Source organism: Strongylocentrotus purpuratus, unplaced genomic scaffold (genome assembly GCF_000002235.5).
Source record: "Strongylocentrotus purpuratus isolate Spur 01 unplaced genomic scaffold, Spur_5.0 spur5_scaffold_15, whole genome shotgun sequence".
Classification (NCBI taxonomy): Eukaryota; Metazoa; Echinodermata; class Echinoidea; order Camarodonta; family Strongylocentrotidae; genus Strongylocentrotus; species Strongylocentrotus purpuratus.
The window spans coordinates 4,564,468-4,636,556 of NW_022145600.1; the positions used below are offsets into that span (position 1 = coordinate 4,564,468).

Below are 72,089 nucleotides of genomic sequence, written 5' to 3' on the forward strand. Positions count from 1 at the left end.
GGAGAGTTAACTTGTATTATATCCTCCTTTTGTCCCTCTTTTCAATTCTCTCTTCCCCACTGTTAAAGAAGGCCAAGGGCACGTTTCCAATTCCCAAAAGATAGCCAATCATCTATAAGTCTTTTATTATTGGGAACGGTTATCCTGACTCAGATATTAGATAAATAAGTGTACCATTATTTAGAAGTTCATTAAAAGGTTAAGCATTCACCGAAAAGAAAGGAAGAAGAAAAAAGGCGCGTAGTAACAAAAATCGTAATCTTGAATATGTTATTTATCAGCGATCGCGCAAAGTCATTCTCTACAACGCCCGTAAACAATCTGTTTCCCCTGATGTATTCTGAAAGAAATTTATCATGCCATCTATTATTTTATTATAAATGCCTAAATATAATCAATCATGGGACAAAAGAACAGAGAAACTAATGTTGGCTGAAAAGAAAAGAAACGAATAAAAGGTTTTTTAAAAAGAGGTATGACAAATCATAATCTTTAGTAAGGTATTTCAGAATACCTTACTAAAGATTATGATTTGTCACGATTAGAATCTAATCGTGCCTATACCTCTTCTATAACGTCTGTAAACAACATGTCTTTCTTGTATATCCTTAAAATAAGAGCTCATACCATTACAAATCCATGAAAGGAATCTTAAACAAAAATGTAAATTAAGTGACAAACAAAACTTTAAAAGGGCATTCAGTAGGGAAAGATTAATCCTAATTATATTTTTTTATTCTGATCCTACTTCGTCAATTCATATAACGCCTCAAAACAGCGTGTTTTTTTCTTAACGCATTCTCAAAGGATGAGCTTTGTTTATGCCGATCTACAAACGCCCCAAGAAGATTCTTTTCTCAAGTGACGATTGGGAACGAGTATGTAATCGTCTCTTCGTCATTTTACAGTGCTGTCAAGGCTAGAGAATATGAGAGGTGTACTTAAAAGCAATTGATGAAAGTAGGAGGAAAGCAATCAAGAGGGGTCCAAGAGGTTCATAATAACCAATAACCGTACTGCATAAGATAATCCCCACAATACGAATGCGAATGGTTTATGATAAAAACACGCAGTTTAATAATTGTGATTGACTCAATTTTGATGCGGAATTACAATACAGAAGTTCATTACATTATAATAATTATATATGTGCCTTTCTCCGGCCACTCTCAGCCAACAACGTTTTTTCTTCGAATATGGAGTTGAAGTTTGAACTTTAATTTGTCCCGCATTTACATTAAAATATGATTACGATCGGTGAAGAAAAAACACGTGAAATATGTGTTGAAATTTGATATATACTTTTATGGATATAGGAGCTTGGCGTTGGGGGGGGGGGGGGGGAGGAGAGTAGTAAAAGATTGTGTGGGATGGTGTCAAGTTATGTGTTTCTAAGGCAAGATGTGTGTGTATGTGTATGTGTGTGTGCGGTGGTGCATGTGTGTGTGTTTGCGTGTGCGTGTAAGATGAACACTGAGACAGTCATGAAGAAGAGATGAAGAAAGAGAGACAGAAAGAGACATCCATACATAGGAGAGATTTAGATGGACGGAGTGATAATTCTAGTCACATATAGTGCAAGTCTATCCAGTACGTCTTATATCTTTTCTATGTCATATTTTGATCCCTCAATCCATTATCTTCAGTTATCCTCCACAACAAACACATTTAACGTAGACAAGTATAGGAGGCAATAAATAAGAATCAAGCGAAGAACAAAATGGGAAAATAAGAAAGTGAAGGACAAAAAAAAAACAGCAACGATAAAGAAAAAAGTTAAGAAGAAGGAGATGAAGAAAGACACGAAGGAATAGAAATGGTAAGTAATATAACAAGATGGAGAAGAAAAATACGAGGCAAGAAGAAGACAGAAAAAAAAGACACAAAGGCAAAAAAAGAAAAAGAAATTAAGAAGAAGAAAGAGATTATTATCTGTGTCAAGCCATTATGTATGGAAATTATTTCTTTATTAATTTGTATATGATATATGGATATTCTGTATATGATGATTTTTGTTTTAAAAAAAAACCCTGTGGAAGGGGGGAAAACAAATTATTATTTTTTTTTTTAAGAAAGAGAAGAAGATCGAAAAGAAGGAGGGAGAAAAAAAAGAAGGGATGAATAGAATGGCAGGGGATAAGGTTATGATAATGGAAATACAAAGGGTGGAATAAGAGCGAGAATTTGACTACAGAGTCACGAACTAAAATACCAGGGCACAGCGCGGGATTGGGAAATGTACTAATGGCGATCAGCCCCTTTCACATGTGGAGTTGCGTAGTGTAAACGCCGAAATTAGGCTGTGTATTCATGAACAAATGTTGCTTCGGCGTAGTCCCTGCGTAGGTTATGCGTAGGCTGGCGTACGAGGGCGTAAGGTTACGTACCCTGTGCAAAGGCACTGCGTACCTACGCGTACGATTGCATATAACAGGCGTAGGGTTGCGTACGTTTACGTAGGTTTGCTCACGGTTGCGAACGGTTGATTACTGTGTTCGCAAGCGCCGTGCAAGCAGTCATTGTGGCTAGGTTGCGTGTATTGTAATCTTATATTACAATAGTAAAAAGCACAACAACAACAAAAACGACAATGTAATAAATGAAATTAACAGCGGAAAAAATATCAAATCACTTTGATAAAAGGCATTAAAATATCACCCTAAAAAATAGAACAGAGAGAAAATATAAGGAAACTGGTAAAAAGTAAAGGAGGAAAGAGGGAAAGAAAGAAAGAGGGGAGAGGGAATGAAAGAAAGAGGGGAGAGGGAAATGGAGAGAGAGAAAGAGAGAGAGAGAGAGAGAGAGAGATAAGCCATGTCAAAGCAGTAAATGAATCGGCATTGTATTACACAGGTTTAAAAAATTTGTCCTTGTACATACGTTTAAAAACATCGATAGATTTAGCATTTTGAAAAGCAGAAGGTAAACTATTCCAGATTTTACCTCCAGCGTATCTAAAACAATTCTTAAAACATTCAAGATTATGCTTAGGTAAAACAACATTCAGCGTATCGGCAAGTCTAGTGTTAAAACCATGTCTGTCAAAAACCATTTCCACTTCATTGCATAATCGTACTGGGGCTTTTCCATGAATACAGTTGTACATTATACATGATAAAAAATAGTCCCGTCTAGTATCAATGGATTGCCATTTTAATGAATTCATTATACTCAAGCTATTTACATCATAATCAAAATTCCCTACGACAATACGTGCAGCTCTTTTTTGCAGTCTTAAAAGAATATTTCTGTTTTGTAAAGAATAGTTTCCCCATACGGAACAAGAATAATCTAAGATTGGCTGTATGGTACATTTGTATATTTTATTCAAAATGGAAGAACTTAAAAATTTACTGAGCTTTCTCGAAGTAAAAATCTTATAACTTAATGATTTGGTAAGAGATTTAATGTGGATATCCCAAGATAATCTATCATCAATTTCAATCCCTAAATATCTGATACTTCTTACTTGTTCTATTGTTTCAGTATCAATACGTACCTTCAGACTTAATTCATCGTTACCTCGTGTGTTACTACTCAACAGCATAATATTACTCATAATAGTATTAATACGTAATCTATTTTTACAATACCATTCATTTATAGCATACAAATCTGTTTGGAGCTTAGATGTAATGACATTAATATCCATATCAGAAACATATAAGACAACATCATCAGCGTATATATTACATGTACTTAATCGTAAACAATCAGTTAAATCATTTATAAAAACAAGAAAGAGTGAGGGGCCTAAAATACTCCCCTGAGGAATTCCTATAGTAATGTCCTTTGATTCGGACAATTAACCATGACAATAAACTGCTTGTTTCCGACCAGATACAAAACTAGAAAACCATTTAAGTTCAGTATTTAAAATACCATACTTATTCAATTTGGACAGCAAAAGTTCATGGTCAATACAATCAAAACATTTATATTGATCAACACTAATAAGATGATTAGTCTGCAAGTAAGATAAAAATTGAGACTGAACTTCCTTTTCAAGCAGTTTAGCAATATGACATACAACTGAGATGGGTCTATAATTTGAAAAATTATTTTTATCGCCTTTACCTTTATAAACAGGCGTAGTTCTGGCCAATTTCCAATCATTAGGTAAAAATCCACAATTTAAACTTTCATTAAAAAGACAATTAAGAGAAATATTAATATAAGGAGCTGAGATTTGAAGTAATTTTCTATCAAATTCTAAGATATCAAGGCTACTCTCTTTCGACAATAGAGAGATTATGTTTAGTTTTCCCGGGACTAATTGATTTCAAGACGAAGGTATGTATACTTTCAGGGTGGTTCCATGATAAATCGTCATTACTGAAAGTTTCTAAAATCTTTTTACCAATATTTAAAAAATAATCGTTCAATTTATTACTGTCTAAATCAGATGGTAAAACAGAGTCTTTTTTCCCCCTTCCAGTAATTTTGCTTAACTCCTTCCATAACTTCTTACTATCATTACTGTATCTCTCAGATACTGAATCAAAATATTCTCTCTTCTCTTTTCGTATGAGCTTGGTGACTGAATTCCTGAGATTTCGATATTCAGACAATAGATATAGAATTTTTAGTCTATCATATTTTTTCTTTAAGTAGTCTCTATTATAAATGAGTTTAATAATATTAGAATTTATCCATGGGCAGTGCCTAGTTTTAACCCGACATTCTTTTACAGGAGCATGTTTGTTACAACAATTTAAAAAAGCCTGTTTCCATTCAACCCACTTTTCTCGTAGGGGAATACAAGAAGTACAATTATTATTAAGTACGTCAGAATGTTTTAAATCATCAATAAAAGCATTCTCGTTAAAATTCTTATAGTCTCTAAATCGTACTACATTATGAACATTCTTAGAAGTATTGTTGACATTTATACATGTGTATATAAAGTAATGATCACTTAAGGATATCTTAGCTACGTCACTTAGTATATGCTTATCTGGTACAGAAGTAAGAATACGGTCTAAACATTTAGAAGATGTGCCTGTAACCCTGGTGGGTTTATGGATCAATTGTGTTAATGAGAAGAGATTTTCAATCATATTAACAGGATTATCACTAAAACTTGCAGCATCAAACTTATAATCATAATTAAAATCACCCAATATAAGTAGGTCCTTATCTTCAGATGCTACTTTCTCAAAAATATCCAGCATATTGTCAAAATAAGAAGAGTCAGAATTCGGTGGTCTATATAAACACCCAATGATAAGTTTATCAGATTTCAATGATAATTCAATCCAAGTAGCCTCTACGTTAATACTTAACAAGTTATATCTTTCTGAAAAAACAATGGTATAACGAATATATATACAGACACCACCTCCTCTAGTGCTGTTATTCCTGTCTCTTCTTATTAAGTGACCATCAATTTTAACTACGGTATCATCTATCATGTCATGCAACCATGTCTCAGTAAGACATAATATATCAAGATTGATCTTAGAGGTCAGAAAACGAATTTCGTCTATCTTCCCATCATTTATCAAGACTGGGCCAAATTTATTATCATTTTGATGACTCTAGAATCTTGCAGTACACACAAATTCTTATAAGCTAACATGATCAACCTTTTCTGATCGATTCCACACTGTTTCCTTCTCAATGCAATCGCATGACCAGAACTCAACTTTATGTTTAAGCTTTCTAACTTCAATAAAGATTTATAGATTGAGCATTTCAGTAAAGTGCGCGGTAAGGTACACGAACTGTTAGATAAATTATATTGAAGATTTCAAATACATATAGGAACGTAAAGCAGGGCTCCCACTTAGCCGAGTTGGAGCCTCGAGTTGTGGCGAGCTGGCGCGATCTTATGGCAAGCAGTTTTATCTTTAAAACATATTTCTTGATATCAAGAATTCAATTCTTGATATCACGATCGAATTCCTGATATCACGAAATCGAATTCTTGATATCATGAATTACCATTGCTTTACAACGTAAATTTTGTTCTTGATATCAAGAATTGATTTATTGATATAAATTAATAATAAAACGGCTTGCCATAAGATAGCGCCAGCTCGCCACAACTCGAGGTTCCAACTCGGCTAAGTGGGAGCCCTGATTTAAGCTATATAGTTGTGCTATAGACAGAAGGCAGATGAAGTTAACTTAAATAGAAGTAAAAAAATAAATAAAAAAAAAAGGTCTAGATTATCAGAGAACGATGACTCGTAACAGATGTTCCCGAAAGAATTCACTTTTTTGTCCGTTTTACTTTGATACATTTAATTCCCGAATAGAAATTGGCTAAATGGGCCTCAGTGGATCAACTGGGATGTTGGTTACCAAAATGACACGCTTTGGTAAATTCTTTAATCTTCATTATGGTAGGTAGACAAGGGACATGTCAAATGGCGAACAGTTAATGATAACACCTCTACAAACATCATCCATGATTTCCGGACACAAATGACAAGCGCATATAAGCACGAAGGTAACGATCTATAGGGGATGTGGAAGTAGTTTAAAAAGTAGTGGCACCTCTAGATCCGGACAAAGAGGGACGGAAGAATAATGCCACCCATCTATTCCTTCTGTCATTATTTAGTATTTCTAGTTCACGTATTAGGCGTCGTTTTGTTAGTGAACTAATTCTTTTTTAATTTTTTTAAATTGATATTAAATATTTTATGATTCAGAGAGTATTACTTTTAAAAGATACATGTTTAATTTGATATTTCACATGTACGTACAATTGTTAATGATTGCATTATTTCTTTTATGTTTTTACACTGTTATTGTATTAGGCAGAGCTTTCTTGAAAAGCAGGTCCACTGGCTTCCAGTGGAACTGAATCAAACTACCCTGTTGAAATAAATCATGAATAAATGAATAAATAAATAAATCACAAACGTGCTTCAAGACTGAGCACTACATCTACATCATAGTCCTACATCATACCTTAAGGCCCGGTCACATAGGGACGCATGGGGGACGCACGGCCGGCGCATTGAACTTCGGAAAAAAAGTCGTGAGCCAGAATTTTGTCAGGATTTGGGAGAAGCTAGCGAGCTGACAACGAATGCAAAGCGTGTTGCCAGCACGCTGCACGTATACAGGTCGTGTGCTCCGCGTATGTCTAGCGTTGGTCTAGCGCGCTCCGCGCATGTCTGGCGTCCTTCTGGCGTGTAGATTCATACGTCGAGCTCCGCGCACACTTTTGAGCATGATCAAATAATCCCGACGCACACAGCGAATGACGACGAATGCATAGCGTTGGTCCAGCGTTGGTCCAGCGCGCTCGACGAATGAGTAACGAATGATGACGCACACCTAGCGAACGGCAACGCACTGGCCAAAATAGTAAATTTTCAATGCGCTGGCCGTGCGTCGCCCATGCGTCCCCTATGTGTGACCGGGCCTTTAGGTATGAGACGTTTGTTCATTGAATTCATTTCAAATCATATTATTTCTATAACTTAATCAAACCATGGAAGAATGCTTTCATAAAATTAATATTGAATGAAATTTGCAACGTAAAATAGAAAATGAAACTTATTTGTAATTTTACAATATTAAATGTAGGTAAAGTAATCAAAGCATTTCAGGATACAATATATATATATTAGTTTATCATCAATTAAGTCGAATTTTAAAGGAAATTGAGAAATGCGCTCAAAAGCAAAGCTTGTATTTGTGTGGATTTCTCAGAAGAAAAAAAAAAAGGGAAAAAAGAAAGAAAGATAGATCAAACGAACATAATATGCTCCAATATGATCATACCCAAGTCACACTGCCAAGCAGACTCCAAGTCGACTCTAGACCGACATATTTTTTTTACATTGTGGGTAATGTCATTTGTTATTTTTCGTTCTGTATAGGCAGTATGGTGCCGGCCTCGTTGATGTAACCAGGGAATCAGGTAATTTTAAATCACCATCAACAAAGGATGAAAAACAAAAAATTATATGTGCTGTGCTATTGGTGAGCAGATATCACCACTCGTTATTGATATCTCCTCCCAATGCTCTAATCATTGCCTTGCACGAGTAAAACAGTCCTACGAGACCCGCTAACCCTCCAAGCATGATGATAAACCAAAGATATGCCTTCTCCAACATTCTTATACTCCTCTTTCTCAGTTTTAAGTAGAACAGACATGGGAAGATATAGTCCAGCCATGGTGCGGTAAGACTTCCAGTGACACCCATTAGCAAAGAGAAATGAGGAATGGCTACTGCCATCAGGTAGGACAGACCTACTAAAAGAACCCTGAAGATGATGGCCCAAATAGGTGGACAGCGTTCAGCAATATCTGGATAGCAACGGGATAAGAACGACAGCTTCATATAGTCGATGGTACTCACGATGAGGAAAATCATCAGCGGGTAGGTCAGGATGGACTTGATGACGAAGAGACAACTAACTGCAGCTTGGAGCGGTCCTCGAGGCATGTTATAGGTGATGAACTCCTGTGTGTCTTCCTCGAAGGCCAAGAACGCGAAAAGGGCGTAGGCTACGTTAATGAACCCTGTGACGATGTAGGAGTAGTTGAGCATCACGTTAAAGCGCGAAGGTTCTCGCATACTGCCTTCCACTCCTGGCATGAACAAATGTGCTCCAAAATTGAGAGAAAGCATGGCGACGCTGATGGCGACGGGTTCGATGAAAAACGGCGGGATGCTCTCCATCTTCCATCGGATGCTACGACCGAAGCTGTACCACACCACGCTACAGTACATCACGGCAAGTGCGATCAAAGCAACAAGGCTCAGCCACGATATCTTCGTGAGGTTCTTGAAGAGTACAGTTGGAAGGAGCACAACGACTATTAAAGCTGTCCAGGTAAAACGGTTTAAACCAGCTTGCGGGAAGGTATCTACTAGTAGAGCACCTGACAACTGAAGGTACAGCGCCGCCACTGTCATCATATCAATGATCAGTAAGACGTTGATAACATGACCACCATGTTTGAAGCAAGTATCAGCGATGTCGGCGTATGTCTCTCGAACAACCTGTGGACGATCAGATGCAAGTGCAGCTTTTCTATCTGTGTCGATTCTCGTTGACCCGTTGTCATCATCATCCTCGTCGTCGTATTTACAGTAAACTATGATCTGAAAAACAGAAATGCCAAATAATCATTAAAGGCCCTTTTTCAGTTGTAATGCAATAAATGAGAACATAAAGGGGGTAATCTGAACCAATGAATCAATATTTGAGCCAAAGAAAAAGAAACAGCGCCATCTAATCATTATTGATGAATAACTTGGGGGAACAGTATAGCCAGGCGGAAATAATCTTTTCACATTGGACAGCCTTAAAGCCCAACTACAACAACAACATAAACAACAATGGCATTGCTCAGGAGCAGCGGAATGTAGTTCAAACTAGAAGGAAACTGATTGTGAAATTCATGATTTTGTTTTTTCATTTTCATTTTACAGCACAAAAACAGAGCGGGTGAATATATAATGTAACTTGGCAAAGGGACACTTTTTTTTTTATCTCATTCAATCCATATAAATGTTTTACGACGAATCATCTGTAATTCTGTTATTGCATTTATGTATGTAAAACTATATATATTCCTGGTGAATTTCAGTTGGTAACGTGTTATAGATGAAGACAGTATAGCCTTCAAAATGTGTCTATTTAAATAATTCTTTCTTTGAAATTGCGTCATGAAACAAACACTATGTGGTTAGGCCTATGCAATCATTTGGTCCAAGGCATTCCTCAACTTTAGGCGTATATTTCCCGTTAATTTCCCACGCAATACCGATATGACAGCAATCAAGTCTGATTGTTAAACATGACGTCATCAGGTCAAAAAGTCATTCGGGGGGGGGGGGGTATTCCCTTATCTCACCTTGCTGGTATAGTTCAATAGGATGAGTATAACTACAATGGCGACCAGAACTGCCACGCCCCCTTCCTTCACTGTGTATGGCAGGCTGAGGATTCCGATGCCTTGCATACTGTTACTCACATTCCAGCAAGCCTGCAAGACGCTGCTCTTGTCCGTCTCTGCTCAGATACATAAGGAAAAGGTCAGAAAGACAAAATTATTGATAAATTATATTGGTAGGAGGAAATTATTTTACAGACAATTGGGTTTCACTAAAGAAATAAATACGGCATTTTGGTCATCACCACCACTGACTGATCCAGGGGCACCGGGGGTACGTGCCCAGCCCACGCACTAACAAAAAACGAGAGGGAATGAAAAAGGATGAAAGAACGATCATGGGCTGATTAACTTCTTTCCTTCCTCTTTTCATTTTGCATGTCAAATAAATTTCGGATGTGTACCCCCCCCCCCCACTCCTCTTCCAGAGAATAATGGGTAAACAACTGATCACAACTAACAATTACCATTCTCACTACCACATTAGTAATAAAGTTATATTTCATTGGGTCTGAATCGCAACAGGTATTGTATTGGTGTTTTCGATATCAAATGGCACCGAATCCGCCGTAGATGGGGTAGGTGATAAAAGGTAATCAGAATGATTGACATCCACAACAAGATAATCTTTTTTTAAACATTGGATTGCATATATATACTGTTCCTGTTGTATTGTTCCTGTATTGTTCATAGTCTAATCAAACATGACAAAATGAATCGTTCGGTATAATTCTCAGGCGATTATAGGCTGAACGAGGAAGTGAAGAAGCCCCCTCCCCCTCCCTTGATGAAAAGAAAATTATAAACAGACAATACACTACCCTTCCAAGAAACCGCGAATTTTTCGCAGTTGCAGACATTTGCCCCGAGACCCTCCCCATTTAAATTTTTTCAGCATTTTTTAAAAGAATCCCGGATTCGCTTATGTAGCAAATGAGCAAAATCATCGCACAATAAGTTGAGTGACGAAAATACAAAGAGAAGGCTGAATAAATTCACCTGGACGATTACAAACTTGAAAGGCGATTCAAAAGAGGGGTGGGCATCTTCAGTAACGGAAAACAAATTTTGTTTATAAATAAAGGGCGTGAAAATACCCGGGATAAAAAATATTTTACCCGAATCTTCGTCCATTTGACGAAGATCTGATTCCGTGCTCGCTCCGAATACACTTCCATCAAATAGGGTGTGAGAAGCAGAGCCGCTCGGTGTCTCAGCATCCGGGGTATCATCAGGTGACGTCAGATCATTCGTGTATCTAAAGAGATAGAAAAGAAGACAAAATTATTCAACGGCCAAGTGGCAACAATATAAACACAAAAATACAATTTCTCTCACATTCTTTAACATGTTAAAACGAAATTTTGACATTTTCTATCCTTCTTTTCCCCATCTTTTACAGACGAATAGGCCTATACAGAGCGTCCCAGAAAAAACGAAACCGAGAATCATCGATATTTTACCATAACTTAATTACAATTATAATTAATAAATGACACATATTTGGAAAGCTTAGATTCTCTTCTTTTATTTGATGTAAGTCATATGATGCATATTTCACGCATGAGTGATTAAGAGCAATTTGAAGAGAGGAAACCAAAAAGTCATTTGGTGGGCGGCACCTGAATTTTAAAGGGAAAATTACATTTCTAGAAAGTTCAATTTCTCCCCTTTCATATGACACCTCAATTAGGAAATATTAGCGAAGAATAACAAAGTTCTGTTTGTTTTTTGTTTAAAGTAATGCTTGCATTTCCATAATTTGATCAAACGGGTTCGTTTTACTGGCTTCTTGCCGTTGCAACGAAAAGACTTAACTCCGTTTCGTTGACGATCAGCCATGCACAAAGAAGACGAAAGACCTGTTGCATGGCTGATCTTCAACGAAACGGAGTTAAGTCTTTTGTCAACTCTGTTTGATGCTACGGCAGGCAGCCAGTGAAAAAGAACTCGTTTGATCAAATTATGGAAATGCAAGCATTTTTTTAAACAAAGAGAACTTTGTTATTCCTGGCTCATTTTTTCCCGATTGAGGTGTCATATGAAAGGGCAGAAATTGAACGTTCTAGAAATTTGATTTTCTCCTTGAAATTCAGATACCGCCCGCCAAATGACTTTTTGGTTTCCTCTCTTCAAATTGCTCTTAATCACTCATGCATCCTTATGAGTTGCATCAAATGAAAGAGGAGGATCTAAGCTTTCCAAATAATGGGGATTAAGTTATAATAAAACATCGATAGTTCTCGGTTTTGTTTTTTCTGGGACGCACTGTATATAGGTCGTCTCATAATCATGGTTTTCAAACATTATTCATTACAAGGTTTTAAATTATTCTATAATTTATGGACATATTTCAACTATTTTCATGATTATTTAAGTACGTTTTCTGTGTATTTCTGTTTTATGACTTTCGTTTCTTGAATGTATGGCGGGATGAATGAAGATACATACTCGCGAGTAACAACTTGATCCTTTGGACAAAGCTCAATATCCTCTCCATTCCCAGGATGTCGAATTAGACCAGTCGAAGCTAGCCTGGTAAGCAGTTTAGATCTCACAGCTCGCAGGTTATCCATTATCAGAGGAGATGAGATTTGGTCAACATTCGCTTAAAGTCCTGGTCAGATGTTAGGCCCACTCTGTGATGAAAGTCATAATGATTATGAAATTAAATCATTATCATAATGTATAATCGTCTTAAATTTCCTTTGAGATGAAATGTATTTGCACTAAGAGTACTCCATAGTACCTCTCTAGGACACCTGTGCAAAAGTACAGGTGAGATCGTGGTGAGATGGACCGTATGGTGAAACAGGGGTCATTGTCCCCCTCCCTTACAACAAGCAGCCTATGGTAGTTTTCAATTCAATTCAATTCATTTTATTTTCACATTTGAACAAAACGAACAATCACAATCACAATGACAATTAAAAGAGAAATAACAAGTATAAAACACAAACAAATTCAATTATGGTGGGATTGCAAAGGCCACGGGCCTATCAACGGCCAAATCCATTACAAAAATATGAAATGTGTAGATGTATATAAAAAAAACAATGAAAAAACAAAAACACGAACGCAAAAACGACATTAATTTTTTTATTTAAAGGCACAAGAACTAGTAATCTAAGGGTTTCAAACCATAAATGACATTATAAATCAATTGAAATGGGGTATTGATAAGAAAAGTGTAATATTTACTTTTTTTAAATGGCAAGTGAGGGACAAGATTTTATCAAATTGCTTCGGGAATTCCATAGAATGGACCCAGCATATTGAATAAGCGAGTTCGTAATTGCACACTGCGCATGCGCCACTGAATCGGGAACGAACTTTTCCAGAGAGGAACTGTAATTTATTTGTGAGCTGGCCTTTCCTTTGTGAATGATCACAATACATCTGACACATCAGTCACCGAAAAATCAATTCTGAATGTCGGCATTGGTTCTTTAAATTAAAAACTTTACTTGGAATCTGATCATCGGTTAAGTATTATCGGCATTATCGTGATCCAAGTCCCCAGGGACTCGGATCCGCGGACACATTTTACTCCGAAAAAAAAAACATTTCCTAACTTCCAAAATCGTATCCACCAAAGCGCACGTTTAATTGATTATTACTTTATTTAGTCAAGCCAATTTATCTAGTAAATGAGGCCTATTAAAGTCCTTCACTATTTGAAATAAAGCAAACTATAATTTAAATTTATTTAGTCGAGCATTGATTAGGCTGAATGAATGAATATTATATTTATTGATTCACATTGCCTTTAATGATTATTGAAGACGAAATATAACTTTCATTAAATTTTGTTTTAAATGATATTACTGATTTATTTAGTCAAGCCAAGTTATCTAGTAAGCCTATTAAGAAAACACTATAAAACTGCTATATATTCTTCGTGGTGCGAGTGCCCCTTGCGTGTTAAGATCATCAATATTTATACGACCATGCATTATGGCTCAAGGCATGGGCACACAGAAGATCTTTTTCTGTTGGGGACCGGGGGGGGGGATTCAATGAATTATTGAAAAGATATTGCATTTTCTTTTCTTTTTTTATTTATGGGAACTGCCCCCTACCCTAGCCCCCGCTGCGTACAGTCATGGTTCAGTGGCAAAGCATATCCTCGTAACTGTGAGGCCCAAGGATCAAAACCGTGTCGATGTGCTCTATTAGTGCCCTTTTTTGGGGGGGGGGGCATTAATCCTCATTACTGTCAGTTATGACTTAAGGGCGTAGGTCCCCTAGTTGATAAGCATACTCTCTAAAAAAAATCGAGTGATCACGGACGTTACTCCTCTGGACAGTGAAAATGTAGTGAAAAATAAAGTGAACATTCACTCTTTTCTTCTTAGAGAGCACTCTAAAATCAATCGATTTTCACTCCTAAACAAGTGATTACGGACGTCACTCCCAAGAATGTGAAAGTAGAGTGAAAATTCACTCTTTTTTTTAAGAGAGTAGTAGCATACACATGCTTTAGTAGTCACGCAAAATAAACACTGGCAAATTATTATTCAATAAAATCTGAGAATGTATACTTTTATCTAGAATAAATCATAAATCATAAATCATAAATCATTGCCAAAATAATTCCATAAATTGAGGTAAAACAAAAATATTCCAACTATATGAGCGACAGTGTATGTTAATTAATAGCGTAGACATTTTAAGTTTCTCTTTGAATTCTGCGATTTTGTAAGAGCTATGGTACTTTTGTTTTTAGCGCTCCTAAATAAGCGATAACATGACTAGTCGTAATAGTAGCGTTTCAAAGTTTCAAAATTTAATCAAAATTGTCTAGGTTAGTGCAAATATAAAAAATACTTCTATGTTATTCAATGATTATTTGTAATGATTCTTAATGATTAATTTAATGTAATAGATCATTGGGGCCAAACTTGATTAGTTACATAAAAATGTAAGAGAGATAGAGAGGTTATCTCTAAAAATGGAATGAAAGGAGTCTTGAAAGTAAAATAGCCCTTTCATTTCATTTTAGAACTAAAATCTAATCCATCCCTTGATATTTAAATTACACTGCTCCATTGTGTGCTTTTTTTCACTCTCTCCCTCATCTATAAAGGGTGCTTTTTTTTATTTGATCATCACAGAAACGAAATTCTAGGCCACGAACTTTTCGAAGCGTGACCAGATAATTTGGGGGGCATTGATGTATGTAGAAAAGACAGGATTAAGATCCCATGCAATGGTTCGAAATGTACAACAAGAATAAGAAAAATAAAGTTGAGATTCGACCTTTAGGCTAAGTCTAGACGTTGCATAATGCAATTCGTATTGGTATTATCTTCCATCTCAAAGTGATATAATTTTTATAGACGTTATTTTTAAGGATAATACAGTTTAAGCTATCCGGGTTTTTGAAGATAATGCTTCAAAACAAATCGACCAAGCTGTTTATTTCTTTATTCATGGTCTGTTTCTACTGTTTATCTATTTTCATTGCCAACCCTCAAAAAAAAAGAATTTAGTATGCATTTCACAGAGGAACGTTTGCATAGGAGAACTATATATATATATATATATATATATATATATGCCGGGCTCACGATCAATCGGGCAAAAAGAATTTCCATTTTCGGTTTAACTTAATAAAATTTGGAGTGGACTTTAAAAGATTGTTATTATTATATATGTGTGTGTGTTAGTATGGAAGGCTGTTTGGGCCACAGCATAATAATATTAATAATAATGGTGCCTTCTTTTACGGTATAGCGCACATGTCCGTCACATCGTGACGCTCGTGGCGCTGCCCCCGGATTACCCTGGCTTTAGCAAGACGGCCATTACGGCGCTCTAGCATTTCAAGAAAGTAATTCCTGGCCAGGTACCCGTTTACATCACTTGGGATGAGTGTGACCAGGGGCGTAAATCCCGGGGATGGGGGGGGGCTGCATCCACCCTGGCTTGAAGTAGGGGGGATGGCCTGTACAAACATCCCCCCTGATATTACCAAAAAAAAAGAGAGAAAAAAAGGAAGAAGAAGAAGAACAAAAAAAGTGATTGTTTCAATTTCAGCATAATGCATGAGAAATGAGTTATTTGTTTATGTATGTATAACTGTATAGCCTACACGTATACAGTATGTCACGATCATTAAGAGTAGTTGCGCGACTTGCGCGAACAAGCACTTCATAAACTTCAGAATAATTTTTCGTTATTTTGCAAGGTATTATTATAGCCCAGACGTAAAGTGCGCCAGCGCGCGAGCGCTTAAAAAGTGCAATCATGTACAGTAGATGCCCGGCTCCCCCCCCCCCCCCCCACTCAGTGTTATTTAGGGTACGCGTATGCTCGTTCCCTCCCTTTGAAAGCAGCCCCCCCCCCTATCTCAGGGCTGCCAACATTTCTGATTCCCCCTTTCGCCGTTTTTTTAGCTGGCTTTTCCTGCCTTGGAGATCCCCCCCCCCAAAAAAAAAAAAAAAAAAAAAAAAAAAATCCGGAACACTGCTAAATGTACCACCCCCCCCCCCCCATTTCAGATGAGCTCTAGTCGATTGAGGGGGACTGGGGGCCAATGTTTTTAGTTTAAAAGAGTTACTACGTGCAAACATTTAGGAGTGATTGTGGATGAAACTCTATTATGGACAGACCATATTAAATCTGTAAAAAAGAAATGTAGTAGTGGATTGTATATGTTAAAATCAATATGTTATATTGTTGGTAAAGATACATTGAAATTAGTATATAATGCATTGATTTTAACCCACCTCTCCTATTGTGATGTAATATGGGGAAACTGTGGAAAGTGCCTACAAAATGATCTCCAAAAAATTCAAAATCGGGCAGCTCGAATAATAAATGATACCCCTTGGAATTCATCGGGGCGCTTCAACCTTAATAAACTTGGATGGGATACCCTTGAACAGAAAAGGAAAGAAAATATCGTTTTAATGACTTTCAAAATACTTAATAAAAAAGCCCCTTCTTATCTAATTGATAAATTTTCGTTCAGAGAAAGACCATATAATACGAGAAGTGGCAATCTATGTGTTTCAGACAATCCAGCCTAAAACGGATAGTACCAAACGCACATTTGTGTACAGAGGCGCTTGCCTATGGAACTCACTACCACACGAATTGCAAGCTGCACAAACCAAGTACAGTTTCACAACAGGACTAACCAATTTATAATCATATACAGTATACTATGCTCAAATATGTCTATGAACTTTCGAATGTTTCCTTCTTATTTTTGATGTGTCCATTTGTGTGTTGTTTGAATTTAAATTGTTGTGTATATATCTGCTCGGGTATTTTTAAATTTCCATATGATGTAATATAGTTCCATTTCATTTTATCCGAAAATGATTAAATAATAGATTTTTATCTGCTGTGCTTGTTATTTCAATTCACTTTCAAGTGTTCTTTTACTGACTTAAATAAACTAAAATTGTAATCATATCCATAATTGTAATAATGCAGTATCTTGGCCTGCCCCATTTTACTTTTTTATATTTTGTATATATCATTTCTGGCAGTTTATATGCACTAGTAACAATTCGTATTACCTATTTTAATTTGAAGTATATATACAGTACTTTTGTTTGGACACTCATGATTATTGTTATTCATATTAATATACGTTTTCGGCAGTACTATTCTATCGTTATCTTTTTAGATATTTATCTTGATTATTTCTTGTTTGTTTGAAATATGCCATTTGATGTACCATTATCATTTCTATGTTCATTCGATGTATTTACATTGTTTCACACGGCCCCAATGGAAATCAGCCTTGTAACTGTTTGGGCTTTTTTTAACCGTGTATAAATAAAGTTATCAATTCAATTCAATTCAATTCAAAAATGAAATAATCCTGAATGAGCTTTCAAAGCTAGCAGGAATTTCAGGAATTTGATCCCGGGATTTGATCAATTTTTCTATGATATTCAAGATATTTTATAACCCCCTTTTTACATTTCTCAGGAGTCCAAAGAGAGAGAGAAAAAAAACCACCCCCTTTTTAAAGAAATCTCCGGGTGAAAAGTCAAATACCCCCCCCCCCTTTTTTTTTTTTTACAATTCTCGGGCCGGATTTTGTCGCGCGAAAAAGTACCCCTTTCCTGGAGATTTTAGAAACGCGCATGCGGTCCCTCCGACCCCGGAGTGTGTGTGTGGGGGGGGGGGGTAGATGAAGACTGAAGTTCCAGACCTGGCGTGTTCAAGACTTACAGTGGCCGTTTGTCTCTTCAGTTATTTCAAGGTAAGTCTGTACGCATTCTTATTATTTTTATATTTGAGAAAGGATTTGGCTGCGGAACTTAAAGAATTCATTAGATTTAATTAATAAACACAGTACACGTATCACTATATGAATTCCAGAAACATTTGTTAAGAGGTGTGTGAAAACTGTGAACGCATCTGATTGAGAGTGATAAATAATACGGTAACTGTTGCATTGCCCAAGTCCTACTCGGTGGTTGTCATTTGTTCACACCTAAAACTTAAGGGACAAGGGGATGATATTTAAGGGCTGCAATGCTTGTGATGTTTGTGTAGGTCTATGAATGAATTAATTTGTTGGTTATATTGAATGAATTGAGTTCAGATAAATAGGGCTTAATAAGAGTCGAAAACGGTGCAACGAATCGTCTTCTTTCTATAATAATTATATCAAACGTCTAAGCTTTTCGCGCTTCGCGGGGAAGGGGAAACTGAATTCAGACGAGAATTAAGAGTCGAGAACAGTACAACCAATCGTCTGCTTTCTCTAATAATTTAAGGAAACGTCAAGACTTCCGCGCTTCGCGAGAGAGGGGGAAACTGAATTCAGATAAATAGAGCTTATTAAGAGTCGAAAACGGTGCAACGAATCGTCTTCTTTCTATAATAATTAAATCAAACGTCTAAGCTTTTCGCGCTTCGCGGGGAAGGGGAAACTGAATTCAGACAAGAATTAAGAGTCGAGAACAGTACGCCCAATCGTGTGCTTTCTCTAATAATTTAAGGAAACGTCAAGTCTTCCGCGCTTCGCACGAGAGGGGGAAACTGAATTCAGATAAATAGGGCTTATTAAGAGTCGAAAACGGTACAAGAATCGTCTGCTTTCTCTTATAATTTAATGAAACGTCAAAACTTACGCGCTTTGCGCGGGAGGGGTAAACCCAATTCAGACAAAGATTAAGAGTCGAGCACGGTTTAACAAATCGTCTACTTTCTCCAATAATTTAATGAAATGTCAAAGCTTCCGCGCTTCGCGCGGGAGAGACAGGGAGAAACTGAATTCATACAAGGATTAAGAGTCGAGCACGGTTCAACGAATTGTCTACTTTCTCTAATAATTTAATGAAACGCTAAAACTTCCGCGCGGGAGGGGGGCAGGGGGGTAACTGAATTCAGACAAGGATTAACAGTCGAGAACGGTACAGCAAATCGTCTTCTTTTTATAATAATTTAATGAAACGCCAAAGCTTTCGCGCTTCGCGCGGGAGGGGAGGGGGGGAAAAATTCATTCAGACAAGGGTTAACAGTCGAGAACGGTACAATAAATCGTCTTCCTTTCCCAATAATTTAAGGAATCGTCTCAGCTTCGCGCGGTGGCCTATTACCCACATCCCCCTGTTGTTTGTTCGTTTGTGTGTGCGTGTGTGGTGTGTGTGTGTTGTGTGTGTGCGTGCGTGTGTGTGTGTGTGTGTTGTGTGTTTGTTCGTGCGCGATCGAGCGCGCTTGCGTAAATTAGTGTGCCCCCCCCCCCCCCCCCCACTCCTCGGTACGGATTTACGCCCCTGGCTAATATACATGATTGTGTTCACACATTAAGACTTTAAACAAAAAAAATACAAGAACCAAACTACCATCACCAACGACAAAAAGATGTTAGACAACTAAAACAATAAATGAAGTAATAGGGAAGAACTTGAGTGTTGGCTCAGTCAGTAGAGCGTCCGCCTCACAACCGGGAGGTCGTGGGTTCAAAACCCTGGCCGCGTCATACCAAAAGACGTTAAAAGACGGGAGTTGCTGCTACCTTGTTTGGCGTTCAACATTAAAGGGATAGAGCAACGTCGATCTGGCGCTGCTCAGTGGCTGCCGGGCTCACGGTCAATTGGGCAAAAAGAATTTCCATTTTCGGTTTAATCAAATTTGGAGTGGACTTTAAAAGATTATTATTATTACATTCACTAGCTTTTGAATTCTTTCTCTTTGCTCAAGCGAGGTCTTTATATCCATAATTTCAAAAGATATTTACATTCATTACTCAATGATTGATTGAAAAATGATATTGGCTGAATATTTAAGTATATTTAACAATTATTTCAGCTTAGTATTATTTTCTTTGCCAACACATTCATTCCTTTAACAAAATTTTAGCAACGACTTGACAGCAAACAAAGCATGCGGGTATGAAATAACATAACCATTGTTAATCTTTTTAATGTAACATTTCTGAATTGCATATTGCACACAATCTAAAATTATTCAGGAGAGTATATTTCTTGTTTCCTATGTTCTTACCTATACAACTTATATCATTTGGTTTATTTATAGTTCTATTGGAATAGCTGGAATATTAAATTACATATTATTTTCCAAAACATAATCACATCTTTGCAATATGATATGAAGTGAAACGTTGAATCAACGTGTCCACAGGTGTTGCATCAATTCTATTTTCACAATTTGTCATTTATATAATTTTTCTTCTGAGGCAACAATCCTGTGAATCATCTTGAAATAAAACTGTTTAATTTTATTATTTCGAATTTGCTTTAAGTTTTTTTCAATGAAAATACATACTTTCAAACAAAGTCATTATTCTTAAAGGTAAAGACCAGTTGTGGTCATGCGATTGCATTGTGAAAGAAACGTTGTGGAATCGATCAGAAAAGGTTGATCATCTAGCATCTAGCATCTGCAAGGTTCTTGAATCATTAAAATGATAAGAAATTTGGCCCATTCTTCGTAAAGTTACAAGCACTATACACAGAAAGATGTATATGGGACTACCCTATATCTCTCACAGACCATGAGAGAAACAAATTTACCAAATATATGAATTAGTAGGCGGTTTCCCGGCAAATTTTTTATCATCATGTATTAGTCAAAACATATTCTTTCACATGATTGGTAATGAGAGCTTTCATTTCATTTTTTGAAATTGGGGCGTTTCCAATACTGGTCTTTACCTTTAAAGCTAGAAAGGAATTCTAAAAATAAATGACAATTGGCTCTTTCACTTTTTTCCGTTTTAGCAAACGATAGTAATCTTTCACTTTCATAAAAAAAAAACATTTACTTTATGCCCTGTTTCTATTTCTATAAGATTCGAAATATCATATTCATCTTCAAAATCATTGACATCACTTAATCTATCTAACCAACATTGCGGAAATTCTTTTTTTAATTTAGTATATTTAACATCAAATAAATGTTGTGCGTTCACCTTTTTATTTATTAATCTAGAGTCATTTCGAATGCAATATGAAATCAAATTATACATTTTAAATAAACCGACGTCTTGCCATTCTCGATAAAACAATGGATTTTGTTAAAGGTAATGTTACTATTTTTCCAAATAATATCACTTGTAACTTACTTCAAACAGTACAAGTACAAAAAAAATCTACATAAAATCCTGGCAAATAATGATAAAAGCACAATAAATTCATAACTAAACATATTTTTCCAACTAGAGCCATCATTCCTTAGTTACATGTTCATGCAGGAACTCGATTCTAAATATTCATTTTGTTGTTGTTTTACATTTGTAGTGTGAAAAAACGTGTTACACTTATTACATACATTTTGAAAAAATATTTCCCAAATTGTATGCCAGTAAAATAAAAAGAGTTTCAGATTTGTCCAAGTTTTTCGGTTACCACAAAATCATCAAACTGATTATTTCTTGTATCAAATTCTTGTTTGCAGATAAGCTCCGAGAGGATCTATAAATATTTTCAAGCGAAATTTTAAAAGTGAGTGGAATGGGAACAAAATGAGGTGAATAGGAACGAAAAGATCCGGCTTTATTATCCCGATCAACATGATCAGTATACCATGTGTATTCTTCTGAAAATTTCAAAAGTGATAAAATTCCCAGATGGAAACACCGTATTGTATTTTTATATCGCAATGTAATGTATGTAATCGTAGAAAAATAGCTTACCTTATGGTTAAGATGTGCGACTGATATAAGTTCTCGATCGTTGGAAATGAGAGATCCGACTTGGATGCTGATATATTTTTCTTGCTTGGGTGAAGGCTTCGATCTAGCTAGCAGAATGATTTCACAAGATATGAACGCTCAGCTATATTATAGGCATCATACTATGTTTTTTTCTCGGATTTAATTGTATTAATTCCTACCTGCATAATCCATCGAATTAATCACTCGATATTCATGTCAATCAAAATTCTACAGCTCAAATTTTTGTAAAGATACAGACGAAGGGCCATATGTTCTGTTTTGTCAATGCCAACTTTTTCCTAAAGTTATGAATTGTTTATCCACACTAAATTTATTATTTGTTTATCCATACTTGTTACAAGCATTCAGTAATCAAATCAAATCATATGTTTGCTGAGTAAATGGAATTTTAACCAAGTGTGCTCCCCTATCGACTTTAGTGTAGAGCCTCCAAAGCGTTGGGAGCCCCAAAAGTTTGATGGCAAAATTTGACTCTAATTGTATCAAATGTGAAAGAGGATCTAATTTAAGACATATTTCTGCAAGGGTTTTCAAAACAAATGCGTTTAAAATCGAATATTGATGAAAGAATACAAAATTTAGATTTTCTGCGTACAACAGGAAACCCATATTATTGTTCTGCTTCTATTGAAGCTAACTTAATATCATTAGATTTAATTAATAAACACAGTACATGTATCATTCTATGAATTCCAGAAACATTTGTTAAGAGGTGTGAAAACTGTGAACGCATCTGATTGAGAGTGATAAATAATACGGTATCTGTTGCATTGCCCAAGTCCTACTCGGTGGTTGTCATTTGTTCACACTTAAAACTTAAGGGACAAGGGGATGATATTTAAGGGCTGCAATGCTTGAAATGTTTGTGTAGGTCTATGAATGAATGAATTTGTTGGTTATATTGAATGAATTGAGTTCAGATAAATAGGGCTTAATAAGAGTCGAAAAGGGTGCAACGAATCGTCTTCTTTCTATAATAATTATATCAAACGTCTAAGCTTTTCGCGCTTCGCGCGGGAAGGGGAAACTGAATTCAGACGAGAATTAAGAGTCGAGAACAGTACAACCAATCGTCTGCTTTCTCTAATAATTTAAGGAAACGTCAAGACTTCCGCGCTTCGCGAGAGAGGGGAACCTAAATTCAGATAAATAGGGCTTATTAAGAGTCGAAAACGGTGCAACGAATCGTCTTTTTTTCTATAATAATTATATCAAACGTCTCAGCTTTTCGCGCTTCGCGGGGAAGGGGAAATTGAATTCAGACAAGAATTAAGAGTCGAGAACAGTACGCCCAATCGTGTGCTTTCTCTAATAATTTAAGGAAACGTCAAGTCTTCCGCGCTTCGCACGAGAGGGGGAAACTGAATTCAGATAAATAGGGCTTATTAAGAGTCGAAAACGGTACAAATATCGTCTGCTTTCTCTAATAATTTAATGAAACGTCAAAACTTACGCGCTTTGCGCGGAAGGGGTAAACCGAATTCAGACAAAGATATATAAGAGTCGAGCACAGTTAAACAAATCGTCTACTTTCTCTAATAATTTAATGAAATGTCAAAGCTTCCGCGCTTCGCGCGGGAGAGACAGGGAGAAACTGAATTCATACAAGGATTAAGAGTCGAGCACGGTTCAACGAATTGTCTACTTTCTCTAATAATTTAATGAAACGCCAAAACTTCCACGCGGGAGGGGGGGGGGGGGGGGGGGGGGGGGGGAACTGAATTCAGACAAGGATTAACAGTCGAGAATGGTACAGCAAATCGTCTTCTTTTTATAATAATTTCATGAAACGCCAAAGCTTTTGCGCTTCGCGCGGGAAGGGGGGGGGAATTCATTCAGACAAGGGTTAACAGTCGAGAACGGTACAATAAATCGTCTTCCTTTCCTAATAATTTAAAGAGACGTCTAAGCTTCCGCGCTTCGCGCAAGACAAATTATTTAAATGACAAACTCGCGAATTTGGCCGGAAAATCCTATATTACTTTTTAAAGGTATATATGTTTAATTCGATATTTCACATGTATGTACAATTGTTAATGATTGCATTATTTCTGTTATGTTTTTACACTGTTATTGTATAAGGCAGGGCTTTCTTGAAAAGTAGGTCCACTGGCTTCCAGTGGAACTGAATCAAACTACCCTGTTGAAAGAAATCATGAATAAATGAATAAATAAATAAATCACAAACGTGCTTCAAGACTGAGCACTACATCTACATCATAGTCCTATATCATACATTAGGTATGAGACGTTTGTTCATTGAATTCATTTCAAATTATATTATTTCTATAACTTAATCAAACCATGGAAGAATGCTTTCATAACATTAATATTGAATGAAATTTGCAACGTAAAATAGAAAATGAAACTTATTTGTAATTTGACAATATTAAATGTAGGTAAGTAATCAAAGCATTTTAGGATACAATATATATATATATATATATATATATATATCAGTATGTCATCAATTAAGTAGAACTTTAAAGGAAACTGAGAAATGCGCTCAAAAGCAGAGCTTGTATTTGTGTGGATTACTCAGAAGAAAAAAAAGAAAGGGAAAAAGAAAGAAAGATAGATAAAACGAACATATGCTCCAATATGATCATATCCAAGTCACACTGCCAAGCAGACTCCAAGTCGACTCTAGACCGACATATTTTTTTTACATTGTGGGTAATGTCCCCGTAATGTCATTTGTTATTTTTCGTTCTGTATAGGCAGTATGGTGCCGGCCTCGTTGATGTAACCAGGGAATCAGGTAATTTTAAATCACCATCAACAAAGGATGAAAAACAAAAAATTAAATGTGCTGTGCTATTGGTGAGCAGGTATCACCACTCGTTATTGATATCTCCTCCAAATGCTCTAATCATTGCCCTGCACGAGTAAAACAGTCCTACGAGACCCGTTATCTCACTAAGCATGATGATAAACCAAAGATATGCCTTCTCCAACATTCTTATACTCCTCTTTCTTAGTTTTAAGTAGAACAGACATGGGAAGATATAGTCCAGCCATGGTGCGATAAGACTTCCAGTGACACCCATTAGCAAAGAGAAATGAGGAATGGCTACTGCCATCAGGTAGGACAGACCTACTAAGAGAACCCTGAAGATGATGGCCCAAATAGGTGGACAGCGTTCAGCAATATCTGGATAGCAACGGGATAAGAATGACAGCTTCATAGAGTCGATGGTACTCACGACGAGGAAAATCATCAGCGGGTAGGTCAGGATGGACTTGATGACGAAGAGACAACTAACTGCAGCTTGGAGCGGTCCTCGAGGCATGTTGTAGGTGATGAACTCCTGGGTGTCTTCCTCGAAGGTCAAAAACGCGAAGAGGGCGTAGGCGACGCTGATGAACGCTGTGACGATGTAGGAATAGTTGAGCATCACGTTAAAGCGCGAAGGTTCTCGCATACTGCCTTCCACTCCTGGCATAATCTCCTGTGCTCCGAAATTGAGAGAAAGCACGGCGACGCTGATGGCGACGGGTTCGATGGAAAACGGCGGGATGCTCTCCATCTTCCATCGGATGCTACGACCGAAGCTGTACCACACCACGCTACAGTACATCACGGCAAGTGCGATCAAAGCCACAAGGCTCAGCCACGATATCTTCGTGAGGTTCTTGAAGAGTACAGTTGGAAGGAGCACAACGACTATTAAAGCTGTCCAGGTAAACCGGTTTAAACCAGCTTGCGGGAAGGTATCTACTAGTAGAGCACCTGACAACTGAAGGTACAGCGCCGCCATTGTCATTACTTCAATGATCAGTAAGACGTTGATAACATGACCACCATGTTTGAAGCAAGCATCAGCGATGTCGGCGTATGTCTCTCGAACAACCTGTGGACGATCAGATGCAAGTGCAGCTTTTCTATCTGTGTCGATTCTCGTTGACCCGTTGTCATCATCATCCTCGTCGTCATATTTACAGTAAACTATGATCTGAAAAACAGAAATGCCGAACAATCATTAAAGGCGCTTTTTCAGTTGTAATGCAGTAAATGAGAACATAAAGGGGGTAATCTGAACCAATGAATCAATATTTGAGCCAAAGAAAAAGAAACAGCGCCATCTAATCATTATTGATGAATAACTTGGGGGAACAGTATAGCCAGGCGGAAATAATCTTTTCACATTGGACAGCCTTAAAACCCAACTACAACAACAACAACAACAACATAAACAACAATGGCACTGCTCAGGAGCATCAGAATGTAGTTCAAACTAGAAGGGGACTGATTGTGAAGTTTATGATTTTGTTTTTTCATTTTCATTTTACAGCACAAAAACAGAGCGGGTGAACATATAATGTAACTTGGCAAAGGGACACTTTTTATCTCATTCAATCCACATAAATGTTTTACGACGAATCATCAGTAATTCTGTTATTGCATTTATGTATGTAAAACTATATATATATTCCTGGTGAATTTCAGTTTGTAACGTGTTATAGATGAAGACAGTATAGCCTTCAAAATGTGTCTATTTAAATAATTCTTACTTTGAAATTGCGTCATGAAACAAACACTATGTGGTTAGGCCTATGCAATCATTTGGTCCAAGGCATTCCTCAACTTATAGGCGTATATTTCCCGTTAATTTCCCATGCAATACCGATATGACAGCAATCAAGTCTGATTGTTAAACATGACGTCATCAGGTCAAAAAGTCATTCGGGGGGGGGGGGATTCCCTTATCTCACCTTGCTGGTATAGTTCAATAGGATGAGTATAACTACAATGTCGACCAGAACTGCCACGCCCCCTTCCTTCACTGTGTATGGCAGGCTGAGGATGCCGATGCCTTGCATACAGTTACTCACATTCCAGCAAGCCTGCCAGGCGCTGCTCTTGTCCGTCTCTGCTCAGATATAAGGAAAAGGTCAGAAAGACAAAATTATTGATAAATTATATTGGTAGGATGACATTATTTTACAGACAATTGGGTCTCACTAAAGAAAGAAATACGGCATTTTGGTCATCACCACCACTGACTGATCCAGGGGCACAGGGGGTACGTGCCCTGCCCACGCACTAACAAAAAACAAGAGGGAATGAACTAGGATGAAAGAACGATCATGGGCTGATTAACTTCTTTCCTTCCTCTTTTCATTTTGCATGTCAAATAAATTTCGGATGTGTGCCCACCCGGTAACCCGACACATGCTCCGCCGACGATTGCTCCGCCGACATTTACTCCGCAAAACGCGACAATTGCTCCGCGACATTTGCTCCGCCGACAATTGCTCCGCCGACATTTGCTCCGCCGACATTTGCTCCGCCGACAATTGCTCCGCCGACATTTGCTCCGCCGACAATTGCTCCGGTGACAAATGCTCCTCGAACGACAGTTGCTCCGCCGACAGTTGCTCCGCCGACAATTGCTCCTTCGACATTCGCTCCGCCGACAATTGCTCCGCCGACATTTGCTCCGCCTGAAGCGACTCTTGCTCCGGTGACATTTGCTCCGCATGAAGCGACACTTGCTCCGGTGACATTTGCTCCGACGACATTTTGCTCCGCATGAAGCGACACTTGCTCCGGTGACATTTGCTCCGACGACATTTGCTCCGCCCAAAAAGTGTCCCATAAAATACAAATGCGACTAGTACTACGACAAATGCTTCGCCGACAATATTTTTTTTCACGGGTTATTTTTGTTTCTTTTTTTCTTCATTTTCTGAATGCATTTCATGAAATAATGGATGAAATGAAATAAATGAATGTTGATGATGTGGGAGGAAAAAGGAGTTACCTAAAAGTAATTTCGAATATATATACTGAAATAACTTTGTCCCATATAATGTACACTAAACACTCATTACATGTCATGGGAAGTTTTTTGAAAAAAAGTAGAGCAGCAAGCCACATTCCCCAATACGCGCATAGCTCCTAGTTAATTTCAAACAGCTCATCAATAATTATGTAAGACCTGAAATGACCTCAATGCAAGCAAGCGCATGCATCTTACTAGGTAAACCATCTGCAAGTAAAGCATTATACAATGTACTAGGTCATCATGGAAGTTCTAGAAAACAACAGGGGAGGGATCAAAATAAGCTTTGAAGGGCATCTATACGTAAAGAAGAGAACCCTTTCAAACTGGAAAATTAGATGGCAGCCTTTCTGCTTATTCCCATTTATACAAATCATTTTGTTGCAGTTTGATGTTAGTTCTTCAAGATAAGCAAATTGCTCTTCTTCCGGTGGCTCCGTGAGTGAAAACAAAGTACTCGAATGAGACGGGGGTTTTACACACTAATATATATATATATATATATATAGTAATTAAGCTACATACACTTAACTGAAGTAAAGAAACCTATACTATAGAATACGGACTGGATCTTATTGAAAATACTATGCTAAACAAGAATGTACTACATGTACTACATTACGTTACAAATTTAAGAGAGAAATAGAACTCGAGAGGGGGAGAAGAGAAGAAGTGATGAAAATGAAAGAAGACTCATAGCATGAGAGGAAAAAAAAGAGCTGAGAAGACAAGAAAAGGGTGAAAAAGGGGAAAAGGAGGAGCGAGAAAGAGAGAGAGAGAGAGATAGCCTTGAGCTTTGGATCAGCTAATGAGTAATACATGAAACAGATTTTGAGCGGAGTAATTATTTTTCGCCGGAGAACTTGCATAAGGAGCTATAACTTGATTTTTTTTTAATCAAACATTATGGGGAATAGCAAAAAACGGCTGAGCATTTATTGCACTAATTGCCAAAGGAGCATTCATGTCTTCCAAGAGGCCGCACTTTTGGATCAGAGAGCAATTTTATTGTCTTTTATGGGGTACTTTTGGGGAGGAGAAACAATTGTCGTAGTAGCCTTTGTATTTTACGGGGCACTTTTTGAGCGGAGCAAATGTCGGCGGAGCAACTGTCGGCGGAGCAATTGTCGGCGGAGCAAATGTCGCGGAGCAATTGTCGTGTTTTTCGGAGTAAATGTCGGCGGAGCAATCGTCGGCGGAGCATGTGTCGGGTTACCGACGTTCGAGGAGCATTTTTCACCGGAGCAATTGTCACGTTTTGCGGAGCAATTGTCGGCGGAGCAAATGTCGGCGGAGCAATTGTCGGCGGAGCAAATGTCGCGGAGCAATTGTCGCGTTTTGCGGAGTAAATGTCGGCGGAGCAATCGTCGGCGAAGCATGTGTCATGGAACCGCCCACCCCACTCCTCTTCCAGAGAATAATGGGTAAACAACTGATCACAACCAACAATTATCATTCTCACTACCAGGGGCGGATCCACGTAGCGATTATTCCGGCCCGGCCCCCCCAGACCTCCAAAACGATTAAAAACAATAGGATAATAACGTAAAGTTAACCTTTATAAAAAACAAAAAACAAAAGCCCCCCCCCCCCCCCAACCGGTTATTCGCCGGCCGGATCCTCTGCAGGCGCGGATCCACGGGGAGGGGGGGGGGGAGGGGGAGGGGGCTGACGGGTCAATTTTTTTTTTTTTTAAATTCTCACGAATTAGGTGGGGAAAAAATAGTGGTCTCACCCCCCCCCCCCCCCCCCCCGCTTATTCACCGGCTGACTGAGTCGGCGCATAATATTTACTGAAAAATTGGACCAAAAAAAAAGTGCCTCATGCATATTTCACGCATGAGTGATTAAAATTAATTTGAAGAGAGGAAACCAAAAAGTCATTTGGCGGATGGTATCTGAATTTTTTTTAGAACGTTGAGTTTCTGCCCTTCCATATGACACCTTAATCAGGAAAAATGAGCAAGGAATGACAAAGTTCTGTTTGTTTAAAGTAGTGCTTGCATTTCCATAATGTTATCAAACGAATTCGTTTTCACTGGCCTACTGCCGTAGCAACAAACGGAATTAACAAAAGAATGAAGTCTTTCGTCTATGGCTGGTTGTCAACGAAACGGCTTCCTCTCTTCAAATTCATTTTAAACATGCGTGAAATATGCATCATATGAGTTGCATGAAATGAAAGAGGAGGATCTAAGCTTTACATGATCTAACCAGGTTACAAACGGAACCGAGAATTATCGATGTTTCATCATAACTTAATCATAATTATAATTGATAAATGACACGTATTTGTAAAGCTTAGACCCAACTAACAATCGGACGTTTTCTGAACGTTCTAAAAGGTTCCAAATTGGTTTCCTAAACGTTTTGTGAAAACGTTCTAAAGACGTCTATTTGTGGTAGGTTTTGGACGTCTTTTGGAACGTTCCAACTGGACGTTTTTTGAACGTTTTCTAAACGTTCTTAGAACCAATAAAAAACCTTTTATAGATTTGCTTTTAAGTGCAATGACCTGCAGAAAACCTGTCGGACGTTTGGGACGTTTTAAGAACGTTTTAAGAACCTTAAAAACGTCCAGAAAACCTTTAAGGAACGTCTAGAACGTTTCCAGGACGTTTAAAGAACGTCTAGAACGTCCAAGAGAACCTTTTAAGAACGTGTAGAATGTACTGGAAACGTTTTGAAAACGTTCAGAAAACCTTTTACGAACGTCTAGAACGTCCTGGAAACGTTTTGAGAACGTACAGAAAACCTTTTAAGAACGTCTAGAATGTCTTGGAAACGTTTTAAGAACGTTCAGAAAAACTTTTGAGAACGTCCAATATACAGTGAATTTTTAATAAAGGTCACACATGTATTTGATTGATTTTATGAATTTATTATCAAACATATTTACAAAATATGTACAAAGGCTTGGCAATACAGTACATCATGTATATTTGAAAAAGAGTATTGGTATTTCCCGAAGTGCCCCCGAAAGAACATACAAATCTAATATTCAGAATAAATTGATATTTGATCAATATCGATTCACAAACGGCTGAAATATCCATAAATATATTTTTATTCAAAATATTAAAAATGCTTGAAGACTACTTTGAAGAAAACAAATCTGAATAGTTCTTTAAAAAGCAATTGATATAGATATTTATTTAATTATTATTTTAACAAACATTAAATGCAGAAACTGAAAGTAACGGGTCATTTTGAATAATAACAGGGGCTTTACTTGGCCGTTTGTAATTATTACTTTGCACCGTGATGGTGCAGGTTTTGGTTTTAAAGTTAAGTTTGACCAATACTAAACTATCCCTTTAAAACTATAGATACATAACACATGAACAATCTACAAATAAAACATAAGAAAATGATAGATGAGTTGAAGATATGCCTCATTAACTGGCAAATATGAATACTCATATAATTCACGGGTCTATGTCTCTATGAATATACAAGGCAAGATAAAATGAATACTTTGAATAGTGTCAATAATTTGGCAGCACACATATATCAACTTTGGTAACACACTTTATAAAAGCAATTTGAGTTATTTACAGAACCTGGCAATTCATGCCAAAAAGATGCCCCAGCAAATGATTAAGAAATCTTTCTATAATAAGTCTTGATCTTTGGTAAAACCAAATAGTGGATTGAATTTTTTGTGTACTATATCAAATTCAATGTGAATAAATTCACCAGAACCTTTTAACAAAATGTCACTAATTATCATTAAATACATGTGAATAACCGATTTAGCTATGTGCCTCCACCCAGGATTAGCTTCATCATCCGGTGCAAATTATAACTATTCAAAAGAGTACATGTATTTACTTTCTCATCAACTTCTACAAGTGATAAAAATGTGACTATTTTAAGAAGTCACATTTCAAGTGAAAGTACGGCAAAAAAAAACAAGGAAACTACACTCGTTTCAGCTCTACAAATTGGCAACACTGATGACACCAACTGTGAGTAGCGATCCATCAACTTTGTACTCAAAATTTCATATTTTCTAAATTTTCCTTAAAGTTACACATTTCCACAGCTTTTAATCAGAGTATGTTCAGATTACTAATGACGAGTAGCTTTCTACACAACATGCTTTGACTATGGGGGTTAGAAAATGTGAAATTTTGTGTACAAAGTGAATTTAGAGCTACTCAAGATGTCATCAGCATTGTCAATTTGAATAGCCGAGAGTAATTTACTAGAAAATGTAAACAAAAGAGTAGTTTCCTTACCGAGTTTGCCCATTTCTTATTTTTAATTTTGTTCAAATTTGTCTCCTTTGATTGCAGCAGTGAAATTTCTAGGGTAGATTTCCCCTTTAAATCCGAGTAAAAAATTGTCCTTTTGATCGACCAAAGATTTAGTGGGCAGGTCAATATTTCCCAGAAGCCTTGCATTGGACCTTGCATCTTACTTCAAATATAAAATCAACACAAAACACATGAACAATCTACAAAAAGCTATTTACAATAAACTGATAGAAATGAGTTGATATGAATTATTAACAGGCAAATATAAATACTCAAATTTAAGGGTCTATGAATATAGAAGACAAGGTTATAAGAGAGTTTGGCAGCACACACATTGGCCCGAATTCACAAAGCAAGGTTTGAGCTCAGACTATAAAGGTTTGAGCTCAAACCTCCTTTTGTTTCGCCAAACCTACTTTTGTTCTTTACAAACCAGGTTTGTAAAAAACGCGTAAAACGCGTCATATGACGTACAAAAACCAAGGTTTGAGCTCAAACCTCCTTTGTGAATTCGGGCCATCGGTTTCAGCATCCTTACAAAAAGAAGTAAATTTACAGACCTATACAACTTTGTCTTGCATTCTCAACAAGATGATGGCAATTCAATTAAAAAAGATGCACCAACAAAACTGTTATGTCGCTGATAAAGTTTCTCCATTATTAGCTGAAATGGTCAAATTTGGTTTCAATATGAGTTTTAGGATTTTTGCATTGCCCCTGAATGAAGGTATCTTAATCTACCTTGAATGAAAATTTGGTGTTCACTGGTTTGGTAAACGCCTCCCTCAGGTCTTCCACATCAACCGCCGCTCCCGATTTGGACAAAAGCAGTTTTTGTACCAACTGCGTCAGCTGCTGCTGCCCTTCCTCCAGCCTCTGCAGCGTACACAGTACCTGCACTTGAAAATTGCCTGAGAAGAAAAAAACAGACACATAAAATACATTATAATAACAGTTCAAGTCATTAAAAAGTTTGACAGCAAATTAATAGGATATTTTGGGGAGATATGTTTGATAGCTGAAAAATTTAGTCACTTCAGGAATATATCACCCAGCTTCAAAGACGACACCTGTGCAGCGCTTCCAACAAAGTATAAATACTGTAAGGATTTAAAAGCGACTCTTCTGTAAGAAAACTATACCCATGCCTTGTTGATGAAATAAATTACATGTACGCCGAGATAATCTGCCTCTCTTATCCAATCCAACAGTATTTTAGTATAGCAACTTAGTACAGATGGCAAATGTTGTTTTGTTAGTTTATACGCTCTACAGTATATGTTCTGATGATAAAAAACCCCTCAGAAACTTTCGTTTGTGAAATGCTATCTGAAAAAAACTTACTTTCCGAAGCCCGAGCCCTTGCTGGAGTTGTGGGTTGGAACTGAAAAATGTGATGTGGACTTGGACTTCGCATTCAGTTTCGGCATTGGTATCTCTGCTGCCACAGCCTTAGTCGTTCCTCCGCGTACATGTTGTTTTCTTGGGTCCTAACCGATTCAAGATCTGAAAAACAGAGACACATTGCAGATGTTAAAAGGGATATCAAGACATGACAAGAATTCTCATAAACTGAACAAACTTTTGGGTAATGCAAACTTCTTGTCCGAAATTTATGCCTAGATTACAAATTTCCAGTTTTGCCGGAATGGTGCCACATCTATTAATCATCATTTTGCATGGCTGGGACACAAAGCAGGTCTAGCTATCCCAAATAAATTATCTTAGGTTTTCATCTGTTGGATTTTGAAGAAAACAAGAAATAAGATGTAAATTATACGTCTCTGGCCGAACCAAGCACTACTAACCATCAAGAGACAAATACTTACCAGCGTCAATTCCGGAATCACTAGAAGATTTGCTAAATCTCTGGGGAAGACGTCTCTTTCGCTTCTACACAGCATCATTTTCCGATACCAGGTTTGACGTGTCCTCTGCCTTCCTGGCGATGCTTTTGCGCTTTTACATAGTTGCCTGTATGTAAAAATAAAACAAATCAATCCTTAAGTTATTAATCTACGTTATTGGACATCAATTTCTTTAAATAATGTGTCATCTGAGCTAAAAAGATTTTTTTTAAAGAGACGAAATTGATAACAAGATAGGCCTCTAGATCTAGGTCTCGATATTTCTAAAAAAACAATATCCATACAAAAAGGTGGTTTGGGGAGCTATTTCAATTGCCTAAAAACAAACCTGTTGTAATAGGGGGTGGGATAATATAAAGTTGCTAAATGGTGGTGGAGGGAAAAGCATGGAATGTTCCATTCCCGTGGGATTTTAAATGCTATTGAGGGAAGAGTAAATAAGTCGAGAAATGAGCTGGTAGTCGAGGGACTTATTTTCTTCACGAAATAGCATTTTAAATCCTGATGGGAACTTTCCATGATTTTTCCAGACAGCAAAGTTAACAACTCGACTGTTTTAATCATCCGATTACCATGTAATGTAACGAGCCATGCGCACATACCCACTCCAGCAAAGAGTCCATGCTATTATGCGTATTGACCTCTAGCACTGCACTACGTGTTATAATAGGCAGCATTTGCTCAAAAGGAATAGTCAATACACACATAATACACAAATGCACTTATCATGCCGATGCGGCTGTAAGCAAATTTTGACAGTAGATCTAGACAAACAATTTGAATTTCTAAATTGTTCTTTCCAACAAAATAACATCGGTAAGTTGAACAAATTGTATTTTATTAGACTAGATCTACTGCTATTTAGGTGTCATCAATTGTCACTAAAGTACCGATTTTTAGTGAAAGAGTTTTGTACAGTGGTGTTTGAAATGTTGAGTATCAATAGCACAGCTTTTAATACACACAGCCAGGATAGTAATGCAGCTATGTATGCACCAACTCCAAGAAGCTCCGACGCCGTTCGGCATCGGAGCTTCCTGGAGTTATGTGTGCACATACCCTAGCCTACCCAATTACCACACCAGTCAATGCAATGAAAGTTTCAACGGCCTGCACATGCGACATAGAGTCTGCCGTACTTTTAGTTTTAATGCAAATAATCAATATTTTATTTCATTTTACATGCTTCAAAATCAATCAAACAAAGCTTAAATTCCTTACAGATATCAAAATGTTAAAATAACGCTTACCTCGGTGTCGCAGTCTAACAGATTATTTGAAATCTCGAAGTCACGTCATCAAGCAGTCAACTCGTCAGTCAGTTTAAAACACGCGGCAAGCTCTGGAGCGAGCGCGCCGCACCGGCCGCGCCGGATACGATTCACTGACCTATACAGCTAGTGGTACGATTATATACGGTGCGTACGCACTTTGTATACACGTGGTTGAATGGAGCATAATGTAGCGCGGTCGGACTGACTGGGGGGGGGGGGGGGGGAGGGGCACAAACATTATGTGAGGGGGAGGGGTCACTCCTTATGTATTTCTTTTTTCTTCAAAATAATGTCACCTTATGTTTTCTATTTTTTTTCCTCAAAATTATTGGGGGCACGTGCCTCCCTACATCGCTACGCCACTGGAGTGCATCAGTTTGACATACCTCGACCCCCCTATGCGTATGCATGTGGCCTAATTTCGCCAGCTGGTATTTTTTAGGAAATATTTATTTGGACATAAAAAATAAATTCAACAAAATACGTCTGAATAAAACGTTCTGTAAACGTTTTACAGGACCTATCCAAGAACGTTTAATTTGTAACGTCCAAAAAACGTTTTCTGAACGTCTTCAAAAGACCTAGCTCCGCAGCGAATGTAAAGTCCCAACTTAGACGTTATATAAACGTTTTTTAAACGTTTAATATGGACGAAGACGTACGGAACCTGATAAGAACGTTCTGTAAACGTTCTAAAAACGTTTTGTGTTTGCTGGGGATCCTCCTCTTTCATTTGATGCAACTCATATGATGCATATTTCACGCATGTTTAAAATGAATTTAAATTCACCTGAACGATTACAAACTTGAAAGGCAATTCAAAAAGTGGAGGGAGTGGGCATCTTCAGTAGCGTAAAACAAATTTTGTTTATGAATAAAGGGGGTGAAAATACCCGGGATAAAAAATATTTTACCCGAATCTTCGTCCATTTGACGAAGATGATCTGATTCCGTGCTCGCTTCTAACACACTTCCATCAGATAGGGTGTGAGAAGAAGAGCCGCTCGGTGTCTCAGCATCCGGGGTATCATCAGCAGGTGACGTCAGATCATTCGTGTATCTAAAGAGATAGAAAAGAAGACAGAAGGGTTCAACCACCAAGTGGCGACATTATAAACACAAAAATACAATTTCTCTCACATTTTTTTTAACATGTTAAAACGAAATTTTGACATTTTCCATTCTTCTTTTCCTCTTCTTTTACAGACGAATAGGCCTATATAATTTTTAAAATCATTACAAGGTTTTAAGTTATTCTATCATTTATGGACATATTTCAACTTTTTTCATGATTATTTTAGTACGTTTTCTGTGTATTTCTGTTTTCTGACTTTCATTTTCTTGAACGTATGGCGGGATGAATGACGATACATACTCGCGAGTAACAACTTGATCCTTAGGACAAAGCTCAATATCCTCCCCATTCCCAGGATGTCGAATTAAACCAGTCGAAGCTAGCCTGGTGAGCAGTTTAGATCTTACAGCTCGCAGGTTATCCATTATCAGAGGGGATGAGATTTGGTCGCAATTCGATTAGTCCTGGTCAGATGTTAGGCCCACTCTGTGATGAAAGTCATAATAATTATGAAATGAAATCATTATCAAAATGTATAGTCGTCTTAAATTTCCTTTGAAATGAAATGTATATGCACTACGAGTACTTCATAACCTCTCTAGGGGTACGTTTATGCTCAATTTTGAAGGCAGAATGAGCGATTTGAAACGCTCATCGTAATCGCAGTTCCACGGTGTACTGTTTATGCTCACTTTTCTGGCTTCTCTAGGCATGATTCTGGCTCAGAGCCAGAATCATGCCTGGAGGAGCCAGAGAAGTGCAGTGCAGAGTCTAGATTCGCAAACCTGCACTGCGCACACTACGTCAGTGACCCCATTTAAACGCGTTTACAAACGATTGTGCGTTTATGCTTCCCCAGAATCGCCGATCCAAAACACACCTTTTAGTGAGTTTACGATCGGCGATTACAATCGCCGTTTTTCTGTGATTCTACAAAAATGAGAAAGGACGCAACCATGTTTTGAACTAAACGCATAACAAATGCCTCATTCTGGCCGAAAAAAGTTGAGCATAAACGTACCCTAGGACACCTGTGCAAAATTACAGGTGAAATCGTGGTGAGATGGACCGTAGGGTGAAACAGGGGTCATTGTACCCCCCCCCCCCTCCCCCTTACAACAATCAGCCTATGGTAGTTTTCAATTCAATTCAATTCATTTTATTTTCACATTTGAACAAAAAGAACAATCACAATGACAATAACCTACATTAAAAGAGAAATAACAAGTATAAAACACAAACAAATTCAATTATGTTAGGATTGCAAAGGCCTCGGGCCTATCAACGGCAAAATCAATTACAAAAATATGAAATGTGTAGATGTATATAAAAAAAAACAATGAAAAAACAAAAAAACGAACGCAAAAACGACATTAATTTTTTTATTTAAAGGCACAAGAACTAGTAATCTAATGGGTTTCAAACCATATATGACATTATAAATCAATTGAAATGAGGCATTGATAAGAAAAATGTAATATTTACTTTTTTTAAATGGCAAGTGAGGGACAAGACATTATCAAATTGCTTCGGGATTTTCATAGGATGGGCCCAGTGTATTGAATGAGCGAGTTCGTAATTGCACACTGCGCATGCGCCAAAATCGGGAACGAACTTTTCCAAAGGTCACATGAACATAAAGAGAGCTGAGAGAGGAAATGTAATTTATTTGTGAGCTGGCCTTTCCTTTGTGAATGATCACAATATATCTGACACACCAGTGTATGTTAATTAATAACGTAGACAGTTTAGGTTTCTCTTTGAATTCTGCGATTTTGTAAGAGATATGGTACTTTTGTTTTTAGCGCTCCTAAATAAGCGATAACATGACTAGTCGTAATAGTAGCGTTTCAAAGTTTCAAAATTCAATCCAAATTGTCTAGGTTAGTGCAAATATCAAAATACTTCTATGTTATTCAATGATTATTTGTAATGATTCTTACTGATTAATTTAATGTAATAGATCATTGGGGCCAAACTTTTTTTTTTCTTCATATTTTTCCCTCCACAGGGATTTTATTGATTTTCATTTGAAACACATACAAAATATATTTCCAAGGTAATTTACATTTATAACATAAATGAAATTGGCTTTTAAAAATACAAGTATTGTTGAACTGTTGAGAAAACTAACAAATCAATAATTCATTTCTGACACTCATGTAAAGAAAAACAAATACAGAAAAAATATCATTTTAAGTAAACAAATTCCTGAATTGAAACCATTTTCTTGTGAATTTATTATTTCTACAATTCGAATTTGCAATATACTTTTCGTTTTTGAAGTAATTTAAAATCGAAACTCTAATGTTATCAAAGTCGGGCAATTGTTTTTTTATTTTGGAAGTATACACCATCTGTCGCACCACAATCAGTATACAATTCAATGCATAATTATTTGAACCTTTTAAACCAAATAATTTATCTTGTAATGAAAATGTTAATTTATTTCCGGTTCTAGTATTAATCCAGTGTTCTAACCTACCCCAAATATTTTTAACATGCGTACAATCACATAGGAGATGTATAATTGTTTCAATCTGTTCATTACAAAATGTACATTCTTTTCTTGGGACTAAATTCATTTTAAACAGTAGATCGTTCGTATATAATATGCGTTGCATGACTTTAAACTGAAACCATCGTAAGCCCACATCAATGGTACAATTAAATCCAATAGAACAATATGTTTCCCAACTCTTATCATTCAGGTCGAAAATCAATTTCCATTTAAGAAAACTTTTACATAGTCCTTTTCTTCTCTTTAATAAAATTGCATAAATATGTGAACATCCTTTAATACGTTTCATAACAAATGCCATTGTATCTGGGAAAAGAGGTTGTGACACCTTGTTAAAAATAGTACATTGTTAAACCCTTGTCTAATTGCATCGCATAATCCACGATAAAAAAGAAAATTTATTTGAATATTATACTTATCTTGGAAGTGTTCCAGAGAGAAAAAAATCACCATTTTTGTCTAAAATATCATTGACAAAACGAACTCCCTTTTGACACAATTTTTTATTATATATTGAGCTATTGCCTATTTTAATGTAGTCATTATTCCATAAGGGCTGGCAAGAAATGTTATCACAATGCATGGACAAGAGCGTACTATAAGCCATGAACATATCTTTCCAAAAAAGGTTTTTTGTTTTACCTGCCAGTTCCCGAAAATAATTGTTTCCCATATATAATTTTAAATCTTGCACTTCAGGCAAGAAAGATTGCAAAAGACAGAGGATATTGCTATCCATTGAGCCAATTACTAATCTCTTAATCCAGGAAATTTTTAATGATTGGCAATGTGTGTATATATCTATCATTTTAACCCCTCCGTCTGAGTAACTTTGTGACATTTGATTTCTACTTATTTTATCAGGTTTCTCCCCCCCCCCCCCTCATATAAATCTATAAAAGTGAGCATTTATATCTTTCAAAAGATTTTCACCAGGATTAGGGAGGGACAAAAAAAGGTAGTTTAATTTGTATACCAACAATGACTTGACGACAGTGATTCTTCCAAGAACAGTTAAGTATCGCCTTAACCACGATGTCATTTGACTTTTGATTTCTTTAAATTTTTCATTATAATTGTGAATTATCAATTTGGGCAAATCCGTACAAAAGTCTATACCTAAATATCTGAAATAATCATCGAACACCCAATTTAGATTTCTATTCAAAAGAACACCATCTTTCTTGTTTTTAAATCCTCCAATCCAAATCGCATGTGTCTTCTGTATATTAACTTTTAAACCAGACATTGCATTATATTTATCTAAAATGTTTAATGCACTGTTTAATTCCGTTACTGACCCATTCAATGTAAGAAGAGTATCATCTGCATATTGAATTCATTTAAGTTGTCTACCAGGTAAGCTCAAACCAACAATGGAATCGGAATTTCTAAACAAAAGACCTAGTATTTCGGCACATAATAGAAAGATAAGAGCTGACATGGGGTCTCCTTGACGACAACCTCGCTCTATTGAAAATCGTGGAGACAGGTGTCCATTGATTAATACACAGGATTGAGCATTTTCATAGAATACATTAACCCATTTTACCATAGAGGGACCAAACTTAAAAAAGTGCAATACTTTTCTAATAAAATCATGAGAAATAGAATCAAATGCTTTTTCAAAATCTATAAGCAGCAATAAACCAGGAATGTCATTGATATCAGTGTACAGTAATATATCATATAACAAACGGATATTCTCTCCAATGAAGCGCCCTGACATAAAGCCTTTCTGATTTTCATGTATAAGAAAAGGAAGTACGTTCTTTAATCTGTTTGCTATACAAGCGGAACCTAATTTATACACCACGTTCAATAAAGATATGGGTCTCCAATTTTTCAAGTAATGTCTATCTTTTTTTCCTTTGGGAATTAAAGAGATGACTCCTAATTTCTGTGTATAGGACATTCCTGATGAATATGCAGAATTCAAATATCTCACTAAAAATATGTGTAATTCTTTCCAAAAATGTTTAAAAAATTCGACGGTATATCCATCTAAACCAGGTGATTTATTATGTTTCATATTTATACTTGGGCCAAACTTGATTAGTTACATAACAATGTAAGAGAGAAAGAGAGGTTATCTCTAAAAATGGAATGAAAGGGCTCTTGAAAGTAAAATAGCCCTTTCATTTCATTTTAGAAATAAAATCTAATCCATCCCTTGATATTTAAATTACACTGCTCCTATTGTGTGTTTTTTTCACGCTCTCCCTCATCTATAAAGGGTGCTTTCTTTATTTGATCATCACAGAAACGAAATTCTAGGCCACGAACTTTTCGAAGTGTGACCAGATAATTTATAGGGGCATTGATGTATGTAGAAAAGACAGTAATTAAGATCCCATGCGATGCTTCGAAATGTACAACAAGAATAAGAAAAATAAAGTTGCGATTCGACCTTTAGGCTATGTCTAGACGTTGTATAATGCAATTCGTATTGGTAGTATCTTCCATCTCAGAGTGATTTTATGGACGTTATATTTAAAGATAATACAGTTTAAGCTATCCGGGTTTTTGAAGATAATGCTTCAAAACAAATCGACCAAGCTGTTTATTTCTTTATTCATGGTATGTTTCTACTGTTTATCTATTTTCATTGCCAACCCTCCAAAAAGAATTTATTATGCATTTAACAGAGGAAAATTTGCATATGAGAACTATTATATATATCTCTCTCTATATATAAGCTTCAATTAGATGTCAAGAGCGGTTGTCTATGATTGTTTCGAAGCCGATTCGGCTTTTATTCTGACTAGAAGACTATGCACTAAGATTAAGGTTGTTAGATTTCATATTATAATTTAGAACTGAAGAAGATGATGTGTGTCTAGATTTGCCTAGTATAATTGCCATTTGTTCTGAAATTGAGTCGCAGTAAAATCGTAAAGTGTGCGGTGGGCATGAGAGAGGAGGAGGATGAGAAAGGGAGGGTGAAGAGAATGAGAAGAAGGAGAAGAAGCGTGAGGGAGGTGGGTTGAGAGGAGGAGGAGGAAGACTATTCGTAATTATGAAACAACTTCATGGCGCTTATGAATGAAACAAAAGAAAATACAGAATGTCTAAATCTTAAATACTTACAAATCAACTTCTATCAGCCGAAATGGATGAAAATCAGAGTTCAGGCTCGATGAATAATTGCTCCCAGCAAAGATGCTCTATGACGAATTGCCAATAATATTGGTTCACAAAATGGTGGAACCTTCCCCGTCTCTAAAAAACACCCTACTTAATGTTCTCAACAAAACTACAAAAGCCAGAAAAAGAGTATTCATAGACCGCTATACACCCAACTAGTGACGTTGTAAACACACCTATTATCATTTCCCTCAATCACATCAGCAATAATGTTCACTCAAGCCTTGTAGCCATTAAACCATATCGGAAAAATCTCCAGTGGTTCAGGATACCATAGTCTTTTATACCCTATATTATCACCGATCAGCCGGCCGGATTCTCGCAATGATTATGATCTCGGACAAGTTGGGTAGTCATTCGTTCACGGTATTTAAGCCTAATGATTTTCTTTCAATGACATTTATTTCAAGTAAATTTGCACTTGTAATTTTTGTATGAAATCTCATTATTTGATAAAATTATCGGTTCAGATTCTGTGTGCATGCGTATCATGAATATTTATGATTATAAGATGATGACGTGGATCATAATCAAAATGATTGGTTGAAAGCGTACACTCACTGACCAGACTTTTATTTTGCCTATAAACGCGTAATTTGGATAATGACCGGTCATTATCCAATGGTATTGACCGGTCATTATCAAAATCATGTTATAAAACATCATGTTATAAAACATAATCTTATAAAACAATAATACACATCATTTTGTTCCGGTGTGACCGCGTAGAATGTAACCCGCACCGATCGTCCGACTATTGGAGATCGATCGAGAGCGGACGATCGGTGCGGATTTTATCCGCGCAGAATGTCCGTGTCGGACATTCCGTGCGCGCCTCAAATGTCTAACGGACAATCCGTGCGGAAGAGGTCTCGCACCAATAGTCCGCCTGCCGCACCGAATGTCCGTACTCTAGTCCACACATATACATAGTCAATATAGTGGAGGCTGTTAGGGCTAAATATGGGTTGTTTGGTGCAGATTCTTCTAAAAGCACCAAATTTGGCCCAAAGGTAGATTATACCATACTTTTATGATTTCTTCCGGACGCCAAGAAGGGCACCCTCTGGGTATGCCATATTGGGCAAATCCAAAATGGCCGCCATCTGAGTTAAAGGTCAAGCGTAGTTCCAAAAGGAAAAGCGGTTGTATGATAATAGTTTATATATTTATGGGGTTTTGGGGGTCAGAGAATCTGATTATGATATTCTTTCATCAATGTAAGATCTCCTTGGGGCTGCCATACTGGTCATATTGGTCAAATCCAAAATGGCCACCATCTGATAGTTACAGGTCAAGTGTAGTTACGAAAGAAAATGGGCTAGTATGATAAAAGTTTATATATTTATGGGGTTTTCGGGGTCAGAGAATCTGATTATGATATTCTTTCATCGATTTGAGATCTCCTCGGGTCATACTGGTAATATTGGTCAAATCCAAAATGGCCGCCATCTGATAGTTACAGATCAATAGTAGTTCCAAAAGGAAAAGAGCTAAAATGATTTAAAAAAAAAAAAAAAAAAAAAAAATTATATAGTAAGGGGGTTTTCTGGGTCAGAGAATCTGATTATGATGTTGCATGCTTGTATCAATATTGCAGGTCTCCTTGGGGCTGTCATGCTGGCCATATTGGCCAAATAAAAAATGGCCGCCATCCGAGTTAAAGGTCAAGCGTAGTTTCAAAAGGAAAAGGACCAGTATGATAAAAGTTGATGAATTCATGGTGTTTCCGGGGTCGGATAATCTGATTATGATGTTCTTTTATCAATTTCATTTCACCATGTCCTAAGGCTACAATGAAGTCCATTTCCTAGTTGAAGAAGATGAGTGAAGATGCGCCAAATTCACACTTGAGTGGGTTTAAATCTTGGCCTGCGCCCATATGTTTCATCAATATGCAAACTTCCCTCTGTGAAATGCATACTAAATTCGTTTTCGAGGGTTGGCAAGGAAAATAGATTAACAGTAGAAACAGACCATGAATAAAGAAATAAACAGCTTGTTCGATTTGTTTTGACGCATTATCTTTAAAAACCCGGACAGCTTTATCTTTATTATCCTTAAAAAATAACTTCTATAATCACTCTGAGATGGAATAAAATACCAAAACGAATTGCATTATGGAACGTCTAGACATAAAGGTTGAATCTCAACTTTTTTGTTCTTATTCTTCTTTTAAATTTCGAAGTGTTGCATGGGATCTTAATCCTGTTTTTTTCTACATACATTAATGCCCTCATTTAAGAATACTTGGAATCTGGTCACGCTTCGAAAAGTTCGTGGCCTAGCCTTTTGCTTCTGTTGATGATCAAATAAAGAAAGCACCCTTTATAGATCAGGGAGAGTGTGAAAAAAGCACACAGTAGGAGCAGTGCAGTTTAAATATCAAAGGATGGATTATAGTATTAATGACTGCTTTGAGAGAAATAGTTGTTTTATTACGCTCAAGGGAAGGTTAGAATTGTGCTATTCCCCGAGGCTTGCCGAGGGGAATAGCCCAATTGTAACCTTCCCGAGAGCGTATGAAAACAACTATTTCTCGAATATTAAAGCAGTCATTAATACTTTTATATGCCGAAAAAAAATAGACTAAAAAATAAAAAAATAATAATAATTTACATTTTTGTCGAAGACGGGATTCGATCTCTTGCGTACAACAAGAGTTGTATCGAAGACCAACGCTTAGACCACTCGGCTATCGCGCGCCGTTAACATGCTTGGCAGTTTTCTCCAATATATACATTAAAATGGATTGAAAACGGCTCCGCGTGAGGGATGCTTCGCAAAAGCTCCATGAAACGGACCCTTCTTTTACTTTTGCAATGCATATTGGCACGAACTTAGATCAAGATCTATCGGCAGATGTTGTTAGGTGATACGTACGTAGACGTATCACCTTTTGATTTCGTCAAGATTTTTATTATTTATTTATTTATTATTATTCTTCCTCGAATTTGTTCGCAGGATATCTCAAGACTGAACGAAGCCATTGTTATGAATCTTTCAATGATGATAGATCTTAGTCTAACTTAGAACTGCGTGACTTTTCAAAGACTCAAAGTCATCGTGACGTCATCCAGGCGCCATTTTGTGAAAATCAACTAATGATCATATCTTTATAACGAATAATAATTTTTCATTCATATTTATCATGATTAAGATCAATATCCGTCCGGTCAAGTTGAGGTCAATAAACGTGCGTAAATGCGCGCGTGCGCGCTCGTCCGCGCGTTTACGCGCGCGCAAAAATTAAAAATGCTCTAAATCATCCCAAATTTTTTTTGCATACGTTTCAGGCCATATGGAGCATTTGATAAAAAAAATTACGCACACGTGCATGCGCGCGCGTTTTCGCGCGTACTTGCATTTTGCAACATAGAATCGCCGATCTTTTTCTGTCATCATATTCGGTACATTTTTCAAAGCATTTTGATAATTTGTTCACCTTTTATTAACGCAATGAGCGTCCGTCAAAGTTGACAGCACGCGCGGATTTGCGTTATCTTTATCCACAATACATGGGCAAAAACATGCCTATATAAAATTCATTGTAACTCTTTAGAATAGACAGAAACTCCTAATATTTTGTCATATTTGGATAGATTATGAGTCGGAGATATGATTTCATGTCTCATTTGATCCTTAAATAACTCATGACGTCATCATAATAGCCTCCAAACTCAAAATTTTAATTTGCATATTATGACGTCAGCATATTTTTGGAAAATTGATTGTATCTCTGTAAATATTGATCAATTTTCTTTTTTAATTTTAATATGTTCTAGCTGAGACAATTTTCTACAAATGTAATGTTCACAATTTTTATTTTTGACAAAAGTATCATGGTGTATTTTTGCGATTAAAGGAGGCATGTCAATTTTTCGCATTTTGCGTGTATTCTCTATGGGACATGACTTTTTCTCAAAACTGGTTTCTACACTCCTGTCTTTCGCGAGCAAAATCTCCGTTGTTGTAGCTTCGTTTTCGCTGAGCTTCGGATATGTTGTAGCTGAGACAATGAGCTATCACAAGTGTGCCCTTTATTTTTCGATTAGATGCCGGGATCATGCTCATATTTCACTTGCAAAGTAGGACTTCAGAATTCCATTTCCCGTTTACGTGTAATCGCTATGGGAGATGTTTTGGTATATCAGTAACGCACTTGACTTTCAACCTCGAGATCCCTGGTTCGAGTCCGGGTGTCTCCAACAATTTTTTCTCCACTTTTTTTTTTCCTTTTGACCTTTCACTGTACCATCTCCTTTGATTATTTAAACACGTAGATTCACAAATAATGTCATAAATAACCCTTTTTACTTTATTATTACCCTATTTTCACTTAATCCATTACTTTTTGCGTGTAATCCCTATGGGAAATGACTTTTTCTCAAATCTGGAGTCTACATTCCTGTCTTTTGCGAGCAATATCGCCGTTATTTCGGCTTGGATTTTGTTGATTTTTTAGTATGTTGTAGCTGAGATTATATGCTATCTAAATCAACCCTCATTTTTTTCAATAAGATGTCATGATCGCGCTCATGATCATGATCATGATCATCACGATCATCATTATCATAATGATGCTAATCATTTATCAATTACATTTTCATTTCTTTGAATAAGATAAAATCGTCAAAAGGTGTTCTTCATGATGTAAATTAGAGTCAAATGTGTATCTGGTTACTGCACAGGGTCAAAGGTCATATATTGTTTCAATCTATCTTCCCTAGATCCATGATGATCAAGGAGACACAATTTAATCTTGACATATGAATAGATCATAATGGGAGAAGCATATGAATGGGAGAAGCAAAATAATATATCGTGTAATGCATTATTCGTTATGTAAACCATTATCATACGTATCACCTAATTCGTCTAAGTGACGAATTAAAGTCTAGTTTTTTTTGTTTTTGAGAGTTAATTTTCGTCTTCATGTCAACAATGCAAGATAAAATTGTCGGTAAGATCGATCGAGATTCAATTGTATTGAAATTGCCGACCAATTTTTCGCACACGTATGGTATCCTCCATCGCTCAAACCATTTTTTAACATGTAAACCTATGGGGTAACCATGGAGACTGACCTATTTTTTTAATAACCATGGTTATTAAAAATATTGAAATGTTTTAAGCATGGTTACCGGGAATTTTACAGGAACAGTTGAAGTTTATGAATGCAATTCGACCAATCAGATGGCTGGATTTCTTAAGTGAGGTATATAATATGGTATAATCTACCTCTGGGGCAAATTTGGCGCTTTTAGAAGAATCTGCACCAAAATATCCCTAACAGCCCCCACTAATACAAGTATAATTATACTTAATGAATGAAACGACTGGATAACCCATATTCAGCTTTGCCAGCTAGCTAGGGACCACACTACAGGTCTTCCCGGCGCGGGTCCATGGGGGAGGGGGGGGGGGCGGGGCGAGAGGGTCTTGACCCCAAACCGCTAACAAAAAAATGAAGAGAGAGAGAGAGAGAGAGAGAGAGCTAGAGAGAGAGAGTCAGAGAGAGAGAGAAGGTAAAGCGGAGAGTAAGGGAAAGGAAGAAGAGGAAGAAGAAAAGAATAGGGGGAAAAGAAGGAGATCGGGGGCGAAAGGCCTTCGCCACCCCCTCCCCCCTCCCCTCAGCAAAAGAGAGATAGAGAGAGAGAGAGAGAGAGAGAGAGAGAAAGAAGGAAGGAAAAATAAGGGAAAGGGAAAGAAGAGACAAAGGGAAAGGAAGAAGAAAAGAAAAGGGGAAAGAAGGAGATCGGGGAGCCGCCGAAAGGGCTTTGCTTCCCAGGCTGTTGCCCCCCCCCCCCCCCCCGCCAAGCAAAAAGAAAGAGAGATGGAAGAGAAGGGAAAGAAAAAAGGGAAAAGAGGAGATAAAGGGAAAGAAAGAAAAGAAGGGGGATATCAGTTGCAGTTTTCCCGCCAACAAGTTGGGGATCGGGGGGGGGCAAATGGCCCTTGTCCCCCCCCCCCCCTTCTACAGCAAACTTAAAAGAGAGAGAAAGGAAGAGAAGGGAAAGGGAAAGAAAAGAAAGGTACGGGAGATCAATTGTGATTTTTTTTCCCACCACGCGGTGTGGATCGGGAGCGAAAGGCCTTCGCCTGCCCTCCCCTGGCAAACAAAAAGAGAGAGAGAGAAGGAAGGAAAAGAAGGGAAAGGGAAAGAAGAGAGAAGAGGAAAGGAAGAAGAAAAGAAAAAGGGGAAAAGAAGGAGATCGGGGGGCGGAAGGGCCTTGGCGCCCATGCTGTTGCCTCACCCCCCCCCCCCCCCCCCGCAAAACAAGAGAGAAGGAAGGAATGGGTAAGAAACAAAAGAAGAAAAGAAAAGAAGGGATATCAGTTGGGAAAGAGGAGAGCTAAAATGGAACACAAAAGAGGAAGAAGAAAAGAAAAGGGTAAAAAGAAGCAGAGATCAGTTGCGATTAATCCCACCAAAATCGTGTGGATCGGGGGGAGGGGGCGAAAGGCCCCTGCCTCCCTCAGCAAACTTAAATGTGTGAGAGAGAGAGAGAGAAGTAAGGGAAGGGAAAGGGGGGAAAAAGAGGAAGAAGAAAGGTAGGGGAGATCAGTTGCAATTTGTCCCGATTTGTACCCCTCCCCCCCCCCCCCCCTTAGCAAAGAGAGAAAGAGAAGGAAGGAAAAGAAGGGAAAGGGAAATAAGAGAAAAAGAAGAAGAAAAGAAAAAAGCGAAAAGAAGGAGATTGGGGGCCGGAAGGGCCCATGCTTTTGTCCCCCCCCCCCCCGCGCAAAACAAGAGAGAAGGAAGGAAAGGGAAAGAAACAAAAGAGGAAAAGAAAAGAAGGAATATCAGTTGCAATTTTTCTGCAATCAAGATGTGGATCGCGGAGAAAGGCCTTTGCCTCTGCCCCCTCCCCGACTACCCCACCCCCTCCCCGTCAAAAAAAAAAAAAAAAGAGAAAAAAAAGGGAAAGGGAAAGAGGAGAGCTAAAATGAAACACAAAAGAGGAAGAAGAAAAGAAAAGGGTGAAAAGAAGCAGAGATCAGTTGCGATTAATCCCATCAAAATCGCGTGGATCGGGGGGAGGGGGCGAAGGACCCCTGCCACCCTCAGCAAACTTAAATGAGAGAGAGAGAGAGAGAGAGAGAGAGAAGTAAGGGAAGTGAAAGGGAAAGAGGAGAGAAAGGGACAGAAAACAAAGAGGAAGAAAAGAAAAGGAATTAGGGAAGATCAGTTGCAATTTTTATTGGTTCTTCTATCATCATTTTACAATTATCATTGTACAAAGGTATTAATATATTCATTTATTTATTCCTGTTTGATAACAAAAATATGAATATAAACTCATAAACTCATAACAGCAACAAAATTAAATGTAGGAGGAAACTATCTTGCTGGGAGCAAGAAGCGCAAAAATTATCATGCATTTGCATGTACATGTCAGTGTATCATTAATATAATTCATATTGTTTAATTACATCTTGTGAAATAGCATGCATTCAAGCTTTGGGGATTTTTTGTTGGTGTATTTGTATGAAAGAAAGCGTTTGGAGCTTATAATGCACATGTTGCAATTTCAGGTGCAACTTAGTGTTCAAATATGGAACACGCACGGCCAGGCACTAGTGTAGGAAATCTTCAAATGTTAATCAGGTATATGACTAAATTACTTGTCTGTTGCCTTACGAAAAAGTTTATATTTAGTCAGGCCTGAATTGAGTCGCAAAACAATTATTATGTTAAAAGGAAAAAAACATATTTGATGACATTCGAAATTCCCCAATAACCAATACGATTGGAGAGCGAGTACTCGTTTTTGTTTTTCTTCAAAACTTACTCAACTATAAATAGCTGGCCCGGATACTTGAGCCTCTCACAAAACGCAAGTATAGGCCTGATGTGTCGTCAGTGGCGTCGCTAGTCCTTCTTTAGTTGGGGGGGGGGGGGGATAGAGGTCAACGATTCCCGACAAAACAAGCCACCAATTAATTACCGACAAAATTAAATGTTCAAATATCTACAAATTTAACCCTATAAACCCGGGGCCAAAGGCTAAATTATTTCGTCAACTTAGTAAGCATCATAGCTATATATTTTAATGCAGGCGCGTAGCTAGGATCTTATTTCAGGGAGGGGCGGTATTAAGCAAGCGAATCACTTAAAGAGTGCGCAAAGCGCTCCCTAGGTGGGGGAGGGGATGGGTGAAAGGCATCCCGCGCGAAGCGCAGTAGCTTAGACGTTCCATTAAATTATTATGAAAAGAAGACGATTTATTGTACCGTTCTCGACTCTTAATCCTTGTCTGAATTTAGTTTCCCCATCCCACACGAAGCGCGGAGGCTTAGACGTTTTATTAAATTATTATAGAAAGAAGACAATTTGTTGTATACCGTTCTCTATTCTTAATCATAATTGTCCGAATTCAGTTTCTCCCCCTCTCGCGCGAAGCGCGGGAGCTTCGACGTTCCATTAAATTATTAGAAAAAAAAGACGATTCATTGAACCGACTCTAAATCATTGTCTGAATTTTCAAAAATTGTTTCTTTGTCCGATAAAAAGTCACAGTTCTAAGGGGAACAATTTGCTGGCCGACCGACATAAAAAATACCACCGACTTCAACCCCACCCCCCCCCCCCCCCCCTTTAGCGACGCCCCTGAATGTAGAGTGGCCTGAGCGGGTAGGCACAGGGCGTGGTTCTAAACTTACAGAGACACTTCGATGAAGACACCTTTATTTCATGATTGCGTGTGTTGAACTGCCATGGGCTTTACAACTTTAAACCTCCAGGGTTTATTTTGCATATAGTGATTTACATGATCATTTATATAATAAAAGGAAATAATGAATATTCAAATATCATAGGTAGCAAATAAAGGATGACTAACAGAGGAATGAAAACAAACAGATAGGAGAGGATGATCAAGCATAATGATGTGCACCAATCTATAAATGTGAATTACTAAGTAGCCTGTTCACACTACAGCTCTACAATAACAAAGCATTTGTAGCCTTACTTTTAAGCAGTTGAAGAAATTAATAAAAGTAGGCCTACTTGAAGAAATCGTTGAATTATAAGATATTCAGTTTATTTTATTAAGTATGACAAAACACACATTTAACACCTTTGGAAAAAATAATACCCCAGGAACGTGAAAACCAAAACTTTTATTGTCACACATGCCTATAATCGGACACATTTAAAAACGGAAATGTGGCACCACCCAAAAATATAATTCTGAGATCCTTCTTTGTCTTTAATTTGCACCTGAAAATAAATTCTTTGTTCCTCGTCTATGTTATCGCGGCGAAAAAATTCAGACTTTTCTTCTTTTCATGCAGCCTCAGACAAATGTGCCAAAGAAGTTTTGTCTTGTTGTGTTCCTGGAAACAAAGTTTGGGCAATAGTTTTCAAGTTCAGTTTATCTTTACGAGATTTATATATGTGTAATATTAAGTTTTGGTTGAGATTTCTTTAGGTCATTGTACTTATCAGAGAAGTTTTGATCCGTTTCAAGACAGAGAATGTTCTCTCGCAAGTTGCCGTTGTAACCGGGATTGTAAGGTAAATGAGAAGAAGGATGTGCACCTCTGAGAATGATCTCTTATAGATTGGACTGTTGTTGAAAATCTCACAGATTGTTTTAATGTATATTTGATAGGTTTACTCTCATCGTCGCACACGTCTTGGAGGCTTGTTAGCTGCCGAGTTAATGCTACAAAGTCAATATCTCCGGCATACACTTCCCTCAACTCATCAGCACGAACAAAATATTGGGGAGGGGGCTCAATGATATCCGGGCCCCTCAAAAAAATATCGGGGGGCTCCGTGATGTTATCCGAGCCCCACCAAAAACACTTGAGGGGGGGGGGCTTATGATATCTGAGCCCCACCAACATATGGGGGGGGGGACTCAATGATATCAGAGTCCCTCCAAAATATTTGGGGGTTTAAATGATATCCGAGATCTACCAAATATATTTTTTGGGTCAATGATATGCGAGATCCGATGTCTGAGCCCCCTCTCTCCTCCCTAAATAAATATTTATAAAATGTTTATATTTGAATGGTACGTCTGTAGATTATAGGTATACATGAGTTTCATGCCTAGAATATAATCATTGGGGAGGAGGGGGTTCATGATATCCGAGCTCCGCAATAAGTCTCGGGGGCGGCTCAATGATATCTGAGCCCCACTTAAAATATTGGGGGCTCAATGGTATCTTAGCCCCTAAGAACTCAATGATATCTAAGCCCCACCAAAAGATTGGGGGGGGGGGCTCAATTAATGATATCTATAAGCCCCGCCAAAAATATTGGGGGGGGGGGGGGCTCAATGATCTCTGAGCCTCCCCCCCCCCCCCCCAATAATTTTTTTTTTGGGGGGGGGGCTGCGCCCCCCAATCCCCTTCCCCCCGGTTCCTAAGCCTAATTACAGTTCAATGAAGTCTATTTTTTAAACTTAAACGGATTGGGTAACTTTGTTTTAGGTTCTGAAACAAAAAATCCTGGAATGATAGTTATGGCTAGTTCTGATCGGAAAACGACCCAAATATCGGAGTATGGCTAGCTGCCCCAGGGCCTTTTCCTATATACGGATCAGAGAAAAAATACTTTAAACATTTCGGGGGTTACTTTTATGACTTTCGGGGGCTCTTTTTGGCATTTCGGGGGCTAATTCACCCCGAGCCCTCGTGTATTTTTCCTCCTGATACGGATAAGTGAGTGCCCTGATGGGTTTACTTCTAACTCGTGTTTTTAGCCCTTTTTTCTTTACTTTTTCCTTTCCTTTCTTTTTTCCTTCCTTTCCTTTCCGCGCCTGAGTGACACCCACACAACTAACCTTATTTATTACCGAACAAAAAAATGAAGAAAGAGCCCCTCGACACCATAGGTGTAAGTATTCAGCCAGTTCCTACCCCCCCCCCCCCCACCAATATAAACTTTAAAAGTGATTTTTTTTTTTCTAATTTGATACCAGTGATATTCAGAACTGATGTTGCTGAAATAGCAATTTTCCGGGATTTTTCCTCGCTTTTTAGTAAATTATACTTTTTATGCGTTTGTTGGAGAATGACATATATCGCAATTTACAGTCAGGCAAGAAATGTGCTTATTTACTATTTAGAGGCCGACATGTCAGGTCCCGCGGAACGCCGGGCTTGGGGGCTCAAGCCCCCCCCCCCTCCCACCCCCACACTTTTGAAAAAGTATATTAAAGAGAATTAAATAGAAAGAAATAGAAAAGAAAGTATGCTCATGTAACCGTAATTAAATGCCCATACCCCTGAGCTAATTCCGGGGGCTCTGCCCCCCTGGACCCCATCTTGGGCCCTAAGGCTGGCCCCTGGATGTTAATCTGACCTTAATTGTAATGCCTAAAACCCCTGCGCTTCCGGGGGCTCCGCCCCTTGGACCATACGCCAATTAGTGACCTGCCAGTGTCATGAATTATGGCATTAAAATATGCTCATCTGACCGTAAGTACGAAGCCACGTACAATCGATTACAACAGTAATTGTGGGGCCAATATCACGAGTATGCCTTCATAGAATAAATGTTTTAAAGAAAATATTCACTTCTACTTTCAAAAGGACTGGCCCATTTGCTTTAAAATATTGTAGAGAGTTATTATTATGTAATTTCTAGAAAAAATGCCAACCACATGATTTACAATGGGTCTAAATACATTGATTTGCCGAGTTTCTTCCTTTTATCAAATATACACGTAAAACAATGGGGGGACAGACTGCGCGGATAGCAATCCGCACGGATCGTCCCTCGGACGATCCGTGCGAGCAGAAAACCCGCATATTATGTCCGACGGACAAACGAAACTGGTAGGACAAACGGCGCGGACACACGGGCATTAGTGAAATTACCCAAGCGTGGATCCAGGATTTCTTAGGGGGGGGGGGGGCAAATTTGAAATTATGCGAGCCAAATATTGGTACGTAATGGTAACCAGCATTGGCGTAATGGGGGGGGGGGGTGCAGGAAGGGGCGATTCCCCCCTTCCTCCTCCGCAAAGCGCGGAAACTTTGACGTTTAATTAGATTATTAGAGAAAGAAGACGATTCGTTGTACCGTTCTCGACTCTTAATCCTTGTCTGAATTTCAAAAATGTTTTTTGTCTGCTCCTTTTTCTTCCTATTTCTTCTTCCTTTTCTCTCCTTTCTCTTTTTTTGGCCTGCGTTTTTTTTTTTTTTGGGGGGGGTGGGTGCCCCCACCGCCACCCTGGCTACGCGCCTGCGGTCAGATGAACATATTTTGATACCTTGTTCGCCCCGGAATCTCAGGGGTTTTAGGCATTTGACTACGGTCAGATGAACATAATTTTTATACCTTTGTGACACTGGCAGGACACTGATTGGCGTGAGGTCCAGCGGGCGGAGCACCCAGAATCTCAGGGATTTTGACATTCAGTTAACGTCAGATTAGCATCCAGGGGTGCGCCTTGGGGCCCTAAGCGGGGTCCAGGGGGCAGAGCCCCCGAAAGCTCAGGGGTTTTAGGTGTTTAATTACGGTCAGATGAGCATTTTTTGATACCTTATTTTGTTGTGACACTGGTAGTTAACTATTTTTTCTTTCTTGCTCTCTTTCTTTCTATTTCTCTTTAATATACTTTTTCAAAAAAGTGTGGGGGGGGGGGAGCTGGAGGCTTCCGATTCCCGCCGTTTCGCGGGCCCTAACATGTAGGCATCTCAAGAAGCTTCTTGCCTGGCTGTAAATTTAGGAATTTGTCATTTTACAACAAACGCATAAAAAAAGTATAATTTACTCAAAAATGACCAAAATTCTCTGAAAATTATGTCATTTCAACATTATGTGTATAATTATAAACCACCGTTATGGAATTAGAAATAAACCACGTTTAAATGTTATTTCCCCGGAGCCCCCTTCCCGATCAGTACGCCAGTGCCCCCCTCCCCCCCCCCCCGATCTTTCCTTTTCTCTCCTCTTTCCCTTTTCCTCCCTTCCTTCTCTCTCTTTTAGGTTTGCTGGGGGGGGGAGGGAGGCAAGGTCCTTTCGGCCCCCTTCCCTAGCCCCGCTGCGTATACGGTCCGTGGTTCAGTGGCAAAGCAATATGGCCTCGTAAATGTGAGGCTGTGCTAAATTAGTGCCCTTTTGTGGGGCATTAATCCTCATTACTGTCATTTGACTTAAGGGCGTAGGTCCTCTAGTTGATAAGCATAGTAGCATACACATGCTTTAGCAGTCACGCAAAACAAACACTGGCAAATAAAATAAAATCTGAGAATGTATATTATCTAGATCAATTAGGAATAAATCATTGTCAATTTTTTTCCATAAATTGGGGTAAAAAAAAAAATATTCCCACAAATACAAAACAAACAAAGAAAATGCAATAAATTTGCAATATTAAATTCATTGAATTCCCCCCCCCCCCCAGTCCCCAACAGAAAAAAAATCTTCTGTGTGCCGCGCCCATGCATAGCCTTGAGCCACAATGCAGTGGGTCAGTGAGGGTAGCATATATTGGCACGAGCTTTAGTGGAGTCATGAATATTCATTAGTCCCTACGTCACAGACGTGCGGCGTGCGTACTCTATACACATGTACTAGTACACGAGTACGTTCGTAAGCATTAGTACATGTACGTTGCTCCGGAATGAAGAGAATCACTATAAAGGACGAATTACTCCGTGAAGCCAAGTACGAACAGAGAATTGAAAGCAACTACACTCCCTCATCTAGCTAGTTTTGTAATAACATATAGTTAATTTTTTTCATAATAGTTTATTCTTTTGTGGCTTAATACTAAGGAACTTTTAAAAAGATGATTTGTAGAAAAATGAAAAGAAAGAAAACATGTGCACCCAGCAGTTCAATGCAGTTCTTATATTATACCTATAGGCCTATACCCACCTACCAAATATTACTTGCATGTACAGTTCGATAGTTGACAGCCACAATATTTAGTAAAACAAAAGGCGTTTCATGTATTTTTATACTGGTAAATTGCTCGATAACATCACTCAGTATGATTTGATTCGATAATATAGCTCATTAATGAAACTATTTAAAGGCTATATAGTCAAACATACCTACACCATTAAACCGAGTGTCAGCACCATTGAACCATGCCCCCAAATTAAGTGATCTTCTTTTGGGTATCGAAATACCGAGGTTTTTACCGGGTTTATTTAGGAAAATTAAAATTAAGGGTAGGTTGTTTGATAACATCACTCAGTATGATTTGATCCGATATATATCTCATTAATGAAACCATTTTAAGGCTATAAAGTCTCAAACAAACCAACACCATTAAACCGAGTGCCAACACCATTAAACCATGCGCCAAATTTAGTAATCTTCCTTTGTATATCGGAAGACCGAGGTTTCCCGGGTTTATTTAGGAAAATAGAAATTTGATACTATAATGTTCGAGTACATCCAAAGACGTTTTATGATTTGTTCCGAGATATATCTCATTAATAAAACCAGGCAAAGGCATTCTAGTCTCAAACAAACTATCACCATTAAACCGAGTGCCAACACCATTAAACCATGTGCCAAATTTAGTAATCTTCCTTTGTATATCGGAAGACCGAGGTTTCCCGGGTTTATTTACGAAAATAGAAATTTGATACTATAATGTTCGAGTACATCCAAAGACGTTGAATACATCACTTTGTAAATAATTTGAACCGAGATATATCTCATTAATGAAACCAGGCAAAGGCATTCTAGTCTCAAACAAACCATCACCATTAAACCGAGTGCCAACACCATTAAACCATGTGCCAAATTTAGTAATCTTCCTTTGTATATCGGAAGACCGAGGTTTCCCGGGTTTATTTAGGAAAATAGAAATTTAATACTATAATGTTCGAGTACATCACTTTGTAAATGATTTGAACCGAGATATATCTCATTAATGAAACCAGGCAAAGGCATTCTAGTCTCAAACAAACTATCACCATTAAACCGAGTGCCAACACCATTAAACCATGTGCCAAATTTAGTAATCTTCCTTTGTATATCGGAAGACCGAGGTTTCCCGGGTTTATTTAGGAAAATAGAAATTTGATTCTATAATGTTCGAGTACATCACTTTGTAAATGATTTGAACCGAGATATATCTCATTAATGAAACCAGGCAAAGGCATTCTAGTCTCAAACAAACCATCACCATTAAACCGAGGGCCAACACCATTAAACAATGCCCCAAATTTAGTTTTTAAAAATTTGTGTATTGAAAGACCGAGGTTTCCGGGTTTATTTAGGGAAATAGGAATTTAATACTGGTAAATTGTTCGCTAACAACACTCTGTAAATTTTGATCAGGGATATATCTCATTAATGAAACATTGTAATAACTATATAGTCACAAACATACCTTCACCATTAAACCTAGTGCCACACCATTAAACCATGACCCAAATTTTAGTAATCATCTTGTATCAATGAGACCGAGGTTTCCCAGGTTTCCTTCGGAAAATGGAAATTTGATACTGGTAAGTTGTTCCATAACATCACTCAGTTTGATTTGATTCGATATATATCTCATTAATGAAACAATGTAACGGCTATAATATAGTCTCAATGAAACCAACACCATTGAACCAAGTGCCAGCACCATTAAACCATGCCCCAAATTTAGTAATTTTCTTTTGGGTATAGAAAGACTGAGGTTTCCCAGGTTTATTTAGGAAATTCGAAAGTTAATACTGGAAAGGTGTTCGAGTTTTCAAGACTACCAACAGTGCTTTTTAGGACGACACACACTAAAAAAAAAGAGATAACCGACAGTCCTTTTCAGGACTCCTCAATCCTCCCCCCCCCCCTCTCACCTGGTGTTTTATTCAATATCTACAACTGGCTGATTCAATGGCGGCTCTTAAAAGACACTTTTGCATCCATGAAAGTAAGAAATTTCCTCCTAACGGGGCACTTACCGTCACTAAAGAGAATTATTAACTGACTCTAGTTGGGCACTTTGTCCAACTTGAATATGGCACTTTACCCCCAATGACGCACTTCATTATAAGGAGTTTCGGCGCGCTCTCTCTCCATCCATCTCCCACTCTCTCTCTCTCTCTCTCTCTCTCTCTCTTAACATATAGAAAGGGTAATTTTACCTCGGAAGATGTTTATTTTGCCAATCTATAAAATGATATTGAGACTCGATATAGTTTTATAATAGTTTTCCCGTAAACAGAAGAGTAAATCTTCTGCTGTTTATAATTGATTCAAATAGACATCAAAACACTATTTAGAATCGCTGTCTAACCAATGTTCAGATATTCTCGGTACTAAATGACCGGTTACGGTTAGAATCAGAAAATATGTACTTTAAGAAATCATGTAAACAGCTCACCAGGTTTGCCTTATGAGGAATTTGAATTGCTTGAAGACGATTCGTTGTACCGTTATGACTTTTAATCCTCGTCTAAATTCAGTTTCCCCCTCCCGCCAGGGGCGTCGCCAAAGGGGGGGGGGGGGTGGGGGGTGCGACACCCCCTACCTGTCAGGATATTGTCGGTAAAATTGCGCTTCTGTCGGGAAAAAAGAGAAAAGGGGGAGGGGGAAAAAGAGAGGGAAAGGGAAAGAAAAGAAAAAAAGAAAAGGAAAAGAAAAGAAAGAAAGGAAAAGAAAGGAAAGAAAGAAAAAGAAAGGAAAGAAAAGAGAAGAAAGAAAGAGAGAAAAGAAAAAGAGGGAGGAGAGGAAAGAAAGGACAAGAAAGAAAAGAAAGAAAACGAAAAAAAGAAGAAAAAAAAGTAAAAGGGAAACAAAAGAAACGGGGGATGAAAGAGAGGAGAGAGAGGGGAGGTAAGATCCTGAGAGAGGAGGAGTGGGAGTAAAAGAAATGGGGGAGGGGGGGGGTTGTTGGGTGGAGCCGTCTCGTCGATGGAGCAAGAAAGACACGGGTAAATATGTTGCTGTGTCGGTATTCTTGCTCGATCCTCGTGTACTTTTCAACTTTCCGCAAAGATGTTATCATTCATTTTATTTGCAGATGACTCAAGTGTATTTTTCTCTCACAGAAATCCACAAACTCTTTTGCAGACTGTAAACTCCGAGTTGACTAACGCGACTTTGTGGATTCATGCAAATAAGTTGTCTTTAAATCTTAAAAAAACTAATAATATGCTCTTTAGTAATTCCCTGAGTATATTGCCTGGCAATATAATGTTTAATGGTGTTGAGATTGAAAGGATATCTACATTTAAATTTCTTGGCTTGCATATTGATGAACATTTAAATTGGAAGTACCATATTAGTAAGCTTTGTAAATTATTGTCAAGAAATACTGGTGTAATTTATATATTGAAATCTGTGTTCCCACTTAATATTTTACGTATGTTGTACGCAACTTTAATTTTGCCATATTTGCACTATGGTGTGCTAGCTTGGGGCAATTCATTCAAATCTCAAATGGATAAATTACTACTGGTACAGAAAAGAGTAATACGAATTGTTTGTAATACTCACTATCTTGCGCATACAGATGTTCTTTTTTGTAATAGTGGTGTTTTGAAAGTTGAAGATATTTATCATTTACAACTAGGAGCTTTAATGTATGAATTGAATGCAGGTCTACTGCCAGTAGCCTTGGCTGGAATATTCAAGAAAAATAAAATGGTGTTTTGAAAGTTGAAGATATTTATCATTTACAACTAGGAGCTTTAATGTATGAATTGAATGCAGGTCTACTGCCAGTAGCCTTGGCTGGAATATTCAAGAAAAATAACCAAGTTCATAGTTATTCCACACGACAGGCGCAAGCATATCACTTACCTCTTGTTAGTACGCAATTTGCCCTTACTACTTTGGGGTCCACTGGACCTAGGTTTTGGAATTCCCTTGAACCAAGAATAGCGCAATCGGTCAGTATTTATATATTTAAGCGCAAACTGAAGTTACTGTATTTGAGTCGATATCGTCTAGATTTATAGTTGTGATCAATATTGAAGAAAATTATTTGCTATATAGGTCAGCATAATTCTATCTACTCCCGTTTCTCACATCCATTCATCTGTCTGTCTTGTTTAGTTTTTGTCTGTGTTTCAGTCCTGTTGCTCGTAGCATATTCCTGTTCCTGTTGTTTATAGCCATTATTTAGAAGTCAGTAGATTTTATTGTACTTATTTATGTTTAATATTTTATCAGTTTGTTTAGTTAGTTTAGTTTTGTAAGCATTTAAATGTACGCATTATTCTTATCTTACGAGTTTGTTCTTTTAGGACATACTCATGAACTACTCATGAGGGACCTTAAATCCACAAGCCTTGCTTTCAACCAAGGTCACCTCATCTTTCTATTGTAACGCCATATTCTGTTCACTCTTTCATGTTCATGTCATATTTGTAATGTGTGTTATGAAAGAAGGATAAATAAACTTGAAACTTGAAACTTGAAACTTACTATATCAATGCAGAAGTTTGAAGTCGGTGAGATGTATATTGTCGGTCGGCCGACAAGTTTTTTTCCCTACGGACTGTGACTTTTTATCGGCTGTGACGACTTCGAGAGTGACTACAACTACAATACTTGTATTTTCTCGAAGTTTTACTTTCCTATAATATCAGCTAAAGAAATCAGAGGTTTAAAATTTTAGGGGAAACTAAATTCAAATAAGGTTTAAGAGTCAACAACGGTACGTAGAATCGTCTTCCTTTCTCTATATTGTGATGAAACGCCCAAAATTCCGCGCTTCGCGCGGAAGGGGAAGACTTCATTTAGACGAGTCGAGAACGGTACAACGAATCGTCTTCTTTCTCTAATAATTTAATGAAACGTCAAAACTTCCGCGCCTCGCGCGAGAGGGGGAAGCTTCATTCAGATAAGGATTAAGAGTCGAGAACAGTTCACCGAATCGTCTGCTTTGTCTCATAATTTAATGAAACGTCAAAGCTTCCGCGCTTCACGCGGGAGGGGGGGGGAACTTCATTCAGACAAGGATTAACAGTCGAATACGGTACAATAAATCGTCTTCTTTTCCTAATAATTTAAGGAAACGTCTAAGCTTCCGCGCTTCGCGCGGAAGGCCTATCATCCACCCCCTAATGAGCGGGCTTCGCGCGCTTTTTAAGTGATTCGCTTGCTCACTACCGCCCCTCCCTAAAATAAGATCCTAGCTCCGCGCCTGCATTAAAATATATAGCTATGAATGCTGACTAAGTTGACGAAATAATTCGTATATTTGTGTCGTATTTGTGTACGCAAGTACTATTGATAGTCCATAGGAAAAACAATTTAGCCTTCGGCCCGGGTTTATAGGGTTAAATTTGTAGATATTGGACATTTAATTTTGTCGGTAATTGGTGGCTAGTTTTGTCGGTAATCGTTGGCCTCTACACCCCCCCCCCCCCCCCCCCCACTGAAAAAGGTCTAGCGACGCCCCTGCCTCCCGCGCGAAGCTTTTACGTTTCATTAAATCATTAGAGAAAGAAGATGATTCGTTGTACCGCTCTCGAAAATAATCCTCGTCTGAATTTAGTTTCCCCCCCTTCCGCGCGAAGCGCGGGAACTTTCACGTTTCATTACATCATCAGAGAAAGAAGACGATTCGTTGTACCGTTCTCGACTCTTAATCCTTGTCTAAATTCAGTTCCCCCCCTCCCCTCCCACGCGAAGCGCGGAAGCTTTTACGTTTCATTAAATCATTAGAGAAAGAAGACGATTCGTTGTACCGTTCTCGACTCTTAATCCTTGTCTGAATTAAGTTCCACCCCCCCACACCTTCCTGCGCGAAGCGCTGAAGCTTCGACGTTTTATTAAATTATTAGAGAAAGAAGACGATTCGTTGTACCGTTCTCGACTCTTAATTCTGTCTGAATGTTCTTTGTCTACTCCCTTTTCTTCCTACGTCCTCTTCCTTTTCACTCCTCTCTTTTTTGGGGGACCACCTCACCCCCCCCCCCCCCCTGGCTACGCGCCTGCGGTCAGATGAACATAATGTTGATACCTTGTCCGCCCCCGGAAGCTCAGGGGTTTAAGGCAATAATTTACGGTCAGATTAGCATTCAGGGGTCCGCCTTAGGGCCCTAGGTGGGGTCCAGGGGGCAGAGCCCCAGAAGTTCAGGGGTTTAAGGCATTTAATTACGGTCAGATGACCATTATTTTGATACCTAATTGTGACACTGGCAGGTCACTAATTGGCGTGGGGTTCAGGAGGCGGAGCCCCCGGAAGCTCAAAGGTTTTAGCCCGCCCCCCCCCCCCTCACTCCGGGGTCGGAATGACCGCATGCGTGTTACCAAAATGTCCGGTAAAGGGGTACTTTTCGTGCGACAAAGTCCGGCCCGAGAATTGTAAAAAAAAAGGGGTGTATTTGACTTTTCCCCCGGAGATTTCTTTAAAAAGGGGGTGTTTTTTTTTTTTCTCTCTCATCTCTTTGAAATCCTGAGAAATTATTCGGAATTTAGGGGGGGGGGGTACATAGAGCATTTTTACGTATTTAGGGGGGTCTCCAAGGCAGGAAAAGCCCGCGAAAAGCCCGCGAAAGGGGGATTCGGAAATGTTGGCAGTCCTCGGATAGGGGGTGCTTTCAAAAAGAGGGAACGAGCATACGCGTACCCTAAATAACACTGAGTGGGGGGGGGGGCCAGGGGTATTAGGCACTCAATTACGGTCAGATGAGTATCAAGGGGCCCGCCTTAGGGCTCTTGGTTGGGTCCAGGGGGCAGAGCCCCCGGAAGCTCAGGGGTTTTAGGCGTTTAATTACGGTCAGATAAGCATTTTTTGATACCTTATTATTTTGTGACACTGGTAGGACAATATTTGGCGTGGGGTCCAGGGGGCAGAGCCCCCAGAAATCAGGGGTTTTAGGCATTAAATTACCGTCAGATGAGCATCTAAGGGCCCGCCTTACGGCCCTAGGTGTAATCCAGGGGGCAGAGCCCTCGGGGTTTTAGGCATTTAATCATGGTCAGATGAGCATATTTTGATACCTCATTATAACTGTGACACTGGCAGTTAACTATTTTTTCTTTCTTGCTCTCTTTCTTTCTATTTCTCTTTAATATATTTTTCAAAAAAAGTGAGGGGGGGGGGGGGGGGGCTCGAGGATCCCGATCCCCGCCGTTCCGCGGGCCCTGACATGTAGGCATCTCAAGAAGCATTTTCTTGCCTGGCTGTAAATTTAGGAATTTGTCATTTTCCAACAAACGCATAAAAAAGTATAATTTACTTAAAAGTGAGGAAAAATCTCGGAAAATTATGTCATTTCAGCATTATTTGTAAACCACCGTTATGGAATTAAAAAAAAACCACGTTTGAATTTCATTTCCACAAAACCCCCCCCCCCCCCCCCCCCCCCCCCCCCCGATCTACACCTTGTTGGCGGGAAAATTGCAACTGATATCCCTTACCTTTCTTCATTCTCTTTTTTTCTTCTTTCCCTTTCTCTCCTCTTTCCCTTTCCCTTCCCTTCCTTTTCTCTCTCTCTTTTAGGTTTGCTGGGGGGGGGGGGAAGGTCATTTTGACCCCCACCCCGCTCCACACATTGTTGGCGGGATTAACCACAACTGATCTCCCCTTCTTTTCTCCCTTTTCTTTTCTCCTTCCTCTTTTTTGTTCCCTTTTAGCTCTCCTCTTTTCTTTTTCATTCCTTCTCTCTTTTTTTTTTAGCGGGGACGGGGGGGGGGGGGGGGGGGGGGAGGAGCAAGGGCCTTTTCCCCCCCCCCCCTTTTCTTTTCTTCTTCCTCTTTTTTCCTTTCCTTTATCTCCTCTTTTCCTTTTTTCTTTCCCTTTCCTTCCTTCTCTTTTATGTTTTGATTGGGGGGGGGGGGGAGGCAACAGCCTGGGGGGCAAGTCCTCCACCCCCCGATCTCCTTCTTCCCTCTTTTCTTTTCTTCTTCCTCTTCTTTTTTTCCTTTCTCTCCTCTTTCCCTTTCCCTTCTTTTCCTTCTCTCTCTCTCCTTTTTTTTTTTTTTTTTTTGCCGGGGGGGGGGGGGGGGGGGGGCCAAGGCCCGCTCGGCCCCCCCCCCCTGGATCCGCGCCTGGTGTTGGCACTCGGTTTAATGGTGTATGTTTGTTTGAGACTAGAATGCCTTTGCCTGGTTTCATTAATGAGATATATCTCGGATCAAATCATAATAAAAGTGATGTACTCAAACATTATAGTATCAAATTTCCATTTTCCTAAATAATCCCGGGAAACCTCGGTCTTCCGATACACAAAAGAAGATTACTAAATTTGGCACATGGTTTAATGGTGTTGGCACTCGGTTTAATGGTGATGGTTTGTTTGAGACTAGAATGCCTTTGCCTGGTTTCATTAATGAGATATATCTCGGTTCAAATCATTTACAAAGTGATGTACTCGAACATTATAGTATCAAACTAGCTGTTTGCGCCCGTTAAACGGGCGCTCTTTGCTGTGGCAGCCATTTTGCGTTCGTCCGCGGCATCAAACTTTTCAGCCTTTAGCTTCCGTAAAGATTGACATATATAACAATTCTATTTACAATTGTATTTATAATTGATTTCATCATGAAATAAGCTAATAAATATCAAATTAAGACTTGATTGATTTAAATTTGAAATATTATATTTTAATTAAAAATAAGCTAATAAATATCAAATAAAAACTTGACTGATTTAAATTTAAAATAGACCTATTATATTTTAATTAAAAATATTGATTGATATTCATAAATTTCTGTGTTTGCGTGGCGAGCTTCTTTTCGGTCATTTTCTCCGCGTACGCAAGAAATACAGCTCCGTTATTCATGAATGAGGTATCAAGTTGACCGGGATCATTGTCCGAATACCTGTAAGAAACGTCAATGAAATATATCAACCGGTTCAATTTAAAAAAATAAAAATTCACTTCAGCTCAGAAAATACAGCATCTGCTGCAATTACGGCCGGTTTTAAGCCCAAGAGTTCTGGGGAAGAAAAGGGCTAGAGATAGCTATGATTACTGATTAATTTTTTCCATTAAACATCACATCCTATTTCTACTACATCACATATATATATAAGGTCTAGGCCTAGAATCTAGACGATTTTTATAACGCTGTTTGACCATGAATGACGCACCGTAATACCCGTTTTAATGCATTGATTTGATGAAGGAACTGTATCATAGTAAAAGTATTCTATCCAGCTATAGACAATGCCAATGGCTATGTTTTTAAACGACCGTCTGATTTTCTTGTGAAAACTTTACTTTGAAAAATGATTATCGAAATTTAGCATACAACTATACATGGACAGAATAATCGCAATCTAAGCTCAGGTTTCATACCTCTATAGTCACGAAACTATATTGAAATATAGGGGCAATAAGAGCAATTTCAAAATGTTGTCGAGTCTACTCTATAATAGCTCAGCTCAGCTCACCTCACCTCACACACAGTCAAAGTTCCGACAGTGCTCGGCAGGAGTGGCGCACTGCACTGCCCGTGCCTCACGGCAGCTAGCTCGCAATTGAACTGTCAGTTACGATGAATTTCTTGTGAAAACTTTACTTTGAAGAATGATTTTCAAAATTCAGTAAACATGAACAGGATAATACCAAAGTAACCCTGCTTGCATACCTCTATTCACGTAAACTATATACAAATCACGGCAATCATCATAGAATCAAAGACGAAGCGACTGAGCTGTGCGTGAGACGGTGAGCGTAGAATAATCGCATACATTATACACGTACGTTCGTACACACAGCAGGTCCGGCTGGCCTACAAAGCATATCCTATAAAAAGACGCATAACACGGGTAAGCCCAACCCGTGAGAGCGTGCATTTTTTTACATCCCCTCACCCGTGTGAGTCATCTGTTAATGTGTATTTCTCTTACATGCTACAAAGCGTATCCTATAGCAAGAGGCCTAAACTCGGGGTAAGCCACAACCGTTACTACGTGATGTGCTACACCCATTGACAGAAGTGGATTCTCGTCCGCTGTGAGTCTCTTTGTTGATTGCACAGAGGGCGGATGCACGCCTTCCCGACTCGCTCTCACAGGTTCGTCGCCTCCTTGCAATCCACCACGCCCGCCGTGCTCTCGTCCGCCCGTCCTCCCCGGGACCCCGAAACCGCCTTTATCGACGTCGACGGCGACCACGACCGAAGTTCGAACGGGGACGTGGCCAAATGGGTAGATTAAAACGTCGTCCGTCCGCGGGACCGCCCGGCGGCGACCGGGGGCGGGCGGGAGGGGAGATTTGGGCGCTGTAAAATGGACCCCAGATACCCCCCTCGACGCCTTAGAGTATTATTATATAGACTAGCTGTTTGCGCCCGTTAAACGGGCGCTCTTTGCTGTGGCAGCCATTTTGCGTTCGTCCGCGGCATCAAACTTTTCAGCCTTTAGCTTCCGTAAAGATTGACATAGGTCTATATAACAATTCTATTTACAATTGTATTTATAATTGATTTCATCATGAAATAAGCTAATAAATATCAAATTAAGACTTGACTGATTTAAATTTAAAATATTATATTTTAATTAAAAATAAGCTAATAAATATCAAATAAATAGACCTATTATATCTTAATTAAAAATATTGATTGATATTCATAAATTTCTGTGTTTGCGTGGCGAGCTTCTTTTCGGTCATTTTCTTCGCGTACGCAAGAAATACAGCTCCGTTATTCATGAATGAGGTATCAAGTTGACCGGGATCATTGTCCGAATACCTGTAAGAAACGTCAATGAAATATATCAACCGGTTAAATTTAAAAAAAATAAAAATTCACTTCAGCTCAGAAAATACAGCATCTGCTGCAATTACGGCCGGTTTTAAGCCCCAGAGTTCTGGGGAAGAAAAGGGCTAGAGATAGCTATGATTACTGATTAATTTTTTCCATTAAACATCACATCCTATTTCTACTACATCACATCCTATTTCTACTAATATTCTAAAGCCTTCAAACTTCATGCATAGACTCTACCTTAAATTTCTGTGACCGCGCAGCGCAGACTCTAGTAATAAATAAAAATGATTATCGAAATTTAGCATACAACTATACATGGACAGAATAATCACAATCTAAGCTCAGGTTTCATACCTCTATAGTCACGAAACTATATTGAAATATAGGGGCAATAAGAGCAATTTCAAAATGTTGTCGAGTCTACTCTATAATAGCTCAGCTCAGCTCACCTCACCTCACACACAGTCACAGTTCCGACAGTGCTCGGCAGGCTGCAGTGGCGCACTGCACTGTCCGTGCCTCATGGCAGCTAGCTTGCAACTGAACTGTCAGTTACGATGAATTTCTTGTGAAAACTTTACTTTGAAGAATGATTTTCAATATTCAGTATGATTTTCAATATTCAGTAAAAATGAACAGGATAATACCAAAGTAACCCTGCTTGCATACCTCTATTCACGTAAACTATATATAAATCACGGCAATCATCATAGAATCAAAGACGAAGCGACTGAGCTGTGCGTGTGACGGTGAGCGTAGAATCATCGCATACATTATACACGTACGTTCGTACACGCAGCAGGTCCGGCTGGCCTACAAAGCATATCATATAAAAAGACGCATAACACGGGTAAGCCCAACCCGTGAGAGCGTGCATTTCTTACATCCCCTCACCCGGGTGAGTCATCTGTTAATGTGTATTTCTCTTACATGCTACAAAGCGTATCCTATAGCAAGAGGCTTAAACTCGGGGTAAGCCACAACCGTTACTACGTGATGTGCTACATCCATCGACAGAGTAGATTCTCGTCCGCTGTGTGTCTCTTTGTTGATTGCACAGAGGGCGGATGCACGCCTTGCCGACTCGCTCTCGCGGGTTCGTCGCCTCCTTGCAATCCGCGACGCCCGCCGTGCCCTCGTCCGCCCGTCCTCCTCGGGACCCCGAAACCGCCTTTATCGACGTCGACGGCGACCGCGACCGAAGATCGAACGGGGACGTGGCCAAATGGGTAGATTAAAACGTCCTCCGTCCGCGGGACCGCCCGGCGGCGACCGGGGGCGGGCGGGAGGGGAGATTTGGGCGCTGTAAAATGGACCCCAGATACCCCCTCGACGCCTTACAGTATTATTATATAGATTTCTATTTTCCTAAATAAACCCGGGAAACCTCGGTATTTCGATACCCAAAAGAAGATTACTAAATTTGGGGGCATGGTTTAATGGTGCAGGCACTCGGTTTAATGGTGTTCGTTTGTTTGAGACTTTATAGCCTTGAAATGGTTTCATTAATGAAATATATATCAAATCAAATGAGACTAAGTGATATTATCGAGCATCTTACCAGTATTAAATTTTCATTTTCCTAAATAAACTCTGGAAACCTCTGTCTTTTGATACACAAAAGAAGATTACTAAATTTGGGGCATGGTTTAATGGTGTTGGCACTCGGTTTAATGGTGATGGTTTGTTTGAGACTAGAATGCCTTTGCCTGGTTTCATTAATGAGATATATCTCGGAACAAATCATAAACTGAGTGATGTACTCGAACATTATAGTATCACATTTCTATTTCCCTAAATAAACTCGGGAAACCTCGGTCTTTTGATACACAAAAGAAGATTACTAATTTTGGCACATGGTTTAATGGTGTTGGCACTCGGTTTAATGGTGATGGTTTGTTTGAGACTAGAATGCCTTTGCCTGGTTTCATTAATGAGATATATCTCGGTTCAAATCATTTACAAAGTGATGTACTCGAACATTCAAAGTATCAAATTTCTATTTCCCTAAATAAACCCGGGAAACCTCAGTCTTTTGATACACAAAAGAAGATTACTAAATTTGGCACATGGTTTAATGGTGTTGGCACTCGGTTTAATGGTGATGGTTTGTTTGAGACTAGAATGCCTTTGCCTGGTTTCATTAATGAGATATATCTCGGTTCAAATCATTTACAAAGTGATGTACTCGAACATTATAGTATCAAATTTCTATTTTCCTAAATAAACCCGGGAAACCTCGGTCTTCCGATATACAAAGGAAGATTACTAAATTTGGCGCATGGTTTAATAATGTTGGCACTCGATTTAATGGTGTTGGTTTGTTTGAGACTTTATAGCCTTAAAATGGTTTCATTAATGAAATATACATCGAATCAAATGAGACTAAGTGATATTATCGAGCATCTTACCAGTATTAAAGTTCAATTTTCCTAAATAAACCCTGGAAACCTCGGTCTTTTGATACACAAAAGAAGATTACTAAATTTGGGGCATGGTTTAATGGTGTTAGCCCTTGGTTTAATGGTGATGGTTTGTTTGAGACTAGAATGCCTTTGCCTGGTTTCATTAATGAGATATATCTCGGTTCAAATCATTTACAAAGTGATGTACTCGAACATTATAGTATCAAATTTCTATTTTCCTAAATAAACCTGGGAAACCTCGGTCTTCCGATATACAAAGGAAGATTACTAAATTTGGCGCATGGTTTAATGGTGTTGGCACTCGGTTTAATGGTGTTCGTTTGTTTGAGACTTTATAGCCTTAAAATGGTTTCATTAATGAAATATACATCGAATCAAATGAGACTAAGTGATATTATCGAGCATCTTACCAGTATTAAATTTTCATTTTCCTATATAAACCCTGGAAACCTCGGTCTTTTGATACACAAAAGAAGATTACTAAATTTGGGGCATGGTTTAATGGTGTTGGCCCTTGGTTTAATGGTGATGGTTTGTTTGATACTAGAATGCCTTCGCATGGTTTCATTAATGAGATATATCTCGGAACAAATCATAAACTGAGTGATGTACTCGAACATTATAGTATCACATTTCTATTTCCCTAAATAAACTCGGGAAACCTCGGTCTTTTGATACACAAAAGAAGATTACTAAATTTGGCACATGGTTTAATGGTGTTGGCACTCGGTTTAATGGTGATGGTTTGTTTGAGACTAGAATGCCTTTGCCTGGTTTCATTAATGAGATATATCTCGGTTCAAATCATTTACAAAGTGATGTACTCGAACATTATAGTATCAAATTTCTATTTCCCTAAATAAACCCGGGAAACCTCAGTCTTTTGATACACAAAAGAAGATTACTAAATTTGGCACATGGTTTAATGGTGTTGGCACTCGGTTTAATAGTGATGGTTTGTTTGAGACTAGAATGCCTTTGTCTGGTTTCATTAATGAGATATATCTCGGTTCAAATCATTTACAAAGTGATGTACTCGAACATTATAGTATTACATTTCTATTTCCCTAAATAAACCCGGGAAACCTCGGTCTTTTGATACACAAAAGAAGATTACTAAATTTGGCACATGGTTTAATGGTGTTGGCACTCGGTTTAATGGTGATGGTTTGTTTGAGACTAGAATGCCTTTGCCTGGTTTCATTAATGAGATATATCTCGGTTCAAATCATTTACAAAGTGATGTACTCGAACATTATAGTATCAAATTTCTATTTCCCTAAATATACCCGGGAAACCTCGGTCTTCCGATATACAAAGGAAGATTACTAAATTTGGCGCATGGTTTAATGGTGTTGGCACTCGGTTTAATGGTGTTGGTTTGTTTGAGACTTTATAGCCTTGAAATGGTTTCATTAATGAAATATATATCGAATCAAATGATACTAAGTGATATTATCGAGCATCTTACCAGTATTAAATTTTCATTTTCCTATATAAACCCTGGAAACCTCGGTATTTCGATACCCAAAAGAAGATTACTAAATTTGGCGCATGGTTTAATGGTGTTGGCACTCGGTTTGTTTAATGGTGTTGGTTTGTTTGAGACTTTATAGCCTTAAAATGGTTTCATTAATGAGATATATATATATATATATCGGATCAAATCATACTGAGTGATGTTATCAAACAACCTACCCTTAATTTTAATTTTCCTAAATAAACCCGGGAAACCTCGGTATCTCGATACCCAAAAGAAGATCACTAAATTTGGGGGCATGGTTTAATGGTGAAGGTATGTTTGAGACTAAATAGCCTTTACTGTTAGTTTCATTAATGAGATATAGGCCTATATCGAATCAAATCATACTGAGTGATGTTATCGAGCAATTTACTAGTATTAGAATACATGAAACGCCTATTATTTTACTAAATATTGTGGCTGTCAACTATCGAACTGTACATGCAAGTAATATTTGGTAGGTGAGTATAGGCCTAGGTATAATATAAGAACTGCATTGAACTGCTGGGCACGTGCACATGTTTTAATTTCTTTTTTTTTCATTTTTCTAAAAAATCATCTTTTTAAAAGTTCCTTAGTATTAAGCCACAAAAGAATAAACTATTATGAAAAAAATTAACTATATGTTATTACAAAACTAGCTAGATGAGGGAGTGTAGTTGCTTTCAATTCTCTGTTCGTACTTGGCTTCACGGAGTAATTCGTCCTTTATAGTGATTCTCTTCATTCCGGAGCAACGTACATGTACTAATGCTTACGAACGTACTCGTGTACTAGTACCTGAGTATATGACTATGGAAGGCCAACCCCGCCATAAACTTAACTAGTAACGTAACCAATAAGGAAACACTAACGTACACTTAGTATCCAATGATTGTACAGAGTAGTGCTTGCGTTACTAAACAGTTACGTTAGTCAAATGATGAAAAGCTTACGTATACTCATTCTAGGGATTATTTTACCTACGTAAGCTCTTTAGTTTTCATTAACGCAACTGTCTAAGTAATTCAGTAACGTAAGTAAAACACACTACCGTTAGTTTAATGTTGACCAATCATACCCATCGTTGCATGCCATAGAAACACACACCGATCTTTTTTTCTATAGCTAGAGCTAGAGCTAGCTAGAGATCGGTGATACCATGGTGATTCAGTCGTGATCGTAGACATAGGCTTAAGAACCGGGGAGGGGGGCTTGCGGGGGCACAGCCCCCCAATGAAAAATCTTGGGGGGGGGGCTCAGATATCATTGAACCCCGCCCAATATTTTTGGCGGGGCTTATAGATATCATTGAGCCCCCAATTTTGTGGTGGGCTTAGATATCATTGAGTCCTTAGGGGCGCAGATACCATTGAGCCCCACTATTTTAAGTGGGGCTCACATATCATTGAGCCGCACCCAATACTTATTGCGGGGCTCGGATATCATTAACCCCCACCTCCCCTATGATTATATTCTAGGCATGAAACTCATGTATACCTATAATCTACAGACTTACCATTCAAATATAAACATTTTATAAATATTTATTTGGGGAGGGGGGGGGGGGGCTCAGACATCG

At 38.3% G+C, this 72,089-nt stretch overlaps 2 protein-coding genes and 1 long non-coding RNA gene across 3 annotated transcripts; all 3 read right to left on the reverse strand.

Annotated features, from left to right (window-relative positions):
* Positions 1 to 7,740: 7,740 nt before the first annotated feature.
* On the reverse strand, positions 7,741 to 12,450 carry LOC115924308 (vesicular inhibitory amino acid transporter-like). Its single transcript, XM_030986418.1, has 4 exons — positions 12,326 to 12,450; positions 10,993 to 11,132; positions 9,836 to 9,993; positions 7,741 to 9,080 (listed from the first exon to the last, which is right to left on the reverse strand). Exons 1-4 carry the CDS (start codon positions 12,448 to 12,450, stop codon positions 7,959 to 7,961), a joined length of 1,545 nt encoding a protein of 514 aa, XP_030842278.1. The 3' UTR covers positions 7,741 to 7,958.
* A 12,068-nt stretch (positions 12,451 to 24,518) lies between these two features.
* Positions 24,519 to 36,795, reverse strand: LOC105436477 (vesicular inhibitory amino acid transporter-like). Its single transcript, XM_030985411.1, has 4 exons — positions 36,618 to 36,795; positions 36,157 to 36,302; positions 26,766 to 26,923; positions 24,519 to 26,005 (listed from the first exon to the last, which is right to left on the reverse strand). The coding sequence occupies exons 1-4, from the start codon at positions 36,740 to 36,742 to the stop codon at positions 24,884 to 24,886; spliced, it is 1,551 nt and encodes a 516-aa protein (XP_030841271.1). The 5' UTR covers positions 36,743 to 36,795; the 3' UTR covers positions 24,519 to 24,883.
* Positions 32,712 to 35,326, reverse strand: LOC115923993. The gene is made up of 4 exons (XR_004064106.1): positions 35,219 to 35,326; positions 33,930 to 34,074; positions 33,445 to 33,606; positions 32,712 to 33,011 (listed from the first exon to the last, which is right to left on the reverse strand). It is a non-coding gene; the product is annotated as an uncharacterized LOC115923993 (long non-coding RNA).
* Positions 36,796 to 72,089: the final 35,294 nt, after the last annotated feature.

Bases quoted from the DNA above. Each gene is read 5' to 3' on its own strand.
- LOC115924308 (XM_030986418.1), bottom strand. From the start codon at position 12,450: ATGGATAACCTGCGAGCTGTGAGATCTAAACTGCTTACCAGGCTAGCT. The intron at 11,133-12,325 runs GTATGTATCTTC...CTATCTCTTTAG, and splicing joins GATCAAGTTGTTACTCGCGA to ATACACGAATGATCTGACGT. The intron at 9,081-9,835 runs GTGAGATAAGGG...TCTGTTTTTCAG, and splicing joins TATTGAACTATACCAGCAAG to ATCATAGTTTACTGTAAATA.
- LOC105436477 (XM_030985411.1), bottom strand. From the start codon at position 36,742: ATGGATAACCTGCGAGCTGTAAGATCTAAACTGCTCACCAGGCTAGCT. The intron at 36,303-36,617 runs GTATGTATCGTC...CTATCTCTTTAG, and splicing joins GATCAAGTTGTTACTCGCGA to ATACACGAATGATCTGACGT. The intron at 26,924-36,156 runs GTAAAATATTTT...ATATCTGAGCAG, and splicing joins TCAAATGGACGAAGATTCGG to AGACGGACAAGAGCAGCGCC.